This window comes from Erpetoichthys calabaricus, chromosome 18 (genome assembly GCF_900747795.2).
Source record: "Erpetoichthys calabaricus chromosome 18, fErpCal1.3, whole genome shotgun sequence".
Classification (NCBI taxonomy): Eukaryota; Metazoa; Chordata; class Cladistia; order Polypteriformes; family Polypteridae; genus Erpetoichthys; species Erpetoichthys calabaricus.
In genome coordinates, this window is record NC_041411.2 from 25,841,220 (window position 1) to 25,913,308 (window position 72,089).

General features: G+C 37.7%; 4 protein-coding genes across 5 annotated transcripts in view; 2 read left to right on the forward strand and 2 right to left on the reverse strand.

Moving 5' to 3' along the window:
* Nucleotides 1–1,751: 1,751 nt before the first annotated feature.
* On the reverse strand, nucleotides 1,752–12,728 carry wdr82 (WD repeat domain 82). The gene is made up of 9 exons (XM_028824866.2): nucleotides 12,420–12,728; nucleotides 10,870–10,967; nucleotides 9,799–9,865; nucleotides 6,007–6,106; nucleotides 4,708–4,824; nucleotides 4,257–4,412; nucleotides 3,951–4,020; nucleotides 3,429–3,571; nucleotides 1,752–2,495 (listed from the first exon to the last, which is right to left on the reverse strand). Exons 1-9 carry the CDS (start codon nucleotides 12,578–12,580, stop codon nucleotides 2,466–2,468), a joined length of 942 nt encoding a protein of 313 aa, XP_028680699.2. The 5' UTR covers nucleotides 12,581–12,728; the 3' UTR covers nucleotides 1,752–2,465.
* On the reverse strand, nucleotides 10,870–50,834 carry tcta (T cell leukemia translocation altered). 2 transcript variants are annotated; one of them, XM_028824650.2, is made up of 4 exons: nucleotides 50,528–50,833; nucleotides 46,235–46,289; nucleotides 39,948–41,560; nucleotides 39,656–39,911 (listed from the first exon to the last, which is right to left on the reverse strand). In XM_028824650.2, exons 1-3 carry the CDS (start codon nucleotides 50,736–50,738, stop codon nucleotides 41,518–41,520), a joined length of 309 nt encoding a protein of 102 aa, XP_028680483.1. In that variant the 5' UTR covers nucleotides 50,739–50,833; the 3' UTR covers nucleotides 39,656–39,911; nucleotides 39,948–41,517. The 2 variants fall into 2 exon arrangements, with proteins under 2 accessions (XP_051777327.1, XP_028680483.1); XM_051921367.1 differs by lacking the exons at nucleotides 39,656–39,911; nucleotides 39,948–41,560 and adding an exon at nucleotides 10,870–10,967 and having other exon boundaries at nucleotides 50,528–50,834.
* On the forward strand, nucleotides 24,345–39,511 carry glyctk (glycerate kinase). The gene is made up of 5 exons (XM_028824856.2): nucleotides 24,345–24,512; nucleotides 26,129–26,500; nucleotides 28,930–29,081; nucleotides 30,971–31,146; nucleotides 36,847–39,511. Exons 2-5 carry the CDS (start codon nucleotides 26,142–26,144, stop codon nucleotides 37,741–37,743), a joined length of 1,584 nt encoding a protein of 527 aa, XP_028680689.2. The 5' UTR covers nucleotides 24,345–24,512; nucleotides 26,129–26,141; the 3' UTR covers nucleotides 37,744–39,511.
* Nucleotides 50,835–63,446: 12,612 nt separating the features above from the next.
* rhoab (ras homolog gene family, member Ab) overlaps nucleotides 63,447–72,089 on the forward strand; it is a 37,677-nt gene continuing 29,034 nt past the window's right edge. Inside the window, exon 1 of the mRNA XM_028825431.2 lies at nucleotides 63,447–63,612. The gene's annotated coding sequence lies outside the window, so the exon portion shown is untranslated. The remainder of the gene's footprint in view (nucleotides 63,613–72,089) is intronic.

Sequence of the window (72,089 nt, forward strand, 5' to 3'; positions counted from 1 at the left end):
TACTGAATGAATGACACTGCAGCTATGTGGCCAAAATTAAATTGCTTTGAAGGTTATGGAGCATAGTGTCTATAATTGGATGGGGAGTTAGACAAACAGGGAAGACTGTGAAGAAAAGCTGCTACTCCAGGCTGCATGGTGCCAGCTGAGGTGGTTTACCATCTCAAGAGGAGAGTTCTGACCCCTTCCTAATGGAGCAGTTTCAAACACAACTCTCTGTTGAGGGACCCAGGTCACACAGGAGTCATTTTATAAATTTATGATCGAGTCTGGTAAATGTTTAGAGACAAATGGACTCTATTTCTTGTCACATGGAGGTTTGGGCTATTCTCACCATTGCTCTTAAAAATAAATACCTTAATCCACCAGTCTACTTCAGTTTTCTTTAAACATATGCACATACTGTAAATAAAACAATATTTCCAAGCATTGCTATCATTTTCTGTGGTATTTAAAATCTCTTATGGAAATGTAAAACAGAACCTTCTTAAGTCAAGTCAGGACTACATGGATTTGACGTCAGTGCTATGTAATGTTTTTGCAAATATGATAACATGACTAACAGCATTGTAAGACAGAACATGGAAACACTAATCCTATCCATGTTGGAAACCAGGTACTGTTCTCTTTAGATTCGGTTGCAACATAATACAACATAATAATACATAAGTGGCATTTATACACTCTAAGCAACATTGCTGCCCCCCAAAAAAAACAAGGTTATGTGATAACTTTTGAAAGAGAAACAACTCGACTTAAGAAATGCGCAGCTCACTTAAAGTCATGTCATCAGCTTCTCTAATGCCTTTCTTATTTTAATCAACTCCAGAAATCAGTTCCATTTGGCTATATCATGACAAGAAAGACCTCGTAAAGATACAAGCAAAATGGCATTAAAATTATTTTATTAGTTAGTCTCTTTAAATTGAGGAATGTGTGGTAGTTTAAAATACTACTTAACAGTTTAAAAAAAAAAAAAAATCACCAATGAACTTTTCAGCCAACTTGGTAACAAAGGAACTTGGCAAGTTTTACCTGCATACTGTAAAAGAAAACATATAAAACCCTTACCCAATGTCAAGTTCTAATTAATTTATCTCTCACAACAAGTTCACAATAATAAAAGAGTAAAGCCTTCCTTTCCAGGCCTCAATTCCGAATGCTTTTAGAAACAAGAACAAGCATATACTCCAGTTTTGTAAAACATATTTCACAATTTTTATATTGCCAATGATACATGATAACATTGGGGGAAAAAGTTAAATTTAGGTAAAGTATTAAAATGTTCCCCTAGCCACAGACGTAATAATGACCGATTCAATGACCCGAATTCCCCCCACAGCAAACTAATTTTGTCAGTATGAAATGGCAACAAACATATTAAAAATGGCACTTTTGCATTCAAGACAAAAGATGAGGCTCACATGTGTTACACAGGATTAACAATAAGGTAACTAGGGGGCAAATTAGAAATTAAAGTATTTGTTTCAACTATAGACATTGCCATATTTATTTCCCTTTTGTACTGGCTTGCAGATGGGTCTGATATGTATAAAATTTTAATTCAACAGTGCCTTTTTATATAAATCAACAAATGTACAAAACAGTAATAAACAGAGGTAAGGAAAACAAACCGGAACTACCACAGTACAATTCCTTATGATATGATGCAATTCTCTGGAAAGAACTGGTTATGTTTGGAATAACAACTATCATGCCTTGCAGATGAAACCTTAAAGTACAAAAGAGACTTTTTATTTTTATTTTTTGAATTAGACTTACCTATTCAGTGCTAGGAGAGCACAATATGCCACACGATACAGAAGTGAAATAACATGTGTTAGCCAAAAATGTATTCAGCAGTGCTTTTAAACAAATAAAGCAACCTCAAAAAACTGCAGTGTCTTAGTTATCAAGCAGCCCGGACCTCTACATGTAGAGTAAGTAAAATTACATACAGAAAATGGCATCACGATGCAAGTGTAGAGATAAATACTGTACTCGAGAACATATGTTCACCCCATTCAGTACATACAATGTAAAAAGGTTACAGCTGCTCTGTTTCTTCCAGCTGCAACAAATAAGTCCGCTTTATCAGTGTAAAGCATCCTCAGGTCTAATAGTCCCGATACATGCCTGATGCATATATAAAAATTCAAAACAGAGTTTTAACATTAGCAGAAAAAAATCAACTCTTCTGCAGTCCATGGACTTCATTCTTTACAGTGACCTTTTATTTCCTCTCCTGCCAAAGAAGAAACTGAATAAGAAGAGGAAGTGATGTCCATTTGCATTACTGGTGTTCTCTTATACACCCTCATAGGAACGACAGCAATATGTTAGCACAACTGAAAAGCAAGGTCTTTGTGCTTTGCTAACATGCCAATCATTTCCAATATTGTCATAGATATTTTATTTACAGAGAGAAAAGTCTGCTTTGCTTTCACAGCACTGAAGCCTCGATGTCAGTCATCTATGGTCGGCAGCCAGAAAGCCTAGAAAGAAGCACACAAAAAACTATTACAATGTTACTTATGGTATGATTTAATTACCAAAACAACTGCTTATGGAATATCAGAGCAAGACAGATCTGGTTGATGTAAGAGTAAACTGGCAGTTTAAATGAAATTCCCATTTTGACTGGTCAGATACTTTGGGGCTTCCTTATAATCTACATACTAAGAGGCTATCAGTTACTGTTAACATCACATATAAAAAACTCAAGCTACTACACTAAGATCACAAAATATTGTGTTTATATTATGCATAAATGCACCTATTAGATGACCAGTCTTTCATTCCCCACTCTGCAGAATCTAACACAAGGTGTTAAAACTATGAGACACTTTCACCAGGGTACAGAGTACAAAGTAAGGCACTCCTTTCCTAAGCAGACTTATAACTTCATGTTTGTCCATGTTGATTTTCATTCTAACAGGTTTACATTTTGATGAAGGTGAAAAGGCAGTAGCACCCAAAAGCTGGAAAAATTCAATTATCAGCTCCACAGATTAAACAAGCCTACATCCATCTAACCTTCCAGGCTACATCCACCTTAAATGTGGTGGAGTTTTATTTCAGGAATTTGTACATAATGCTTGATCCACAATTGGGGAAAAAAATGTCTATTCAGTGCAACTCTATAATTGTCTACCATGTTTAATTGCTACAACAGTACAATTCAAAGATTGTTAAAAGCTGAAAGAGTGCAGCTGGAGACACAAACAAATGAATAAGAAAATCCTAACACACAATGGAGTTCGATTTTTCCTTTAAAATACCTAAAATATCATAACCTGGCATGCACTGTGTTCTTCATAGTAACAATACTTTAGTCAAGAGTATTTTTAATAAAATACTTCAACTTTGTAACATTTCTTCCCTTTATACATCAAAGGCATGTACTTACTCTTTCTATGGTATCTTACCATGTTAGAACAAGCGCTGGCAAAGGTCATGAATTTAGGATTGAACTGCAGACAAGTGACTGGTCCTGTATGCTTTCCATCCAATACTGCCACCTTCATTCCACTTTCTACATTCCATACATGGATCTTGCCATCTTCTGAGCCTGAAAGCAAACATGAAAGGGTGTTGAGGAAACATAAAAGTCAGTGCCTTTTGACATAAATCAGGCTTGCTCTCAAAAGGAACTTTGGATGTAAAAAAACGGATTTTTACAGTACCATATTTTCAAAACTAATCAGAAATACTATCTTTCCAATCCTATCAAAAAGGATCCACTAACAAATTGCTAATGCATTTGAAATCTGTGAATATTTAAGTAAAACACCCCACTTTTGTGACAAACCTATATAGATTATGTAAAACCTAATTGCAACCAATTTTAATTTATTATACAAATGAAACAATTTAACACACAGGAAAAAATCTACCTTTTTAGAAACAACTGTAAATCAAATAATGCAATCAAGATTTATTGATCTTACCAATCATGATAAACTGAGAGTCTGGAGTGAACGATGCTTCCAAGGTCACACCTTTACTGTTATTGTAACCCTGAATATGTAGAGGGAAAAAAAAATCCTTTTTTGCTCCATTGACATTAAACAAAGAAAAGGCATAGAGAGATATACATATGTACAAACATAAACCACAAAAATCGTTACCTCTTTTCAGTACTATCTTGGGTTCAAGGAAGAAAAAAATGTTGGCAGACTCGCATGGCTTTTAGAAAAATCAAAAGGATAAAAGCCACATAGACAAGGCCCTACAAATTGGTATGTCATACTCACCCCAAATGAGTGCAGAACTGCTCCTTTGAAAGCATCAAGAAGCCGCAAAGCACCTCCGTTTGTAGAAACTAAGATCAGTTTCCCGTCATTGCTGAACTTTAATCCTGTCCACTCACATGCCCGATCATACTGAAGTTTAAATGTTGCAAAAGGGCCCTGTGTGGGATACAGAGTTCTCCATAAGTGAGGTTCTGCAACACCAAAAAAGAAAACTCATGCACAGTTCAAATAGTCGTCATAGGTTATTAAAACTTGAAAACACTCCTGTGAGTTTTACTACCCAATAAGAAAACCAAATATTAATTTATTTATTACAATGGCAGAAAACATTAACTTTATCATAATCAAGTCATATAAAGATAATGTATGTATTAACATCATTACTATTATTTTGGTTTACATTACTCAAAACAAAGTACATTTCTTTTTAAAGCTACAAAACAAACACTACCTTGTCAAAAGATCTGAGGTCATATAGCTTCACCATTTCAGAGTTCACACCAGCTGCAAAAATGAGTCCTTCAGGGTCAAAGGAGCAAACAGGTTTTCCTTGCAAATGCATGAGACCCTGAATTAATACGAAACTTTTTGTTAACAATTGTAGCACTATAAATTACTACTTAACTAATTTTTCCTTTTTGCCAATTAATAGAATTTTGATAACAAATAAAGCTCCTCTGAAAGAAAAATCTATCAACATTGATATTTTTACATTAGCATCTATACCATATAACAAGCTTTCATGTTACTTGTACAGATGAAATATCTAAAAGCTAATCCAGACACAAGTAAAATATACCCATCCATCCATCCATCCATCCATTTTCTGTTGCTTATTCAGGTCCAGGTCATGGGGGCAGCAGCCTAAGAAATGATGCCCAGACATCCCTTTTCCCCACCACCTCTTCCAATTCCTCAAGGAATATAACCAAGGTCTTCCCAGCCCAACTGAGCAATATATAATCTCTCCCTTGTCTGCCCTGAGGTCTCCTCCCGGTTGGACGTGCCTGAAACACCTTCCCAGGAAGATGTCAAGGAGGCATCTTAATCAGACACCCAAACCACCTCACCTGGCTCCTTTCAATGTGGTGGAGTAGTGGCTCTGCTTTTACCTCCTTCTAAATGTATGTGCTTCTCACTTAGGCTGAGCCCAGTCACCCAGCAAAGCAAACTCATTTGTGCCACTAAAATATACATCAATCAAAATAGATTCAGTACTCAGAGTTCACTCAAAGTGCAGCAGTTCACTCAAATTTCACTTGTTCCAGAATAGCTGCAATTTCCAATAAATATATAGTATCAGTGACAAGTACAAAAACATCCACCAGTGGCCCAGGCTTAAACACCTTTGCTGTATTCGACTGACCTCCTTTAGTGCAGTATGGACCAGTTTGATATTTGCCAGAATTAAACCACGTAAATTATTTTGCTTCAGATACAAGGCATTTTTTCATAACATAAATTTGACAACTGAGTTAATTGTGAGAATTTCAGCAGTAGCTCAGTAACTAAAAAAACTAAAAACCATATGAATCTCATTAGAAAGTATGTCTCATTATTAGGAGCTTGAATTTTTCAGACAAGTATGACAAAGATATACAAGTTTACAGTGATGCTCATACAAGGTGTATCTACTTTTAAGCATATCACTACTAATAATTCAAAACAGATCCACTGAAGATACAGGAGATAGGCCATAACCGAGAAATCATTCTCTCTTTGCAATCTTACTTTAAAACACCAGACTTGCCTGGCAATTTGGAGAGCGCAAGTCCCAAAGACGGATGGTTTTATCCAGAGATCCAGATATGAAGGTGTCATCTACAGGAGACATGGACAAAGCCACTACTCTAAAATAAAGAAATAGTATAAGTTAATACGGTACAGCTCAAGTTCACAATTTGTCATCCATAAAACCTCCTACTGTAAAAACTACAATTCTAAAACAAATACTTTGATATACTATGAAATTTCACCTCAGTCATTAATATAAAGAGGCTATAAAAGTTTTCACATTCTGCCTCTCATTCCTGCTCCAATACTAAAATGAAATTTAAAATTACTTTAAACAGGTGTATTCGTTTCCCTAGTCTACTCAGTATACTTACTACCTTTAACCTCTATGGAAAACTGCAGAAAACAACATTCAGACTTTAAATATTTTATAATTTATGACTGTAGAAACATTTACATTCTTTATCAAAACCAGCACAATTTAGCTCACAACTCTCAAACTGTCTAAGCAAAACACAAGATACTTTACAAGGTGAGTTCAACGTATTTGTTCATAAATAAAGACTTCTCTACACAACATTGTCAAACTGAATTTAAGGGGTGCAAGAGGTCCAGATTCCACCCTGGCTGCACTGGGTCTAAGGCAGCAAACAGCCAAAAACAGGCCATAGTTGGGCCCACTTACCCATATTCCTACACTCAGGACTCACCACAATCAATTTGGAAAAGCCAGTTAACTTAACCAGAATGTCTGAGGAAGTGGAGTAAAATCAAGGCTGACACTCTACACAGACAATGACTAGGTGGTGGATTTCACCACAGGACAATAGATCTGTGAGGCAACAGCATCAAGTGTGCCACACTACAAGATGTTTCTGATGTACAAAATTAATCTTGAAGAAAAAGTGACTAAGAGGCTGTTACCATGTAAAGTTGGACAAAAATAAACCCTTGTAAGACTGTAACCTTAGCATGATGTAGGGCTTGTGTGCCTCAATGACATCTCAAGGTAAGTTGTCTGAAGATGTGTTTTTGACAAAATTGCTCTAATTGGAGAGGGCAGACAGAGAACAATCCAGTGATGATTTTAATTAAATGCAAAAAACAATGAGCACCCAATTGGCAACATGAACCACATAGACTATTTGGGCTCAGCTCTGCACAGATAGTGTGGGGAGGCCTTGAAGTTTATCACATGCAAGTTGAAGGATGACAGTAAGGTACAATATCAGTTGTGCAACTGGAAAGAGCAGGATGGATACAACCAAAATAGACTTTGGCAATAGAAAGTGTCCCTTGGGACACTGAATATAACAAACTCGTGTGAGACATCAAAGTACACCATCTAGATATATTCAGTTTCCCCTTTAAATACAAAATTGGCTCTGGTTATCGACTCCTAATCCAAAGGTGGTTTGTCTACACTGCTCTGGTAATACCTTATGGAAGAGCTTTTGGGTGGATTAAAGGATATTTGCAATCCCTAGTGAGAGTTTGTTCGGATATTAGTAACTCGACATACAGTACATTGAGACATATCAGAGATTTACTTGACTGTTCATGTATGTGCCAAACCAAACATTCATAATAAATCGGCCTGAATTCAGTGCACGAAAGTGTACCACCTACTCATTATCCTATTGGGAGGCATCATTATTCACATGTCGAAAGAGGGAGAGGACTAGACAGGCATTTCTGTGACAACAGTCTGCCAGATACTGAGCCTAATGATAAATTGCTACTGAATTTCAATGCTGATTGTGGATATTTGGTAAGGAATACCACATTCAAACACAAGGATATTCATAGGTATAGCTTTTCAAATTAGTTTGCCAATCCTGTTCATATCTGCTTTGTTACCTTGGAAAATTATTACGAGTCTATACCTTAGGGTTTTGGGGCCAATACTATGTTCTATTTAGTTCCTTTATTTGCAGAGTCCAAGTCATGTTCAGATACTTGTCATTTAAACAAATCTGTTCAATGCGGATATTGCATTATGCCAAAGCTGCTTCTTGTCCCCTCTTCTGTTTTAAGATTTTCAAGGACAGGATATCAAGACACAAATGGAGCATGGAAAGTATCCATTTTGGGAAGGGTTGCAACTCCACTGTTTCCAGATGTAGTCCTCTTGGTCTCATCAGATTTCCAGGGAACACCAATTGTGATGGGTTGGAAGATGACTTAGCAGAACCTCCAAATCTTAGGTCATATCTCTTTCTCAGAAAAGAGGGGCTCGTTCCCTCCAGATAAGAGGTCAGCAGTGTTACAACACTATATACTAAGAAAAGGATGGATGGTGCCGATAAAAGGTAGATACTGGGGAAAACAAAATGTTCCATGCTGACAAAGGTTTATGACTGGGGAGAAGATTTAGTGTTCAACATGACGGCAAAAGCAACAATGGAACAACTCACCAAAAAGAAACAATTTCCTAAAGTGCCCAGTCAGAGCTTGATCTGAACATAAATGAGGGAAAGAAAAAAAAAACTCAGTGGTAAAGCTTGAAGACTACATTCTTTAAAAGAGTATTACTCCACAAACGTGTACCTCTCAACAGGAAATGTATTATTATAAAAGGTATTATTAAGGCAGTTTTAAAGAATTTGTTTGTTGTAAATGGGAATATTTTCAGCCAATTAATAACTTATGTAATACTAACAAGATAAAATTTCTGTTTATATATGTGTGTATATGAAAATAAATGTTTTTGATTATATATTTTTCAAATACCAAACAAAACATTTCAGTGAATAAATATGGTATATGCACATGATAAAATAAATCAGGCAGTCCATGGTGACCTTGATTCCTTATAAACCCTACCCCAAGTCCAAGCTCAACCCACCTTGTAGTTATTACAGGTATGAAATTTCTCCAAGAAAAAGAAAAATTCAGGGTTTAAAAATTTAAGCAATCTCAAATTTAATACTGTGAAAGTCAATATAATATTGTATAAATCAGAGGAAAAAAAGTGTGTTGAGGTTTTTTTTTGTTTTTAAAAAAAGGATTGTTTTGATAAATCCAAATTAACACAAACTGGTTTAAATCTCATTAAATCTTAAAGTATGAGATCAGAAAAAAGGCAATCGCTGTAACTGCTAAACTTGAGAATTTTTTTTAATATACATATAAAACCTTAATTTCTAAACAATGTATACATATTACTAATAACCTTACTTTCAAAGCACCTTGGTATTTTTTTAGTACATTATATTAGATAGAAATAAGCATACATATTTTAATATCCATTTGATAAGATGTCAGTTTCTCATTAAGTACAGGAGGTCCCCCTAAAACTAAAAATAATTTTTTTCTAACACTCACACTTATTTGCAAAATATACTATTCACTTTATTGCACTTGTTAAGTATAAAAACACTGTATATTTCTTACAGTGCATAATTAATTTTAAAAATGTTTGAATTAGAATTCATGCAATTAACTTTAACAACTATGACAAAACACTTTGACTTTTAATAGCAATATTATAACGTCAAAAGTGCTAACACTGTCCACACAGATACTTATTACAAATTTTTACCTTGTGCTCCTCAGTGCATTTGTCCACATTTACTTTTCAAACAGTAAAATATGTATGTGTGTGACAGATTTTAAGTGACATGGAGATAATCGTGACAGGAAACTGTCGACGGCTTTAATAAAAAAAATTGCACCTTCATCATTTAAAAACTACAAAATGCACATTGGTAAGCCTACAATTACATTTTCAAGGTAGCTTTTTTTGTTGAAAATACAGTTTAAAAAAAAAAAAAAAGCAACACCAACTAATCGATGGTTATCTTACCTTTTAGTATGTCCAGGGAAATACCGAATGTACTTGTTGTCATGAAGTGATAAATATCGAATGGTATCTTTAAAGAAAAGATTACAAAAATAATTAAATCATATCGAAGGTAGAATTCTAAAATAGTTATTTTTTCATGGACAGCTCCTAAGCAAATATCCGCTGTTCTCTAGGAATTCAACCACAAGGCAATAAAATAAACATTTGGTAATCTTCTTAACCGTGTCCCGCACACAGACAAACATAAATCTTACTGGGCTCAAGGCTTACCTCTGCTCCTCTTGATTTGATGTATGTGCTCTATTCCAGGCAAGGCAGTAGCTTGTACAGTTATCTCCATTACCGGGTGGTATCACAAACCCTCAAACTGTACAAACAACTACCTCAGCCTGAAACAGGCAGAAATATCTCCTTATCCTGAGGGATTCTAATACTGGCATTCACCAAAACTGAAAAGGGGCAAAAGAGTTCAATATCTTGACCTCATAACCCAAATGTACTAAAGTTTAATATATCATGTTATTCTTGAATCTAAACTACCCAGAGCTTAAGTTCAGAAAAGTAACTTTGTAAGAATATCTTGAAGATACGGAAGTTATCCCATGTACTTTCACCTCCGCTATAAATGTCTTTCTTGTTCACTACAGCTGGAAAAGTGATTAAACAAGTACTCTTATCCCAAGATAGACATTTCATGTGTAGAATTAACAATATTGCAAGAATAATAATTGAGAAAAAAAAATGTATATTGAATTCTTATTCTGATTAGGCATTTCATAATCATATCTGTAAGGAAGAGGAGAAAGCTTCAGGCAATTAATTATGCCTACTTTACTATCCATTAACGGAAAACCATGACTTGGTGTATGTCTTAGAAAATGGAGCTTATACAGAATTACTTTAGATTATTAGACATGAAAATAATTAACAATAAATCATTTCTGAAAATGTATCCTCACTAGGAGGTGTGCTAATATTTAAACCGTGTTTTGATATATCGGATACAGTCATAAACATTTTTACAAAACAACTGGCAAGTCTGTTTTTACGTGAAAACCACAGATGACTTACCATCAATTTTATTTGAGCTGTAGACAACAGTGTTGGCTGCATGAGTATATCTGATCAAGTCCACTCCGTATTTCTTGCTGTACAGAGTACGCTTAGGTCTGGAATTGGACAAAAACATAAAACACCCAAAGTTCAGCCAAGGAACAAAAAAAAAAATTCAATTGACTATATTTTGTCATACTTGTTATGCGTTTTCAATCAGTCATTCATTCTTAAACCTGCATAATCCAAGGCAGTCTTGTGGGGGCTACAGCCTGACCCAGCAGTACTGGGTGCTAGCAAGAAAAGATCTGAGCAGAAGTGTCAGTTTGTCGCAGTGCACGTTTAAAAATTCAAATATTAAACATCTGTTCATACTATTTTATTGCACTTGAACTTACCAGTGAACAGACTGTCCTACAGTAAAATATGTCTGTATAACTAGTTTACTAGAGGCTAAAAGTACCAGATATAGCCCACCTTTACAAGGCAGCAGTGCTGACACCCGATTCTCTGTGCTTGTATCTTTTCTGTTTGGGTATGAATTGTGGTGGCTTGGCTATTTTACTTTTTATGTGTAATTTGCAATTTCCTATGGCATACTCTTGGGTCTAGATTATTTCACATCGCAAAGGTACGAATTAAATGGAAAATGTGGGCCTGTGGTATTAGGCAATGTGATTAAGTATGCGGCACTAGCAGGCTGTCCAGTTCATGACTGGATCTGGCTCCCTATAACCCGGATCTAGGTTAGCAGTTTTAAGTTAAGAGTTTCAGGCGCCCCCTGAAAAAGAAAAGTAGTAAAAGACAAAACACAAATAAGGACTGCTTTAAATGTTTTTCCCGCTCAATAAATTGTTCGGGCTATTGTTGATCAGTATTTAAATAAACAATCTAAAAAACGTTCTCGAAAAGACTTAATGCAAGAGGTTAAAGAATTATTCAAGCCTGGACATGACGACAGGCAGAATATGGCACTTCCTCCACGAACCGAACTGGTGTCATGGAGCTGTGAGGTAACGAAGTATTCTGCTCCGCCACACGGAACAACCACACATGCATGCATCTTTTTTTTAGCGCTGGGGTTAACAAGGAATATACAGATATCAAATAGATTATTCACATCTGCAATAGCTAGCCGAGTACCGCCAAACCGATAATAAACACGACCTTCATTTTAGATCATAGTAGATTTTTTTTTTTGCGACCCATCTTCCGCACAAAGGGTCAAATCAGTCAGTGAAAACGTAACGCTTAATAATACTCAGCTTACTATAAATAACATAGAATAGCCTCATGATACATACTGGTACCCGCAGAAGAAACGAACATGTTTATGGAAAACCGTAGAATTGGGCACGAGAAAGATCAACAAGGTACACCGGTACAATATATTTACTCGAGTCCGAGGATCGGTTGAATGATCTAGGCCTCAACTTGATCTGAAAAAATAAAACATGTGCACGACGCTCTGGATGTTTCTTTTTTCTGTTTTTGGCACCTTCCATAAGCTTCGGTCTCATTTATAGACAATGGGAAAAAAACAAAATGTAATAGCTTGAGTCACTCACTTCCCTTCTTGACAGTCATACAACACGATGGAGTCGTCGTCGCTGCTAGAGATGACCGTCTCTCCATTGGAGCTAAAATCAAAGCAGTTGATTTTGTCAGAATTCTCACGAAAAACCTTCGCCACTCGGAAGCTCCGCAGCACATTATCCGTTAACTTCATGGTTACTGCGGTCTTGATTTGATGTATTTACAAATTTCTTTTCGACAAGTGTATTGCTTAAAAATAAAACGAGAGAGATGCCAGCACTGTTTAAACCTCACCCGCCGCGAACCGTCTCGAGACAAGCCCCGCCTCTTCGCATTGGCTACGAGAACGCCCCCACTCAGTCGCGTTCCCGCTCCTGCGCGCTCCTGACACAACAAGGACAAACTCTCTAGAAAGAGAGAAGCACCGCGAGCGCCTGACTTTCATTTGACTTTGCTCAAATTGGGTGCGCCACCTATGGGCTTGAAGGCATCACTGAAGTCTCAAACCAAAAGCGAAGCAAACATCAAAAATACATCTTATGTTCTGTAGCTGAGGTCCTTCCCTCTTGCATTCTGACAAACTTTAGCCCGATTTAAAATATTTCTTTCCGTCCAAAATCCTTAGGCTCCTATAACTGGGCAGTTAACCGAGAAACATGCATATAAATCTTTCCAGTGGGGAGTGTTAGCTCTGAAAGAAGACAGTTTTAATATGCAATGTAAACGAAAAACTACTGATTGTTGATGCAAGGTCTCCTTTTGAGCTGCTTCTCTTTGACTTCAATATTGTATGTCCTGGGCCAGAAGTTGTCTTTGGTAGAAAATCAATCCTTCTGGACTCTCACTAGAGGATTTCCCTCAAGGACAATTCAACATAAATAAATGTAATCACTGTGATACCTGATATGACCATGCCTTGTATGTGAATGATAGAATGAAAAGAAGATTACTCCTGTATGCATATCAGTTCTGGCCTCAATGGCATTAGTTCATGGATGTATGCTACAGGTGAACATCAAACCTGAACTGTTTGCAGTGTATGGGGAAATATTTGCAACTACAGTATTTTAAATAAACAAATATATTGTGCAAATTGAGAATAATCAATAATAAAATTACATGTGAGCATAAATAATTTTATATATCACAAAAATATGCATTTTTGTTACTCATTTCTTTGTTAATCATTTACAGTATATATTTCAATGACTCCACATGCAACATGAAATAAGCATCGAAATTTAAGATATCACTTTCACCCACCTGGGAGGCTGAAGAGTGTGATCACTCTAGTTGAAACACACCCTGTGGTCACCCTTCTTAAATACGGGGACAACCGCATGAGTCTGCCATTTCAAGGGTATTTTACCAACCTTCCATGCAATTCTGAATTATCACCATGGAGTCTCAGACCAACATAGTGGCTTTCGCAACAGTGATGGGTCATCCCCTCTCACCCACTGGACGTGTCCAATGCTGCCTTACATGTTCACCAGGTTGAGTAGTTCCTCAAAGTATACCATCCACCACTCGATTATTTCTCCAGTAGAGGTCAGCACCTCTCTATGCCTAATTTACAGAGTATGGACAAGGTTATGCCTTCCCTTCTTGGGCATCAAACAGTTTGTCAGAACAGCCTCAACAGCATCCAATAGTCTTCCTCCATGACCTCTCCAAACTCCTCCCAAGCACAAGCTTGGTTCCAAGTATGTTTGTAGAAGTCTTCTTAATCTGTCAGTACCTTTCACCTGACTCAAGAGAGCCCACAGACAGCATTTCCCTGAATGCCAATTTCTTCGGTCTGACAGCTTCCCTCACAATTTGATGTTCTAGAATTGCCACCATGAGATGCTCTGACTGCTTGAAAAATAGCTTTTAGCAGCTGCTTCCACAACCGAGGTTTTGAAAAAGATTAATTTGGGCTCAATGTCCCCACCCTCACCCTGCACATTGGAGAAATTCTTCAACCTGCCTGGCCTGCTGCCCCTGCGATCCCCACCAGGAAAAGTGAGAAGAGATGAGACTTTCATCAACCAGAGCTGAGAGGGTGGGCTATATCGACTACTGTACTGAAGAGATTTACCTTCCTCTGTACTGTGGGATATCTATGTAACCAAGTATTAAATAAATTGGAGGCTTTTAGAAATTCAGTAGGGGCATTATCCTCAATTCTCTGTTAAGTCTGTTGCTCCCTCGACCTGACCCAATTAAGCAGTGGTAAATGAATGAGTGAAAGAATGTATTGGTATAGAAACAAAATCTGCATAAAAAAACAACATATTATGTATTAGAGCTTGAAGGTCACTGATTTTCTTTGTTCACACATGAAAAATTGATCTTGATAAGGGCAGACTGCTAGTTATTCAAGACAAACTTAATTTTTCAAATAATGACTTGCTACAATGTGCATCATATAGACCAGTTTCACTCCTGAATAACAATGTTAAGATACAGCGGATGTCTTAGAAGGACTGAGAAAGTGTTTCCCTCAGTAATATCACAAGACTGACCCAGATTTATTAATGGCAGACACTCAGCTTCAAACCTTGTATTAAAGTAAGGTGAGTAAAATGGTCTCCTTGTAAACTGTCCCTGGTATACACATTAGAGTAAGTAATGTTAGGGGATCACAAATGCCTTATATTCTGGTTTACCGTAGATTGGCAGTGCTGTACCACTGGCGAGTCTTTATGTCAGATGTATCTTGTAACACTAGGGTAAATTGTATGCTGTGTTTGAGCAGATTACTCGACTGCAGTTTAAATTAGAGAAGTAGGTGATGGCATGCAGTTAGGGGAGGCCCAGTTTATTAATTGTAACAACGCAATATTAACAAACCATGTATGTTATATTTACCTTTTCTTAGTAGTTTAAACACTAATAACACTGTTAATCTGAAGTATTCAAAATAAAATGGATCAACTGCAGCTGTTCATAGCTGCACATATGTATGATTAGCTTGGATAAAGATAGAAGAGGCAATGAATTACTAAGAAAACTCACATGAAAACAAAAATGGTGGAGAGGTGGTCATCTACTGTACATAAGACAACATTTACATACAGTACGAGCATCTTGCCTATGGAAGATATGACAGCTTCTATACAAGTTAGAAGACAAAGCTAGAATGATATAGCAGTGCCAATAAATAAATATATATTATCTGCCTTTAAACTCAGCCTAATATTTGTCTGTTTTCTGCTACTTTGCTTTAAACTGGCTATAATTGTATCAACCTTCATTTATTACTCATGTTCTACCCCTCCAAATAGTGGTCAGACATTTCTCTTTCAGAATATTTAGAGCTTCACAATTAGTTATATTGTATGGTTATTACAGAAGAATAAGTTGTAAAATTCAATAATGTTGTTTACAAAAAATGCACTTTGAATGCTATTCTTATTTTCATAGGTGTTGGAATATGCTTCACAACACTATAAAAGTGTCAGTAAATGTGTCAGAAACAACCAGAAAAAAATGTTATATGAAATATATACAAATAATATGTCCACTTTTACTATTTTCAAGCAGTATTCATATTCTTTATTGAAGAACCCTGGCCTACGTATCATTTTGAAGGGCAGACCTTACTAATGTCTTTACAAAAATAATAATAATACTGAAATACAGAAAGTGGAATGTGGCGACATTTGAGAGCTGAAACACCCCTCTCATTTAGTAGATCTATTTGTCAATTTGAATGCAATTGATCAGGACAATTAAGAAAGCCAGGGAGGCAGGTATTACTGTGATGCAGTAATTTGGCCATCTTTGAGGGAAGAAAGAAAACATTGCAATGTGGTATCAGGGTATGCAATAGAACATTTAAAATGGCAAAAACCCTACACTTTAATTATAGCAGTGACCAAATAAATACTTTTTTTCAGTTTTTTACAATTTTGCATTTTTGTTCGAGCCCACCAAAAGGTCCAAATTGGTGTGGTTTAGTTCAAAGAGTTAAAAAATGCATACACACGTTTAGATATTAGCAGAAGCATAGCTCTGCTGCTTGTTAACTTTATTGACCTGAGCTCAGTTTCTTGCCAGGTTACTATGCAGGATTAGTATGTTCTCCATGTATCTTTGTGAGTTTCATTCAGTGCTGGTTGATTGACTATTCCAAATTGTCCTTAAATGAGTGGAGATGTTTGTGTGTGATTGACCCTTTTGATGCACTGACATCTCAACCAAGGCGTTTTTGTCCATTGTACAAGATACAACTTTGATTCCCACTATAGGCTTAAGAAAATGGATGCTTGACTGTGTTATGAGAATAAATTAAAAAATTCCAGTTACTGTATTTTTCATTTTGTTCATTTTGGTTTTCTATTACTATTTATAATTAGAATATATTAATCATTATAGCCATTGTTATAAACATGATTGTTTTGACTGCTATTAATTTAGTTCACAGATACAGCATTGTGATCAAATTTTGTCTACTATAATAGTTTTATTTCTTCAGAGACACAAAGAAAATGCAGAAAAAGCAAAATATTATTGTACTTTAATTACTATTGTGCTTTTGTACAACAGACAGCAAAGGCCACACAGATCAAAGAGACACATACTGTGTCATATTGTTTTGAAAGAGCACTTTGCTATAACCGCTATTTTCTTGTACATTTTGTACAAGCCAGTAGCCGTAAAGGTGCTGTAAAACTTCATTTTTTAAGTTAACTGAAAATTTCGGAATGCATAAGGAAAAAGATGAAGAAATCAATAAAAAATAGTTTCTTTGTATTACAGCTGTACATATTAATCGACATAAACTATGAAATTTACGGAGAAAAAACCAGCTCAGCCGTGCATTCTTTGTTGGCCGCAGTCGCTCAAACGGCGCAACCTGAAGGGGGCGTTTAGTACTACATTTCCCAGAAGTCATAGCTACGACGAGGAGGACATACAGTTTGAACCCTGGTGAAGAGCTATTGAATTCTGGGTTATGCGCCGCACAGGTACTGCATGAGAGCAAATACACTTACCAAATACAAAAATACAAATTAAATTTATCTCCTATTACAAGTATTTTACTAGCTTCATTTTAAAGAAAAAAGTAAGGAAATATAAAGAAAAAAACTGTCGTCACAACCTCGGTGACCTTTGACCTAATAGTCGAGTACTTTATAATTCTCCCACCAGCTAATTATAGAATAAAAATGTTGGTTATATTTTATTTACGTTGAACTTATTTTCAACATGTATTTTCCGGAATTCCCATTTAAATGTTAGAAAAACGACACTATATGGGATTCCAATGCGGAAGTGGAGGCATTCCGTTTCTTTACCTGTGATATTAATATACAATACCTACTTTTGAAGTGTTCACCAACAAACATTGCCTTATTGTACTGTAAACTATTGTATGTTCATAATTTTACACGGCACAATACTCCAATTTGGAATAACGGATGTATAGTAATTCGAAACGAAGAAAAATATGTGAAACAAGTAATTTGATGTATAGTGCACAAATTTTATAGTAAAAGAAATCGCATGCTTTTTGAATAATTTTATTCAAAATGTACATTTTCATTTTAGTTTAAAACAGCATAATTTGGTCAACTGCAGTTCTAACATTGGTGCAGAGCATTTTTTTCAAACTGAAGGCTCTGACTTTAACAATAATGCTCTTTCAAATAAACTATTCAACAATATGTATAGTTAAAAACTAAATAGTTAAAGTCTCCCTTTTCTCCTAGAGCTAAAAACAAATGATTGTTTTTTTATTGCTGTACATTCTCTATGGAACTTTTAAGATTGCCACATCGTTTTGATTGCAGTAGCTGTGCATTTTGTAATGATCCTGGAACAAGTGATCATTTGTTTTTCTTGATTACATCAGTTTCTGGTATGACTTACATAAAAATTTTTTTAATTCACCTCGACCACAATACAATGCAACTTTTAGATCAACTAGAAAACTATAAGATAGAATGTAATGCTTTCTGAGGAGATTCAGCAGTGACGTGCGGTGAGGTTCATGGCTGGTGACTCCTTCAGAGTCAGATTTACAAATACGTGAACCCCAAAGAGTAGCTTATTCACCAGCAGCATGCACATGGACAGCTGGTTATGTTTCATATCTCATCGGCATTCTTTACACACACACAACGAAGGTACATATTTGGCTAAGAAACAACGTTACTTTTATAGCGGCGAGAGAAAGAGCGCATCTATCTGCTCCTCACCCTCCATGTGTTCTAAATTTGCCTTTGCAATTTCACAATTCATACTCATTCAATACAAATGAAAGAATAGAGTGGTGTACAAAAAAACGGATTTCGGTTTTGACCTTAATTGAAATGTTTAGTTGTTTTTAAAAGCTTTTAATTCTGATGCTTTAATCGATTTTATCACAGAGTGTTCAACACAATGATAAGAAAAACAAAAGAATATTTTATTTAAGGTCAAAATTTAATTTTTAAATATTGTATTGTTTTTTTCTTAGACTAATCCCATTTTTTATAAAATTGAAAACTGTTTATGGTCTTACCTTAATTTGTAAATTAAGTCCATGCGCCTATCCTTCTCCATGAAAATCTCTGTCCCTTTCTTGTAAAAGTCCTCTTTATTTTCCTTTAGTCTTAAAAGTCTTAATCTTCCATATTGGCAGTCAGTCAGAACAAAAAATAAAAATGAACGGACCGCTGCAGTGCACTTGACTTTCTGATATAGCTAACTTATTGGCCTCTGCGTAGAAGAACAGCAGCAACAGGCACTGGTTTGGCTTACATCCGCCCCCTTCAGGGCGGCACGGTACTGTCTGCCTCGCTTTGTGCCTTTTCACTGCTGTTTTATGTCCAACCAGCAAGACTAAATGTGCCACACACATTCACTAAAGATATTAGCCAGGCTGTGGAAAGTCAGGGTGTATAATAAACGTGTCTGTAAACATTATATTGGCGACATACAGAGAGACGGCAAGAGGCACACGCCAATTGCATGTATCAACCCAGTGTGTGAGGCAGAGATCAGGACCAGTCTGAGGTATGGTGAGGCTCGTCGCTACCGCACCTCGTGTTTCTCCCCTGTATTTGAACAGGAAATGCGCCAACTCAGTGATTTGAACTATAAAAATGATCAAAATTATTGGAATCTTACAAAAAACAAATTTATAGCACAGACCAGTGGACAAAATTATTATTTTTTTTTTTTACTTTTCACGATGACTGCCTCCCCTGACCGCACATCCTTGAGATTTAGACAAGTAAATCCCTCAATACAATGTAGAGGAGAAGTAGATATTTAATCTTGTAGTTTCCCCTTTAAAAAAAATTAAAAAGAGGTAGATGTAAAGGAAACATAATTTTCACAGTGAACACACAGGAGAGGACGCAGAATAAGACAAATATGAAGCTGCATTTTTTGTTTTGTGAGTTTTGTTTTTCTTGTGCATTGCATGAAGTAGGCACAGTGGTCTTGACACCACCATGAAACGTTAAGAGTGTATTTATATGTATCATAACTTTTTAATGATACTGCCATAGGAAATTACTGTTAAAACTTGGAAGACTCTGGTATTTATCAGAATCTCAGTCCAATTCATATTCATATATACACTGTATGTATATATGAATATGAATTGGACTGATTCTTGATAAAAAAAAAAAATCTTTGGGAGGGAGACAAGGGAGACAAGACATGATCTTCTCGGAAGACAATTTGAAGTCCCGCGAGAGACACTTTAACTTACTTCCAGCTCTTAAAACAACAACAAGCAAAACACGCAGCTCGCCAGCAGCAGAAAGCCAGCAGATGATCCGACCACTTCTCCTTGCGTGCGTTCAGCCACCCTAACCCACCCCCCCCCCCCCCCCTTCACAATGTGAGCGGCAGAGACACGAAGTGGCAAAAGGACTTCTGCTGTACAGGCTTTAAAATGATCGACGGGCAGCGCGACGACAGCAGCAGCAGCAGAAAGACAGCAGATGATCCCACAGCATCTCCTTAGCATGTGTTCAGCCCCCCCCCCCCCCCCCCTTCACAGTGCGAGCAGCGTTATACGTCCTGCAAAAAAGAGATTTAACCACGCCCCGGGCCGGAAATAAAGGACAAGTATTGTTTATACAAAAGTTTTAAAGTAAAAGTGAAAATAATGCATATGTAACAATTCCCATGAAAATAATAATCTCTTTAAATTGTATATCCAGTAAACCAAACCCGGGGGTAGGCAAGCGAAGCGAGCAGGGGGGCGGAGCCTCTAGTGTGTGTGTGTGTGTGTGTGTGTGTATATATATATATATATATATATATTGTGCAAGATGGCTGGGGACCCTACCCAGCCGGAACGCCTGGACGGTCCACAAGAGGGACGATACCTCCCCTGGGCCACGAGAGGGCAGTCGCCCTGGTCTGCTTGGGGGCCAGTAAAACTAAGCTGGGAAGCTCGTCCCTGTGAGAGGACGTGGCCACCGCCTGGGGGTGCCCGGACAGTTATGGAACCCTGGATGGCAGCACTTCCGCCACACCAGGAAGTGCTGCCGGAAGAAATCCCAGGGGCACCCAGAGTGCTTCCAGGTACTCATCTGACACTTCCGCCACACCAGGATGTGTCGTCAGACAGAGCACCTGGAGCCCATCCGGGTTACTATAAAAGGGGCTGCCTCCCTCCAGTAGACAAGCCAGAGTTGGGAGGAAGGAAATGGAGCTTGTGAGGAGGGGAGTGGAGGTCACAGAGAGAAAGAAAAATGAAAGAGAAAGTTGTTGGTAACAAGGCATTGTGGTGCTGGGAGAAAATATATTGAGTTGTATGAGAAGAATATAATTGAAAAAACACAACTTTAAAAATAAAAATAAATTAACAAACAATGAAGACTCACTAATGTGTTTGTCTTGCGGTCTTGTATATATGTTATCATCTAGTTGACTCTTGGAACTGGCCAACTCTATTTAATTTCAAAAGCAACAGGGGCTTGGTGGTGCTCAAACATAAAGAATGCGGGCAGTCACCTACAGTTCACCCTCTGGTGGTCTTTCTGAGTGTCAACTGGATGATAACATGCATACAAAACTGCGAGATCACCCCCCCACCCTACCCAGAAGGGGGTGGGTTGATTTTGCCCTACAGTAATTTTAGTCGACCAATAAGAAACGTGTACCAAGTTTCATGAAAATCGCTCTAGCCGTTCGGAGGTGACGCTGGAACATACATATACTGTATATACACACACACATACAGTACATTGACTTTTATACAGTGATCCCTCGCTATATCGCGCTTCGCCTTTCGCAGCTTCACTCTATCGCGGATTTTATATGTAAGCATATTTAAATATATATCGCAGATTTTTTGCTGGTTCGCGGATTTCTGAGGACAATGGGTCTTTTAATTTCTGGTACATGCTTCCTCAGTTGGTTTGCCCAGTTGATTTCATACAAGGGACGCTATTGGCAGATGGCTGAGAAGCTACCCAACTTACTTTTCTTTCTCTCTCTCTTGCGCTGACTATCTGTGATCCTGACGTAGGGGGTGTGAGCAGGGGGGCTGTTCGCACACCTAGACGATACGGACGCTCGTCTAAAAATGCTGAAAGATTATCTTCACATTGCTACCTTCTGTGTGCAGCTTTTAAGTATGCTGCACGTGCTTCGCATACTTAAAAGCTCAAAGGGCACGTATTGATTTTTGACTTTGTTTCTCTCTCTCTCTCTCTCTCTCTCTCCCTGCTCCTGACGGAGGGGGTGTGAGCTGCCGCCTTCAATAGCTTTGTACCGGCGGTGCTTCGCATACTTAAAAGCTAAACAGCCCTATTGATTTGTTTGCTTTACTCTCTGTTTCCTTTGAAGAGGAAGATATGTTTGCATTCTTTTAATTGTGAGACAGAACTGTCATCTCTGTCTTGTCATGGAGCACAGTTTAAACTTTTGAAAAAGAGACAAATGTTTGTTTGCAGTGTTTGAATAACGTTCCTGTCTCTCTACAACCTCCTGTGTTTCTGCGCAAATCTGTGACCCAAGCATGACAATATAAAAATAACCATATAAACATATGGTTTCTACTTCGCGGATTTTCTTATTTCGCGGGTGGCTCTGGAACGCAACCCCCGCGATGGAGGAGGGATTACTGTATACAGTATATAGGTATGAGAGAGAGAGAGAGTACCATTTATAAATATGGTTAAAACTGAGTAAAGATAGCAAAAATCATCTTGGAAAAAGCAAAAAAAAAAACCATTGCACCAAGGCACTTATGGTAGGCAGAAGCAAAACCAGTTGTGGATGATAAATGTGTTGTTAATATTTTCATATTTTTCTCTTAAATTGATACTGTTCATTACAATCTAATGTACTGAACGAAATTGCATACTTTGAAATGTACACAAAAGTGTTTTGCATGCATGGCTGTGCATATATGAATTGTAATAAGACATAATTAATACTGTGTGATTGGTACCTTAATGCATTTATTATAAAAATAATTCATTTAAATATGACTAGCAGTGTGGCTTATGACTAAAGCAGAACTATCAAATACATCTTCTAGAGGGAAGAAAATGCTGCACGATGACATTCCTAGCAATTGTTTAAATTAGAAACTATTTATTTTACTTATTGGTTTAATAGGGTTCCCGTTTTATCATGTCAGATACATTCGGATATTTTTGAGTAGCTTAAATACCATTAAAATGTTTGCTGATCAAATCAGATTAGTGCATCCCAGACCTTTACTTTTTTCCTGATTTCTTTCTAAATGTATATAATGGGCACACAAGATGTTGTTCATTCTAAAATGGTTGCTATAAATAATGTGTGTAAGTAAATGTGCAGTATGATAGAATGATGTCCCATCCAGAGTTTTGTCTTGCACTCAGTACTGCAACCACAGCCCCAGTACAACATAACTCTGACATGGACAGTGTTGTTATAGACAATGAAGGCATGGACACACAGGTGCAAACGAGACCGAATTCTAAGTTGGAAATTGGCTAGAATGAAGACATGTGGCCACTGCAGCCTTTAAGGGTCAGAGTTTGACTCCCCTGGGCTCCCTAGATGGAAAGTAGAGATGGATGGAAAGAGATGGAATGGAAAGTAAAGGATTGCAAGTTCAGTTAACACAACTGAAACCAAACTGAAAGAAAATGCTCTTCTGTAGAAGCTATGGTTGTAACTTATCTATAGAGCATTTTAAAATGCTAATTATAAAATACACTATTTAAACAAAAATTGTGAAAAAAATAATAAAACATTGCACATATTGAAGAGACAAACAAGGAGAAAAAACATATTTCTATGCATAAACCAGTACCAGCAAATCCATTTAAATCTTTGATAATAAGCAGAGGCACATAGTGCTTTACAAAAAAAAGATCACCTTATTAGTACAAAAAATACAAAATGTAATGCTTTAGAAGTACACGATTAACTATGTGTATGCAAAAACACAAATTATCCAAGATATAGATTAATTTTCAAATCATGCATGAAACAAGTAAACTTATTTTGACACAGAGTTTAATCCAAGGTAGCAATTAATATCTCTTTGGTATTAAAATCACTAGATACTAGTTGGAGGCAGATCTGAAAATGAACTTCTGCAGAACATAACACAAACATTCTTAAACCTGAATATGAAAAATGTGTGATACATTTAAATAATAAAGAGAAACAGCTGTTGGTAGTGGAAATTTGCTATTTCCTTTATTTATTTATTTTTTATTAACAGCTTATGGTAAAAAATGGAGATGTAATATGCCATAAGGATTCATGGTGGTAGATCACTCAGCTGGGATTAAAATAAATGCTTTAGATTGTGTAACCACTGGTTCATTAAATATTCGTCTTTGGATAAGAATCATTAATCATTTACAGTAGTTATAGTTAGTTACAAAATGATTTAAAAGGAAAATATGATGGCATAAAATATTCACAACTAAAGCGAAGGACTTTGCAAAATCTTAAGTTATGCAATGTAAAATTTACAACTCTTTTTCAGATCTGTTTTGAAGAACTGGAAATGTTATCGTTTGTTTGATTTCCATTATTTAGAGCCAGTGTGCTTCTGGAAATAATTAATCCAGCATATCAATAGACTGATGAGTAGGCGCAAGAGGACAAACACTCTAGTAGGAGTCAAAGCAAAGGTGAACTCAGTGAAAACAACCCTTCTACAGACCACAGAGGTAGGCTTGCATTTATTTCTTGGTAAATGCACTTTTTTTAATTGTCTTTGGGAAACTTTATCCTGTACTTATTAATTTCTGGTAGTGAGTTTATTATGTTGGTTAGCAGTGTGGTCGGCTAGATCAGTGATTGTCAAGTTTAGACCAGTGCACCCAACTGTGTTTGCGGGTTGCTCCTACTTTCTACGTTTTGGTGTCTGTCTAGAAATTACAAAACTGGGTTTGCTAAAATTGTATTGAAAAGCATTTGTGTATATAGTATGTGTAATGTATTCATAATTTGAAAATCTTCACTGTGCAGTAAACAACACTGGAGAGGTTACAGGTTTCATCATAGTGTTCATTTATACAGACACCTTCACTCACTGAGTGAATGTATATGTTCAAAAGTTCACCTTAAAAGCATGTTTTTAGAATGTGTAAAAAAAAAAAAACAAACTAGAGTATCCTGTTTCAAAGTAACAGGCAAACTTCATACAGATGGCAGTCAGGCATGGAATTTGAACCGTGGGTGCCTAATTTGTGAAAGAGCAGTTTTATCACATTGTACTAGGCAAAATTTGAACATGCTTGTGACACTTAAAAATTATGACTTGAACTCTCATAACAGTGCCACTTGAAAACACTAGTTAAGCTTGATTTAAGTTTACGTTCATTAAGTGCATTATCACTCATGTTGCTCAATATCATTAACTGCAATTTTCCACCATTCTTTTGATGATTTGTAAGTCAGTATTAAAACAGTTTATAAAACTGTAATAAAAGTTATTAATTCAGCAAAATGTTGCTTTAGGATTTCTTCAGTTGTCCACTAATGTATTGGAATGGGCTATAAAGTAGCACCTGCTCCTCCGCCTCTGACATCTTCCTGTTATGGAAAGGACAAGATAGGAGTTTAGGACATGGTGCATAAATTAATCTGAAAGATGGCAATGGGAAAAATGAACAAAGCAGCTCTTTTGTGATTGACTTGCAGTTGTGTGGCTTGCAGTTGTCCCTACAATAAAAAAAACTAACTTGTGCTCCCAGTTCCATAACTTGTCTTTAGTATACAGAAGAGACAAATAAATTGTCAGTGTTGTGCCCTGTACGTGTAAAGATGGAAAGGCAGAAAATACATGGCTATTTTTTACTTTGCAATATCTTGTTTAACCTTTTTGGTTAAAATAATTTTTATATGCAAAATCATGAGTAACTATGTATAAGTCAGCATCTGAGGTACATGCTGCAATTCCTCAATTTTAGGTATAGCAAAAATGCTAATGCCTAATCCACGAAATAAGGAAAATGTTAGAGTGCACAATGGAAAAAACAAGTCAGGAAAGAAGGAATTGCACATAAAGACTATGATAAGTCTCAGACGTTTCTTATAATTGAAGTCCTAATGCTTTTAACTCATATAGGATTAATAATATAAAGCATTGATAGTGTGTTTTAAATTGGGCCATGAAAGCCACATTGCAGGTCTTGAGAAGAGCTGCTAGTAGTGAGGTGCAGATATTTGTCTTATATAATGTAGCACTTTTGATATTTTTGTATTTTATTGTTATCCAATAAAAAACTACTTGAACTACTGATCCTTTCATTTTTTTAAAAATGTTCATTATTCATTTTAGCTCCAGAAGCCCAATGGCCAGAGCTTTCAGCCACACATTTCGCTTTCTTCGAGGTGGTGCCTTTAGGGTTTTCAGATTACAGGAAAGGACCGCAATGACACTACCTGAGATGGGCCGTGACATCTTCAGGGCTGCCATTAACGCCGTGCTTCCAGATAACATGATGCGCCAAAATCTGGTGTTAGAAGATGGCCGCCTCCAAGTGGGCAACAAGAGCTATCCACTGCAAAACAATCTGTACCTTGTTGGATTTGGAAAGGCTGTATTAGGTATGGCAGCAGCAGCAGAGAGGATTCTCAGACAACATTTGATTCAAGGAGTAATTAGTGTCCCACATGGAATTCAGGAAGAGTTGCAAAAAGCTGGACGAGTGTAAGTATCACAGGAATCAGATGTTAATATTTTTCAGGTTTAATCCAATGCAATATTGATTCATGAGGATGTCAGAAAATACGAAGAGTGTTGAAGTGACCCATTTGCGTTTAGAGTTAAATCCTACCATTGCTGGTTCTGGTTAACATATTATCCTTATATCTGCATGATCACAGTAATTGAATGACACATCCATCTCTGTGTTTGGTATTTTATTAGCATTTTATCCATGGTGTTATTGAAAATGCAGCAGTATGACTGCTAAAAATTGGATTAATGTTAAACATTTAAGCTATATCTTATTTCAGTAAAACTAATGTTCAGACCCTCTGATGTAATAAGTGAAGGGATCATTCTACTATCAGCAGTATTTCCAACAGGTGATGGGATTTTTTTGTTAATCTAATTTCCATATTTAAAACAAATAGTTATGAATATGTTTTCACTTATTAAAGCAATTAGTGAATGGCAAAACAGGAGGAGTATCATTAGGTCTGATTGATAGATAGATATACACATATGTTTATACTATAAGACATATACCAGGATAGCTGTGTTTTCCAGTAGTAATTAGTCACAGTACTACAGGCTGTCATGGAACAAAATACATGTCTTTGTTATTTTACTATAATGTACAGTATTATATGGTCCAATTGGAAAAATACATGTAAACAATGGTGTATCTTTGTAATTGTAAAGTGTTCTGGTATGGGGTTTCAACATAGAAATCGCCCATATAAAGTCAAAGTTTATTTGGTAAAGACTTCTGAATACATTTTTGTTTTAAAAGATATAATAGAATATTTATCAGAAGTTGAATCAGGCAAGTACAATGTTATTCAAGTGTAGTAGGAATATAAAACCTAATAGAAAAGCAAGTACTGTTTATGTATTCATGGGCTAATGGATATGGCACAGATTTTCAAGTTAAGGGAACTGAAAATCTTGAATGGACAAGACAGTGGCTCCAAAATGTCACAATTATCAAAGGAATTGAAAAAGTTCACCCTGCAGAATTTTTTCATCCAAGTAATATCTTACTGGGGTGAATAAGAACATTGAAAAGTATTAATGACTCACTGCCATGTTGGAAATCATGGATTCAAGCTAAAATGATTTAGTCAATTTAAGTCAACCTTGAGTTAGCAATCTAAAAAAAAGTTGTGAAAGCATTTTTTCAACATATAGAACTTGTGGAGAAAAATTATAAAGAACAAGAGAATTATGGCATTACTCAACCACTGAGCAAGAGCAATTTTTTAAGTATTAAAGAAATCAAAAAATTTTAAGGTTCATTTTCTGAGATTTTTGAGGTAAGGAAGACAGATATTTTGAGGTATTTATTTAAGGTAAATAATAAACATTAATTGTGATGTTGTATTGCATGTTGATTAGCATATGCAAGTAAGAATTTCGCTGTACTTTGCACACTTTACGGTAATGACTCTATAAACCTGTACTCTAATGTAGGTGATACTAATAAGTTTCTGTTTCAATGGCTATAGTCACCTAGCCTTGACTTGCTTATGGTTATAGAGAAAGCGGGCTTTCACGTGCATTTATCACGTGAGAATCTCACCCATCCTGGCAATGGATGTCACCAAATAAAAGGCTCATTAAGAACACCAGAAACAGATGCACCACGATATGATATCTGTATCGGATGGATGTTTGCTCCCTATAGAAGGATTTGACTGGATCAGATAAGATTCATACCAAGTGCTCAGTTATTGCAGCTTCTGTAGTTGTTGCCTAGGAATGAGGGGTCATTCACTCGATTAGACTTCAGTGACTCTGAAAGTGTACCAGTTTTCCAATGAATTGTTCCAGGTGCACGGCATGTCTGGCTGTGTCTGCCTCTCATACTCTACAAGTCACAGAACTTTGGTGGCTGCTGAAAAAATGGTGTGTAATGTCTTCTGAGTTCTTATGAACAATATAACTATTTTTATTATGAGAAACAATAGGTTGCATTTAGGCTCCCTAGTTTGATGAGCTCTTGATAACTAAGCGATTACATTTAAGCTCTGCGAAATAACATACATTTTATGTTTTATTGCACTGAATCATTCCTGTTTTACAAGCAATGTGCTGTATGATGTGGAAGGTATTATATCCATTACTTGCCTTTCTAAGAGCAAGTGCAATAAAACAATTCCATTGTTTTAGTAACATGTGGTAATACACTAACTGATGTACTGGCTTCAAGGTAGTTTCAATAAAATAAGTTATATTTACAGTTAACATTGCATATAAATGGGAATCCCTAGAGTAGTCCTACCCAGTCTGTCTATGCACGCTATAATTTCTACACCACTATCTGCAGTTCTACTTACGTAAAAATTTGATGCAATCATCGTTTTCTTCCTTGCTTGGTATTATTCTGTCATTCTCATATCATCTTACTCATTATGTCTTCATTATTTTAGAGATATGCTACTGAATGGTGACAGTCCAATCAGAGTGATGGAAGGAGCTCACCATAATCTGCCAGACAAGAATGCCTTGGAGGCTGCCAGCACCATCAGAGACCTAGCAACTGGACTGACCAACCATGATTTGCTATTAACGCTCATCTCTGGTGCGAAATAAGATTACTTTGAGCTGCTGGGCCTTTGCATCCTCACTTTAACCAGATAATTAATAAGTTTTTCCACATAATTATTTAGCAATATAGTATTTCCACCAGTTTCTACAGCAGCCTAGTTATCTTCTGACTTTTAAGTGTGGCACCAGTTCTTGAAATGAAAATTAAAGTGATCTGATAGCATATCAGTGGCCAGCTTATTGTAGCCAGGCACAGAAGAGAGATCAGTTCATAATCATGTGAGTATACTGACACAAGAGGATTCCCAGAGAACCTTTAAATTTGGACTAAAACTATTTTCTGTTTTAGGTTCCATGATGTGACGGTTTCTTCCCACATCCCCAAAAACCTGTGTGTTAGCTTAAACGTTGACATCAAATTGACCAAATATGAACAATGGTTTGTGCATGAGTGGGTCCTGCAATGTACTAGTGTCCTGTCCCTGCCAAGTTCCCACGTTGCACTCAATGCACAGGTAGACTTAGGGACCCTGTGACCCTATATTTGATCAAGCATGTTTTGTTTGGGGGGGGGGGGGGTTATCAATCAATACATGTTCTGTCCCTGGTTTTTCCATTAAAGTTAAAGGGAGCCCTAGCCAATCTTGGCAACATCAGGCACAAAACAGAAACCAACCTTGGACTTGTTAATGTATTCTATACTTTATTGTATAATAATATGCACAGATTGTTGGAGGAAACAAGGGTATTAGAGGGGAAAAATTTACAGCCTTAGAGATAACACATAAACTCCACATAGACAGAAAAACCTGGCTGGGAAATGCCATAAAGCTACCATGTGTTCACAATAAATCAATATTTCCTGAGTCCTCAGGTATATTTTAAAATATTCTGCCTTGCTTGCTGCCATGAAGTCCTATTTGAAAAGACAATGCTCTTTCAACACAAAGTAGATTTTGAAATATCAAGAAATGCATTTGACATACTAGTGAACTTATTGCTAATATCTTAACATATTACTTTAATAATTCTTACAATTTACCTATGATAATTTTTTGAACTATATTTTAAACATATCTCAAATACTTGGTAAGATATTGCTAAATGTTCATTTAGATTGATGTAGTGTTTATTTTACTTCATGTCAGCTTATAGTTGCAGTATGTTGTCTGTAACTTAAGGGGCTTATGTAACTTGAGCATAATCCAAAAGACAGGCAGTACTTTCACTGAGATTGTCCTTTGAAAAAGTGAGGTCATAAACTATGTTTGAATGGTTCATGGTTATTTACTCAGTAAAAGTTCATAGATAAAAATGTCAGTGTTTGTATCCTATAAGGAGAGCTTATATTGGGATGTTGTAATTTTATAGTTATCACTACAATATCTCTATTTGTAAAACATATTAGTTGAAAAAGGTTTATAGGGTCTGCAACAATATGTAACCACCAGGACACCACCCCAAGCAACACTGCATAATTTATATCTACAGTTCTAGCAGCACCAGTACACAGAATGGTCCCTATCAACATGTTTCCAACATATACCACCTGAATATGAACACATTCCACCCAATAATTTAATTTAACCCTCACTTTAGTTTTTTTTGTATTTAGACGTGTTTAAATTTAAAATTCCCCTACCAGCTTTCCAATTCAGCATCTTTAAAGCATTTGTTGTCTGCTCAATCACCTTCTCAATGTCATATTTAGAAACCTTATCTTGTAGGTTTTACAATCAAAATGTCAGTTACTTTAGACACCTTGTACAATATGAAGAGGAACTATGATCTTATTCTAATCATAGAACACAGTTATCCTTTTTCAGTATTTGGGGTATTCTTCAAGCAGTGTTTTTTTATGTATTCTCTATATCAAGCTTTTAATAGTTTTGTTAGATTTTAAACATATGTGTTTTTTCTTAGGAGGAGGTTCTTCCCTGCTACCTGCACCCTTGCCTCCTGTTTCTTTAGAAGAGAAACAGGAACTGATCAAACAACTGGCCGCCAAAGGTGCCACCATTCAGGAGCTAAACACCATTCGCAAGGCCCTTTCACAACTGAAGGGTGGAGGTCTGGCCCGCTATGCATATCCTGCCCAGGTGAGAGCTGCTTATTCCAATAACATGGAAAATGATAGTTTCTATTTGTGATTAATGAGGTTTACAGTTCTAAAGTATAGTACTTGAGTCCATTAACATCTTATCTAAACTGCTTCAATCCACAGAAATGAACTTTTTATCTGTAATACATTTGCAATTAAATAGTCATGAAGATTTACAAAGCAGTAATTTAATGCAGAATATTAATTCTATTCTCTTTAAGCACACTTACACCTAAGAGCCCAGAATACTATACAAAAACTACAAATACAGTAAGGCTAAAATACTTTAAACACAAACTGCAGTATTGAAATATAAACCTTATGCAATATCTCTCTATTATAATAAAAAAATCTTGGGAGACGAGACTTTTTAACCTGCGACGAGACGTGATCTTTTGAAGAGACTTTTTGGAATGAAGTCCTGCGAGACGGAGACTTTTAACATGAGATTCTTTTAAGTCACGTCATACTTACAACCTTTGGAAGCAAGTCCCACGAGACGTTGACTTTTGCCATTAGATTAATTCAAGTCATGCCCTACTTACCACCATTTTCAAAAAAGACCACAGTCCTCTCACCTCTCAGTCTTGTGAATGCTTTTGACAGACACACTTCTTGTGCTCTCAGCTCTTATAAATTTTAACGTTTTCCTGACTTTAAGTTCCCAATTAAAGAAGACGTATTATGTCCAAATCTTATTGAAGAATTTCATCACGAAGGGTTATCATCAGAAGAAATGAGTACACGGGCAATCCTAGCACCTAGAAACGATGAAGTCAAACGAATTAACGCTAAAAATGTCGACCGGTAACATGGCAAAATGGTTAAACACGTATCAATAGCCTATGCTGAAACAGTTGGTGGTGATCATACGGAAGATGAAAACAACAACTTAGAATATCACAAAGAATATCTACAACCATTAACACCGTCCGGTCTTCCACTGTATGAATTACTGAAGAAAGAATGATGTATCCAAGAAAGGTAATGTAGTACGTCTCCCACGGATAACATTAGACACCAAAGGAGATCTTGATATGCCATTCGTATTAAAACGTTAACAGTTTCCTGTTAGAATAGCTTTTGCAAAGACAATTAACAAATCTCTGAGCCAAACATTCGAAAAAGTAGTTTTCTTTAATAGAGAGAAAGAAACGAAATGCAATCACGGGCAGTTATACATCGCGTGGATGCAAATGTAACACTTCACATGAAAATTAAAATCTGTTTAAACTGTACATTCACATCCCCATACACGAAAGGCAGAACCGCAAAGAGGCTAGCACGTAGTGCTGGCCAGAGGGTTTGCGAGCGAAGTGAGCAGGGGGCAAAGCCCCCTAGTATACAAATAATTATATACTTATGCAGGGTGCTAAATTTCAGATTCCAGTGTTTTTTTGGTAAGATGCATTATACAAAATATCTGAAAGCAGTATCATTTGTGACAGCTCATCTACAAATAAGACTAAGAGCCATTGATATTTCTGAGAAGAACCACAAAATGGGAAAGGTTTTAGTAAGTTAATAATCAAAATATCACTGTTATCTATAAGTAAGCAATATAACAGTATCATCAGTTCTATTAGGATTAAGTTATGCTAAAACAATAAGTTTTCAACCTTGATTTAAATGCTGGGATCATTGAGGCTTCTCTGATAATAGATTAGGAAAAACATTCCAGCGTGTGGGTGTAGGTAAAGACGTTTCCTCCTACACTAGTTTTATTTATCTTTATAATGTTAAGAGAGTTTACATCTTGAGACTGCAATGTTCATCTTTGAAAGTAGGCATTAGTAAAATCTGTAATGTTACTCACCTTGGCATGAAATGAACTAAAACAACAATAAAAATTACAATAAAAATTACAATTGACTGGAATTAATTTGAGGAAAGTATAAATGGCAGTTTGTACACTTGCAAGAAATTGGTGAATTCATTCATTTGTCCCTTTTTTTCTTGACCTTGATATCATTTGGGCAATGAGGGCTGGAGCATATCCACAAGTCAGTAAACAAATGTAGACAGGGCACTAATCGGTCACAGGGTAAAGAAGCAGCCACACACAGATCTCAGTGCACTCTCTCACACCTGCACTTGTATTGAACCAGTTTATAACCACCAGTGAACACAGCATGCACATCTTTGGGATGTATTAGGAAAACAGACCACCTGGAAAAAACTAAGACAAGCACACTAACAATGTACAGATTCTGCTAATAGAGTGCTCAAGTAGGGATTTGAATATAGGTCTCTACAATTGTGCTAGCCACTCTACTTCTGTGAGCTGACATACAAAAAAAGAACATTTTAATCAACTCTGTGGCTTCCAAAGACACATCCAAATGCTTATTAAAAGATTTACCAATGCTAATATTTTTCAGAATAGCCTGAAAATAAAAAATATAAAATAAAATGTTTTATAGTTGAAGCATAACACCTAGTGTCAAGGATACCTCGACTTCCTTCAGTTGCTGTGTTCACTGCAGAAAGAGACTTTTCAAAAGCAAAGCTACAATAGTAGGAAATTGGCATAAAAATTGCCCTTTTAAGCTTTGAACATAAATTAGATTACCTGTTCCATTTGAGAGACATTAGGATGGACTTAAAAAAATAAAAAAAACAAGGAAAATTTTAGTGTAAATGATTACTCAGAAAAAAGAGGTAGAAGTTTGACTGCATGAAGGATTAGAGTACATATGTGGTCAAAGAAGCAGAACTAAGTATACAGTACAGTATACAGATAATTCTAATTGAACAATATTAAAAAGAGGTATTAAATATGTCTAAATAAAGGAATGAAAATAGACATTAGTTGCTCAGTGCAACTTCAGGAGCCTGTGGAGCCTTACCAATTCCTCCTCTTCTGTACCCAGTCTAATAGACATCTTTTCAAAACATTCTGTCTTTCTGATTTATTGTACATTTTGCTGCATGAATGTGTTTAGATATTTTATAAGGCTGTAGTAGTATATAGAGAGAGTTAGACAAAAAATGACACCAAAAAGTTTGATGTGAGGCGTAAGTGTCAAAATGCATCTTCCGCTATGAAATGTCATTTCTCTCTTAATGAGTGCAACTCAAATGAATAATTACAAAATGCTTAGGTTAGTAGTCAGGCTAATAAAAATATGATTAACTATAGCCATTGTATTCTAGAGCAATATTTTCAATACAGAGATTCCAAGTCACATCTAAAGAAAGTCATATAAACTTCTGCAAAAAATCAGTCCATTAGGAAAGGGTTACAAAGCTACTTCTAAGGCTATGAAGCTCCATCAAACCACAGTTCTAATGTTAAGTTAAAAAAATGGGACAGTAGAGACTCCGGGAAATTAATGATAAACATTTTACATGAAGTTTCAAATAAATTTAGAATAACACCTAAGGATCTACAGCCCCTTCTCAGGTTTACTAATCTCTCTGTTCATGATTCCACCATCAGAAATTCACTGGGTGAAAATGGGATTAAAGAAGAAGAAGAAAAAAGGCTCACTACAATAAGCAGGAACACTTGGATCAAGTATGTCAAAAACCAATTGGGTAATCTCAAGTTCTTCAAGAGCAGCACTGCACTAGACAGATGTTCTCTGAAATGTTGTGGGTGTTAAAACGATAAGGCATTTTGTTTATATGGACACGCACAGCACATTAACATATATGTCTGCCTCAGATTTCCATAGCAATGATGCATATTGGCATATTTATAAATTAATTTGGCGGCATTTTATAAGGTCCTTTGCTGGAAAAGAAGCTTTAATTACTGAATTGCTAGCATGTCTTATAATCAATATAAACACTAAGCTGATTTTCATTGTTTTTTTCATTTTTATTGATTTTTAAATCTTCTGTCAGAAGCATACCTCTGACAAAGTTATTTTATGTATACATTTATCCTGCTTTTTAATGCCGTTTTATTAAACCCAAGTGATAAATCTGGTTCTCTTCCTACAATTAGAATATTTAGGAAAATATTCTTTTATTTTCATTGTATAGCAAATAACAGTATGGCAGTTATGCCTAGCTAATACCTGAAATATGTGAAATGGATTTATAAGACATCCTCAACATTTTTGGCCAAATTGTAGTATTGGTAGAAAAAGATGTTAGGTAGCATCAGGTTTTCTTGTCGCTTTACAAAATTTGGATATTGTTATCATTTTTAGCTGAAGTTACTTTTGCTTATAGTTCTTCACATTTTCACTGTGCTGGTATGAGTTCCTTCCACGAGTCCAAAGAGTTGCTGTTTGGTTGGAAAGAGATTTTGGGCTTGGATACATGACTGATTTGGGAATGGACTAATGGGACATCTCAATTTGACTCCTGTCTTGCACCTGTCACTGCCAGTATACACCCATACTATATGCAACTAGAGACAGAAAAAAGCATGTACCAAAAACAGTGGGATGGAGGATTCAGACAAAGTCATTTACATTTACATTTACAACATTTAGCAGACGCTCTTATCCAGAGCGACTTACAACAGTGCTTAGTAGTCTACGACTGTTCTTCAGTCTTTAAGGCTAGGATTAAATCTACTGTCATTAAACAAGTTACCGCTGACCAAGTTGTACACAAAACCATGCTAAAAGAAAATAGAAAAAGGGTAGAAAAAAAAGTATAGGGACTTTAGTCCCCTAAGTGCTGTTTAAAGAAGTGTGTCTTCAGACGACGTTTGAAGACAGTGAGGGTCTCCGCTGTTCGTACAGCAAGAGGAAGTTCTTCCACCACTGAGGAGCCAACACTGCAAAGAGTCTTGATGCATGTCGTCCTCTTCTTTTAAGTAAGGGTGGTTCGAGACGAGCAGTGCTTGATGTTCTGAGAGAGCGAGAAGTGACACGCTGCTTAACCAGTGCTGATATGTAAGGTGGTGCAGTTCCAGTTTTGGCCTTAAAGGCAAGTGTTAGGGTTTTGAACCTGATGCGGGCAGCCACAGGGAGCCAGTGCAGGTTCCGCAGCAGAGGTGTAGTGTGTGAGAATTTGGGAATATTGAAAATGAGTCTTGCAGCTGCATTCTGGATCAATTGAAGTGGCCGTGTTGCCTTTAGTGAAAGTCCAGACATCAGAGAGTTGCAGTAGTCCAGCTTAGAGATGACCAAGGTCTGGACGAGAAGCTGAGTAGCCTCTGTAGTGAGAAAGGGGAGGATTCTCCTGATGTTGTAAAGAAGATATCTGCAGGACCTGGAGAGGTTGCTGATGTGTCATTTTCAGCATCATCATCCACCCATATATGTTCTAAGCACTATTATAGTTCAGAACCACATCAAGCTGGATGGTGGAACTATGATGTATTTACACCACTCCTCAACATCATTTTGTAGATAAAAATATCGGTCTAGGGAGGATTTATATACCCAATACCAGATCAGAGGTGTAGGAATGTATAGGAATTAAAGAAACAACCCACATTTTACCTTTCAGTAGTATATTATATGATCACACCCCATGTTTCATGCTACACTGCTAGAAGCAGGCATTTGAATGTATCTAATTTTTTGGAAGCAGCCACTAGCTATTCTGCATCTTCGGAGTAAAAAAGAGAACACAAACTGTGCCTTTATGTTTATATAAATGAATTCACAAATTGTAGCCAGAGGGGAGGCTATCCCAAACCATATACTGTATCCAGTTAAGAATCATGACTCGAAGTACAAAGATGGAATTCTGCAAACTCGAAATTTAATTTTCTCTTATCTTGCAGGTGATTGGCCTTATCCTGTCTGACGTTATTGGAGATCCTATGGACCTCATAGCCAGTGGACCCACTGTTCTTAGTCATTCTAATCCACAGGAATGCTGGGAGATTTTTGAAAAGTATGACCTGTGCTCCTCCCTTCCATCTTCTGTCAGAGAGGTTTTGATTGAAATTGAGACAGACAAGGAACCAGCTGCAATATCTAGAACAGACACCAGCCATAGCTATAATGTCATCATTGGTTCCAACACACTAGCCCTTGAAGCTGCTTCTGCTTGTGCTGAGCAGCTTGGCTTCCTGCCTATTGTGCTCTCTCCAGCAGTATGTGGAGAGGTGCAGGCAGTTTCCCACCTTTATGGCTTGCTGATTCGCTTTGCCTGTCAGGCCCTGCTCCCTGGAGGGCCCTCAGCTCATCTGAGAGCTGCTATTCTGCAGCTGGGCCCAGAAGTTGGAGTCCCTGACTGGGATCTCTTCCGAACACTCAAGTCCATAGAAGAGTGCACTGGTTCACTATGCCTACTTTCTGGTGGGGAACCCACAGTGCAATTACAAGGTAAAGGAAAAGGAGGCCGAAATCAGGAGCTTGCATTGAGAGTGGCTGTAGATTTAAGTCAAGGTATGCCTTTGCCTGCTGGTTCTCATCAAGTGCTATTTCTCAGCTTGGGTACTGATGGACAGGACGGCCCAACAGATTCAGCTGGAGCGCTATCGGAACCAAGTCTTGTGCACCAGGCAATAGCTCAGGGACTCAACCCCTCAGATTTTCTGAAGAACAATGATTCTTATTCCTTTTTCAGTCAGTTCTCAGGAGGTAAATGCCTAATTCGCACCGGACTGACAGGCACCAACGTGATGGATGTGCATTTGGTTCTGATCCAAAGGACAGGTGACAGCCAAATTTAAGAACACATTTTCACACAACACCCCATAATAACAACATGAAAAAAGTTTACTTGAGATTTTTGCAAATTTATTAAAAATAAAAAAATTGAGAAATCACATGTACATAAGTATTCACAGCCTTTGCCATGAAGCTCAAAATTGAGCTCAGGTGCATCCTGTTTCCCCTGATCATCCTTGAGATGTTTCTGCAGCTTAATTGGAGTCCACCTGTGGTAAATTCAGTTGATTGGACATGATTTGGAAAGGCACACACCTGTCTATATAAGGTCTCACAGTTGACCGTTCATGTCAGAGCACAAACCAAGCATGAAGTCAAAGGAATTGTCTGTAGACCTCCGAGACAGGATTGCCTCGAGGCACAAATCTGGGGAAGGTTACAGAAAGATTTCTGCTGCTTTGAAGGTCCCAATGAGCACAGTGGACTCCATCATCCGTAAGTGGAAGAAGTTTGAAACCACCAAGACTCTTCCTAGAGCTGGCCGGCCATCTAAACTGAGCGATTGGGTAAGAAGGACCTTAGTCAGGGAGGTGACCAAGAACCCAATGGTCACTCTGTCAGAGCTCCAGAGGTCCTCTGTGGAAAGAGGAGAACCTTCCAGAAGGACCACCATCTCTGCAGCAATCCACCAATCAGGCCTGTATGGTAGAGTGGCCAGACGGAAGCCACTCCTTAGTAAAAGGCACATGGCAGCCCGCCTGGAGTTTGCCAAAAGGCACCCGAAGGACTCTCAGACCATGAGAAGGAAAATTCTCTGGTCTGATGAAACAAAGATTGAACTCTTTGGTGTGAATGCCAGGCGGCACGTTTGGAGGAAACCTGGCACCATCCCTACAGTGAAGCATGGTGGTGGCAGCATCATGCTGTGGGGATGTTTTTCAGCGGCAGGAACTGGAAGACTAGTCAGGATAAAGGGAAAGATGACTGCAGCAATGTACAGAGACATCCTGGATGAAAACCTGCTCCAGAGCGCTCTTGACCTCAGACTGGGCAGACGGTTCATCTTTCAGCAGGACAACCCTAAGCACACAGCCAAGATATCAAAGGAGTGGCTTCAGGACAACTCTGTGAATGTCCTTGAGTGGCCCAGCCAGAGCCCAGACTTGAATCCAATTGAACATCTCTGGAGAGATCTTAAAATGGCTGTGCACCGACGCTTCCCATCCAACCAGATGGAGCTTGAGAGGTGCTGCAAAGAGGAATGGGCGAAACTGGCCAAGGATAGGTGTGCCAAGCTTGTGGCATCATATTCAAAAAGACTTGAGGCTGTAATTGCTGCCAAAGGTGCATCGACAAATTATTGAGCAAAGGCTGTGAATACTTATATACATGGGATTTCTCAGTTTTTTTATTTTTAATAAATTTGCAAAAACCTCAAGTAAACTTTTTTCACGTTGTCATTATGGGGTGTTGTGTGTAGAATTCTGAGGAAAAAAATGAATTTAATCCATTTTGGAATAAGGCTGTAACATAACAAAATGTGGAAAAAGTGATGCGCTATGAATACTTTCTAGATGCACCCACTGCAACCAACCAACCTGAATGATCTGCAGAAAATCTGCCAGGGACAAAACCACTCTTGAGCAGTATACAATGCTGGTGCATACTTACTTCAAAAGACAAGATTGTTACTGCAGCAAAAGGAGGGCCTACTAAATATCAAAGTGTGTAGTTTGAAGGTTTATGCAAGTAGTGCTTTTCTACTTTTTATTTGTATTTATTTTTGACAAATTTACTTTGGCTTTAAAAATAAACTTGTGGAACACTTAGGTTGTCAATAAAAGGAATATGTGCGAGTATCTTCAGAAATCCAGAATGGTGATGACTTTTATGGGGACTGAACACTTTTATAAGGCACTGTATGTATTTTATATGTAGATAAAATGGGGATTGGCAATGAACAGACTTCTGTGATACTTTATTAAAGTCAGTATTTTATTTAAAAAATATTCTTCACAATAAATAATGTACATATTTTATATCCAATGTCAACAAACCTAATTATAACATATCAGTGTAGTGGTAATGTATTTGTATGTATTTGTTAGTCAGCTCATAGTTAATTTATACCTTTATGACAGCAAGACATTAAGTTGTGAAATAAGACAAGATCAAAAGCTCTTCCAGATTTTGCATAAATAAAACAATTTAGTTAACCAATTTGCAAATCCTCCTACAATACAGATGAGGGTGGATTTCTTCAAACTCTTTACATGGATTCTAGAATTTATGAAAACAAATAGCCCAAAACAGAATTACTCAAAATTTAAAAATGTACAGTTCCAAATATTAAGAGTTACTTATATTGGCTTGTTACATGGGTGGAAAACAGATAAGCTTTTATTGCAGTAACAGTTATTCCAGATTGATTTAAATAAGGAGGAGTGCCACTCCAGCTATCTCACAGAGTTTTCTTGTGCAACTGGCCTTGCACATATAATTAACAGTGTCAGTGAATGTCATATATATGCTATCTAGTCTTCTAAACGAGTTTAAATGCAATATCTCAATGTATTAGAATCAGCCTCATAAAGAATGCTGATGTTTGTTCCATGCGGTTATGGGATTCAATCTAAAAATTATGTTTTGATTCCGGAAGCATGCATTTCCTTATTTGAAATTAATTAGCATATACGGTAAAACAAATTTCTTAGGGTCTTGAAATAATTTAGCTGCAACATCAAAGCTCCTTTCTCAGCTCTTTATAACATTTGATTTCACGACCACTGAAGTTTTTCACACTGAAAATTGACAAACTGGTCCATGGTGGACATCAGCAAGTGAATCATCCAACCTGCAACTCCCCACACTACATAAACTCTGTCCACAGTTGCAAAGATGTCCAAGTACATTCTATTAGTTGACAATATGCACTTGACAAAAAAAATATTTACCATTTTGTACATGACCTGACCCTAGTGGTCTCAAATGTTAAACTAATGTACAATTCTTTTTAAAAGTAACTATTACCCTGTTAGATATTATAACTTTTAAATTTTGACAAGAACATGATCAAAACACAACTGCGGCACTGACTTTTTGTCACGGTAGTGCAAATTGCAGTAGTACATTATACAGAGCCGAGCCAACAGACACTCTCCAGCCTTGACCATAAGCTGTGCCATCTTGCAAATGTGTTTTCCATTCATTCCCTCCCAGTGAGGTTGTACTTGATTACTATTAAAGGAATAATTACCACAATATAATAATTCTCCCTCCAGGCCACAATGTTAAAAAAAATCCATAACAAACTTAGAGCAGTGGGTGTTGACTGTTTCTCATCCTGTGGGTGGCAGGGATCAGAGTAGGCAATACTATGTGGTTGTTAAGTGCAAAAAATGTAATAAATAATATTTCAAACATGCCACAACACACCAGGGCAACAATGCCTACCTAATTCTAGACTCTCTTCAAGAGTGGTGAGGAAAGTTTCCATTTAAGTAGAATAGAATGGAGGATTTTGGAGGGAGTAAATGTTTGCAACATCATTTACCTAATAAAGTTCATAAATACCACCTAATAAACCACCACCATCACAGGTTACCTAGATTGGCTCATACATGACTTCTCAGCCAGAATTTGTTTAAAAAAAGCAACAGGAGCATTTCTCAATATTCTGAGTGAACACAACTTTGACTGTTTTAATAATGTCTTTGTTTATGATCATTTCTCACGATTTTGAGTGACACATGACTTGGATTCTTTTACTAAAGTCTTTTTCTGAAATTGCAGAACAAAAAGCAATTTCTGTACATTTGTCTGGACGATGTGAATCTTCATTCCCTGTGCGTTTTGAAACTTTCCTCTCCTACACTGTCCCTAAAATAACAAAAAAACAAAAAGAAAAAACATCTGTAAGCATTTTGTTAAACAATGGTGAGCAGCTGAATCAGGAAGGTATCTTTGTATTTTATAACAAAGCTGAAAAATCACATAGTAACACAAAGGATAACTCTCTACCCCCAAAGTATTTCCTGATTTTTGCCAATTGTTAATTCTAATTTCCATAAATGTACTATACTCAACTTTATATTATGAGATAGGAGGTTTTTACAACTTCCAGGGTAATTTTAAGTTCAATTCTTTATCCTACTGCACACTTTCTCCTACATTCTCACTGGAAAAAGCTATTCTATAATGCCTTCTAAATCACATTTAATTGTGCACTTTTAAAGATTAGGAGCATTTCCGTAGAAAGCTACTTATGAAGTATGCCATTTTTTTTCATGTGAATGCTAGTCGTTAAAGGACTTAGGTTATAATTTGTATATTTTTTAATTGAAGTGGTCTCAAAATAACTGACTTGTACTGTTAAAAAAGTAACCTGCTAGATTGAATTAATTTTTTTTAAGTGCTAGTGATTTTGAGAAAAAAAAAAAACAAAACAAAGAAGTCTAGATAAGCTCAAAAGGTCTATGAGAATCTTTATAGTAACACATTAATAAGCAATAATAAATTAGTTATATAAAACACAATAATTGTAATTTTGCTAATTAGTTAAAAAGAAATATTTTGTTTGCTCATTGTTCTTAAATAATTAAAGACAATGTTTGGTATTTTTGAAGTTTATATTTTCATAATCACAACATGCTGTCATTTGCCTCAGATAATAGCTTTGTTGAACTAAGATATACTTAAGTAATCAAAAAAAAACTCTCTCTCTGAACAGCAGCAATTTCATGACAACAGCAGTATGCTGCAAAAAATTGTGTTGCAGACTCAGACTCTCTTCTTTGGTAGAAAATGCAACTCCTATTATCTGTTCACAATGTCTAGCCTTGGTATTTCTGTAGACAACTGTAACGTAATAAGATACAATAGAATTGGCCCAAAGTATTAAGGCACCCTGGGCAGAAAAGACTTTTGTGCAGCCAAACAGACTAAAATGAAAAATCCTGTTTATAATAATTAATATCACTGAGCTGTTATTAGAATGTGTGTTGACGTGACAAACATATTACACCTCAAAAATGAGGAATATGATGTGTATACTGTATTTTAATTCCTTTTTATGAGGGCCAATGCTACATACTTGCACTGAAGAACCTGTTTTAGCTTTTGTGTCTGTTTATATCAGCTGCTTGTTGTCACTTATATTCCTGACTTGTTGTCCAGTTCCTTTATCTCAGCCAAGCTCCATTCCATCGTGCCTGCTGTGCTAGAAGCCATTAACTGGCCTGTGAGGCACTAGTTTTCATATGGTGTAGGTGTACACAAACACATAACATGTTTTTGCCAACATAAAAAGGCAATTTGCAGCAGTGTATGCTTCCCCGAACATAACTGGAGCAATTGACTACATTCATATTGCAATAAGGACATCTAGTGAAAGCTGCTTTTGTTAACCATAAGTAGTTATATTTCATTAAAGCACAAGTCATCTGTGTTGTCATTCTGTGACTAGTAAACATGTCTCAGTGGCCTTGGTCAGCCCATGATTTATCTGTTTTGAGGCAAAGTAGTTTTCACAGACATGACAGTACTGTACATGGTGAAGGGTTTATTGGTAAGGTAACTGGCTGAACCCTCAGTTTGTCACATGGCCTGGACTATTCAGTGCAACAACAATCACAAAATTACATGTGGCAGGTGATAGCAGCTACTCCTTAGTGCTCTATGCCTTTCCTGGGCCTCCAGAGTACAGAGGAGAGGTGCTATAGTGCTGCACATCATCTTGTGCTTCCAGTTGAAGAGCACAGCTAGACACTCTTGAATGCAGGATGTGGGGTCTCAATGCATCAAGAGGGAGGCTACTCTAGCGGCCAATGAAGTTCTGCAGCATCTCAACATAAGACTAAACTTACAAAATTAAAAAAAACAAACATATTTTCATCAAAGTCCTGAAGAAAAAAATAGTTAAACTCAATCAGTATAGGTGAAATTGGAAATTTTAACAAATTATATTGCAGTCTGCATTTAGTCATAGTCATTTTTACCAACTCTGACTCTAGTAACCCAATAATTGATTCCAACTCCACACCCTGAGATGTATGAGGCTGATTAGTATGCTCCATATATGGATGTTTCAGGGTACTATCCAAGACACATTCATTTATGCATACTTATAAGGTGCTTGGGATTTATAAAGGGTAATCTGCATAAATGTGCCTAAGTCAAGTTTTATAAATCAATTTTTTGGAGTGCACATATTTTCAAGCTTGAATCGTCATGCATGTATTTGAGCACGAGAACATGTGCAGGCCAAGAAAACAGTAAAATGTGTGCAAAAAAAAAAAAAAAAAAAGACAGATTTCCTGGCATATGCATATTTTTACGCCTTATGGATGTGGTGAGAGAGGACACACAAGTGGTGGGTGTGACAGAACAAGATGCAGAGGACAGGAAGATATGGAAAAAAAATGATCTGCTGTGTCAACCCATAATGAGAGTAACTGAAAGAAGAAGAAAAAATGAGATGGCAGCAGGATGAATATAGATCAAGAAGCAGAAGAAGATGATAAGTCAGCAGAGGTAGTTTGATGCTCCAGGCAATGTTCTGCTGGGAAACCTTGGGTCCTACCATTCATGTGGATGTTACTTTGACATGTACCACTGATCTAAAGATTGTAAAAGACCATGTAAACCCCTTCATTGTAATGGTTTTCCATGATGTCAGCGGCCTTCTTTAAGTGGCATATTGGAACATGACAGAGTTCAAGGTGTTGACTTGGTCTCCAAAACTGCCAGATTACAATCCAATTAACCATCTGTAGGATGTGCTGGAAAAAACAAGTCTGATCCATGGAGACCCCACCTCACAACTAACAGGACTTAAAGGATCTGTTGCTAACGATTTGGTGCTAGATACAACAGGACACCTTCACAGCTCTTGTGGAGTCTATGCCTCGACAGGTCACAGCTGTTTTGGCGGCACAAGGGGGACTTGCACAATATTAGGGAGGTGGTTTTAATACTGTGGCTGATCGGTGTATATCAGCAATTTGTATTTAGCACTCAGTAGGAATAAAATTAAAATCATGCATAAATGCATATACTGAGATATGAAACAAAAAAAATCATACACCTTGACTTTTGTAATCCTTATACTTTGAAATTATGGCTAATCATACTTAAATTGGATGTCAGAATTCTAATAAAATATATTTCAGTACAACAGTACATATCAAAATATATATGGAAAAACTCATACCTGCCAGGTCACATTGTAATAGGTAACCAGGCAAGTAATGACATTGTAGTTAATATCAATTATCAATGTTACACTCATGTAAGCTGACTTTTACTTCTTCCAAAAATGAGAAATACTCTCCGGAACTGCATTTTTAGTGGTGGCTATACATTTTTCAGCAAAACAAACTATGGAAGAAAATAACATCATAGCCACACAAATCCCTGATTTCCAGCAGCATTAGAAGCACTTCCCACTCATACAGTATAGGTGGGTTTTACTGTACTTTTCCCAATGGCGAACTACCAATTTGCTCTGTGCCACACACTAGCTAACAACTCTAAATTGCCCTCAGCATCTCTAGTAAACACCCATCTTGTCTTGTGTATATGTGTATCTATATATATTTTATAGATTCACTCATTCTCAGTCAGCTACCGTAACACCTCAACATTGTAATCTGGCTCTGGTAAGGTGCAGCAACATGTCTGAACTTTGACATTATAACATTCTTATAATATATATCATTGTTATGAACAGCAGTTTGAATATAGGCTAAAAAAGTGTACAATAGATAAGACAAAAAATAAAGCCGAAGCACAAGAACCAACTTATTAAAGTAAGTTTTTAACATTAGCTTTTAGGATGCTAGCTACATGTAACCACCACCTTAAAGGTTAACTTGAATTGTACAAGCAGTGCAAAAAAGAAGTTATGACTATGTATATTGTGACATCTTTCAGTAATATGGTGTCTCCTAATCATAACTTTGTGAAAACACAAATCACAAGATGTTACTCATAGACATTCTACACTTTGAAGAGGGTGCATCTAGAATTAGTTTTATAAGTTTTATCACTCAGAGAAACAAGTTTTTTTTTTAATTAATTACTATTGCAATTTCACTACAAGCATCTGGGAAAGATGACAACATGACACATCTGTGGAGAAAAAAAATCTTCAAAAATACCAAACTTATTTTGTAACCGTTCCTAATGATGCTTCAGAAAAACATGCAAACAAGTAAAGAACTGTATTTTCAGTAGTAAAGTGTATAAGATCACAATAGGGCAGCAATCCATAGTACATTTCACATTTGACTGCTGGCACAGACTTTATGCAGGAGTCACAGCACAAACAGAAAATATTATCTAGTCTTGTGTTATACCCCCCACAACATTAATATGACTAGTTGTGGACAGAGGGCAGTGGCTACTTCTATCTTTATTACAATGTTTTTACTGTTCTACTATATACCTTCTGGGACAGACCAGTCCATTATTTACCCATCAAATATCTTTAATTCATATGCCAATATGAAAAAAATAGATCAATTATTTTTTTCCTACAATATTACTACTTACCAGCTACTAAGATGTGGTGCTGCATCTGGAGTACCCCCATTCTGTCCACCTGTACCTACATAAAAGGAAATAGACAAGTAAGACAGAGACCCAGTGGATAGATTGATGGATTACAGTGAAGAATGTGAGGCTGCACGTTGAGGCATTGTGTACCAAATTTTTGCGAGGCAAAGACAAAAATGACTTGACACCTGAACTACAAAGCATTGAAGTGTAAAAAAGTAAGGGAACCGTGAAAGGGATTCCACTCAGTCATTAATTACATACAGTACCACAAAACCAAAGAAGTTAAAATACAACACAGTCTAAAGCAGATCAAGATGAAATTAAAAAGGTACAGGGCCCAGTTGTTCAAAAGTAATCCAATGGGATTTGGGATAACAGATTGGATTGAATCTTGAAAATGGGTTGTTCAAATGGAAAAGAGGGATTCTGGAATCAGATCAGATCACCTAAACCAATCTCAGTTTTAATCAGGATCAAACATTCTTTTGTGTTGTTCAAAAGTTTGTGTATGAATTGGGACACACTTGATCCCAAAAATCAGGATAATCCTGATCCCAATACAGAGGTGGATTCAGTGTGGATTTCTGGCACACAATAAAATAAAACTTGAAAATTGATCAAAAAAGCTGTTTGCAGGTGATGTATACATCTATTTATATTTTGTACAATTGTTGAACTAGGACAGTGACAATGTAAATAAAGTAGGGAATAAGACATGAAGCTTTTGGTATAGACAAAGGAAAAAAATCCCTGTGAAATAACAGTACTCAAACAAAAATTCAAAGCTCAAAAAGCTCTACTGTCCATTGTATTTTAATGAAAATGACAATTACTATTACTCAAGTCATCAGTCAGAAGTAATGTCTTACAATTGCATCCCTGATCACTCATCCAGTCTGGCCCTCATTTGGAGCAAACATTGGAGGTTGCTCTGGTTGCACTTCATCAGGCTCAGGTCCATCATATATGTCATCAAGAGGAACATTATACCTGGTGGCAATGTTATGGAAGACAATACAGGCTAGTATTATACTGCATGCCACCTTGGGTTCCACCCGCAAGTAGTTAAGGCATGCAAAGCGCCTCTTCAGGACTCCATTTAAGCACTCAATTGTGCATCTTGTTTTGCAATGTGCAGAGTTGAAGCCTGCCTGCTCAGGTGTGTGTGCAACTGGAAAAGAGGTCATCAGCCATGGTAGGAGTGGATAAGCACTGTCTCCCAATGTTATGCCATTTGGTCAGTTGGACTGGAGCTTTCTGTATAGTGCACTCTCCCTCAGGATACGTGCATCATGGACAGACCCTGGCCAGTTGACAACACAGTTTGTGATGATGAGGTCAGCGTTGGCCACAAGTTGGACATTGATGCTGTGCCTCCATTTTCGGTTCACATACTGCCACTCCCTTTCATGAGGCGCTTGAATGTGCACAGGAGTACAATCAATAACACCAATAGTATTAGGCATGTTCCCCAAAAGAAAGAAACTTCGCTTAGTTTGTGCCATCTGGTCATCCTTGGGAAATGAAACAAATTCATTGACCAGACTGGCCAATTCAACTGAGACAGCTTTTACCACATTACTAACAGTTGATTTGTCCCCTCCCATATTGTCACCAACAACCTGGTAGAAAGTCCCAGAGGCATAAAAGAGCAGTGCAATTAGGCACTGTTCCTCCACAGACAGAGCATGACTCCTTTTGGTTTTGTGCTGTAACTTTGGCCTGACAAGGTCTGCAATGTACTTGATATCATGCCTCCCAAAGCGAAAATGGGCATACAGTTCCTCTGTAGTGTATTGCGCAAGTGGTTTGGCACGCTTAGCATACATTCTTTCACGGTATTTTCTCCTTCCCAACCTGTGGTAGCGATGAACAACACCTGCCATGCCAATGCCTCTGTAAACCTATGACCGAGGTGTGTAAGAAATTGGTGATTTTATTTGGTCACACACCAATTAAGCAACAACGAGCTGACTGGTTTGTCATGTGTTGAATTACCCCAATCAAGCACAGGGCCTATAAAATCAGTGTTAGCTACACAAAAGAGATGGAACCATGGCCTCAAAAGGGCCTAATTTCACAGTGGCAGAAAGCCATGCACTGTTGGAGGGTGTTAGGTGCCATTATTCCTCCATAGTAGGACACTTCAGTTCATTAAAGGGGAGAGAAGTGACCAAGAAATGCAAACAGAACATTTGGGAGGACATCACCAAGAATGTGAATGCTATAGGAGCTGGTCAGAAAAGGACCACAAAACAAGTCATATTAAGATGGAAGAACCTTAAAGCCAAGGCAACAAAGGACCTTGCCGAGGCCAAAAATCCCACAACGGGTAACAAGCCTTTCAAGTGAGGTGAGTACACTGACATTGTCCTTGACATTATTGGTGGTGACAAATCAGAAGCTCTGCAAGGAATTGATGGTGTTGAAGTCGATAGTGAGCCCACAGTTACAGAGGAGGGTGGGCCTGGTCCTCCTCCTAATGAAGAGGAAATATTTGTCCTCAATCTCAGTCAAGTGGTTGAGGAAGAAGATGGATCCTCACAGGTAGAGCCAGCTGTTGTCACAGAACCTTTAAAAAGAAAGCGTAAGCATTCTCCAAACTTTGATGGTGATGCATATGAGAAACTGAAAGAGCAGAAGTGCAGATTCTTCTGGCAAATGAACAACTCCTACTTACCCAACTACAACAAACTAATGTCAGAATGGAAATCCAACTCCTAAAAGCAGAAATTGAAAGAGCTGGTCTCTGTACCAGTGAGGAACTTTAAATGTTCCTTATTTTGTTGACTATTGGACTTTTTTGTTTTACAATTATATAAAAATAACCACAGTGCATATGTGGGGAAATATTCTTTCAGTCATTCTTTAATTTATTCTTGTGAGATTGAAATGGAATCTGGCTGTTTATAAATGAAATGAAAAAATATTCGTTTATTGTGGCGTTTTTTGTTTCTTCCAAGTAACACACATGATGGCTATTTGGCTACTGGTATTTTTGGTCCGCCTGTTGTTCTTTACATAGCCAGTAGGCTACACTGTGGGTTCCATTTAAAGCACTAGTAAACCGGATTTGGTAATCCTGAATATTCTGTATCTGGATAACAGTGATCCAAGCTAGTGTTGCTTTGAAAAACCAGCATGAAAGTAAAATGAATTACCAGATCCTGGATAGCAAAACAAGGGATTTCAAAATCCAGATCATTTTTATCCCGAGTAAATTGTTTGAACAACTGGGCCCAGAAGTATGAAAGCCTTTATAAAGCAAAGGGTGGTTCGACACCACTGATGCCACCATTGTATTGTGGGCCTCAGAGATTGCATCTATATGATGCTTTCTATGTAAGGTCCACAAAGTATGATGTGAGCAAAATAAATGCAACACCTTATGCGCTAAACTTAAATTTCCAACGTCATAATTACTGGAAACAAATAGGCAGCAAAGGAACTCTAGTTTTAATTATAACCCTACGTATTGTTTTCTTAAAAACACGTGAAGCAAGTTTTTTAGGATGACGCATTATTTTAGCATATTTATGTTTATTTGTCAAATAGATCTCCTAATTCGTGCGCTACTTGCCACCAAAACTGGCAACTCATTTAAAAAGAAAAGCTTATGTTTGCTGTATTAAAGATTATACTTTGTATACTGTTATGTATTTGCCTTGCACCCTATGATTCTTGGGATAAGCACCAGCTGCCCCTCGACCCTGCCCTAGATAAGCGGGTTAGCTAATGAATTTAGTGTTGATTAATGTCTTCCTTTAAATAATTTATTTGCGGGTATGCTAGGCACTTCACCGGTGGAATACTGTATTAATATTCATGCTATTATTTCTAGCACCACTAATGGTTGGGCTGTCTACGCTTTATCTTATAGGATTTTTAATACTTTGGTGCTCTTTGGAGTTTTCATAAGCTTCACCTGACGTGCTTTTAGTACTTATGGATTGGATCGGTTCCTTATGAGGCCTAATCTTATTTATACATTTTGGCTAATTCTGCTCTCTACATGTATGGTGTCGAATACCACTACCGATACTGTTCCTGTCGTTCCTACAACAAACATAATAAATGCACCATTTTATTACATTTTTTTGTAAACAGAAGCTCTTTTTACGCCATAGTGGTGTTGTTAGTATCCTATACTTCTTGGGATCTAATAAGCCATACCTTTCAACGACTCTTAGCATTTACTGAAAACGGGTAATAACTACAGGTGATTTCACACGTTTATTTTAAACAGGAAGGGTGCGAATCTCTCCCATCTTACTAAGCTTCACTCACCTTGTCTGTAATACATGTCGTTGACAGTCGTTCCGTACACTTTCCACGCGATATGAATTGCAACGAGGCTGAGTAATAACCAAGACAGGAGAATTTTGAAGACAGCCAACCGCATGTCGTTGGCTTTCCAGTCTTGCATGAAGTCCACGCAAAATGACCGCAGGCCGTCGAACAGACGAGAAATGAAGTCGAAGCCCCAGGGCTCTTCCATTCTCCAGCATTATTTACAGATACGAACACTGCAGTTAGTTGCAGAAGCGATGGCGCCGACGGCGTCCTCACTCTGACGCAAGGGTCCACCTCTAACCACGCCCCATTCCCCTCTGACGTCCTCATCCTTTCGCTCAGGGTCATCCTCTAGCCACACCCACATCCGCCTATGCCAGCGCTAGAAAATACATACCGTAGCAGTAAATGGAGAAGGAAAAAAAGTGAATCGCCAACGTAAAGAACGATAGACTAACTGCAATCCAGCAATGTCTGAATGTTCCCGACAGTTTTAGGCTATTTTGTATGCTGGTGCCGGTGGGTGGATGGCTAGTCTTCCTGAGCCGTAGGGTGAGAAATGTTTTGATACAGCCAATCTCATGCTGATATGTATGTTTTTGTAAATATATTAACTTTCTGTTATTACTCGATATTTGTGTATAGTCAGGGTAATTAGGAAAGAATAAACCATTACTTCTGTTTTTACTATTACAGAGTTGTCATGTTTGACATAAAGTACATCTTCTTGAATGCAAAAAAAAAAAAAATCCATATTGATATATAAAACAGGTTCAGTATTTTTTTATTTTCTTGTCTGGTAGCGCGGTTCACTTTCCAACTGGGATATCTCCTGGAATATATCATCTACTCCTTATTAGCATGCAGTGTGCTGGATCACCATCACCAAATTGAACAGGAGTCGGTTCATTAAAACGTCAGCCCATGATGGCCAGGCATCCAATCCAAGATTAATTCTTGGTACACTTTTCTTGCAGCCAGGATAGGTTCTGGCTCCTCATTTTCCAGTAGTGAAATAGATCAGTTTAAAATGTTTTGAAATTCAGCATAGGTTCTGTGAAATGTATGTGGACATTTGTATTTGCAATGTGTTTAGAAGCTTTGGAATATGTAGTCTTTTTTCCTGTGGCATCGTACAAGTAAATTTACTGCATCTAAAAAAAGTAATGTTTTTTACACCTGAGTATTTTCAAAATAGCATACATTTTTATAAACCTCCTACCATGCAACCACATTTTGTATTAAACAGTTTAGAAAATGGATGGAGGAAAACCCAGCCACAGGGGATGCACAAACCAGTGTGTTTCTTCGTTCCGGTCCCAAGCCCGGATAAATGGGGAGGGTTACGTCAGGAAGGGCATCCGGTGTAAAATTTTGCCAAATCAATATGCGGACAACAATATAAATTTCCATGCCGGATAGGTCGAGCTCTGGGTTAACAACAACCACCACCAGTACTGTTAGCCAACAGGGTGCTGGCGGAAATTGGGCTACTGTTGGCTGAAGAAGGAAAGAAGGAGAAGAAGTGAGGGGAGATGTGTCCAGAGGCAGGAGGAGAGGAGGAAAGTAAAGAGAGTGGAACTGAGGGTAGGAACTTTGAATGTTGGCAGTATGAATGGTAAGGGGAGAGAGTTAGCAGATATGATGGAGAGAAGGAAGGTTGATATATTGTGCGTGCAAGAGACTAAGTGGAAGGGGAGTAAGGCCAGGCGGATTGGAGGTGGATTCAAATTGTTCTATCATGGTGTGGATGGGAGGAGAAATGGGGTAGGAGTTATTCTGAAGGAACAGTATGTCAAGGGTGTTTTGGAGGTGAAAAGAGTGGAAATTGGAGGTGTGATAATGAATGTTGTTAGTGCATATGCCCCGCAAGTTGGGTGTGCAATGGGTGAGAAAGAAGGTTTTTGGAGTGAGTTGGATGAAGTGATGAACAGTGTACCCAAGGGACAGAAAGTGGTGATTGGAGTGGATTTCAATGGGCATGTTGGTGAAGGGAACAGTGGAGATGAGGAGCTGGTGGGTAGGTATGGTGTCAAAGAGAGGAATGAAGAAGGTCAGAGGATAGTGGATTTTGCCAAAAGGATGGACATGGCTGTGGTGAATACGTATTTTAAGAAGAGGGAGGAACATAGGGTTACGTACAAGAGTGGAGGAAGATGCACACAGGTAGATTACATCCTTACATCCTATGCAGAAGAGTTGATCTGAAAGAGATTAAAGACTGGTGGCAGGGGAAAGTGTAATTAAGCAGCATAGGATGGTGGTCTGTAGGATGACATTGGAGATCAAGAAGAGGAAGAGAGTGAGGGCAGAGCCAAGGATCAAATGGTGGAAGTTGAAAAAGGAAGTTTGCAAGGTTGAGTTTAGGGAGGAGGTGAGACAGGCACTTGGTGGCAGTGAAGAGTTACCAGACAGCTGGGAAACTACAGCAGATGTAGTAAGGGTGACAGCAAGAAGGGTGCTTGGCATGACATCTGGAAAGAGGAAGGAGGAAAAGGAAACCTGGTAGTGGAATGAGGAAATACAGGAGAATATACAGAGGAAGAGAATGGCAAAGAAGAAGTGGGATAGTCAGAGAAATGCAGAAAGTAGACAAGAGTACAAGGAGATAAGGCGCAAGGTGAAGAGAGAGGTGGCAAAGGCTAAAGAAAAGGCGTATGATGAGTTTTATGAGAGGTTGGACACTAAGGAGGGAGAAAAGGACCTGTACCGATTGGCTAGACAGAGGGACTGAGCTGGGAAAGATGTGCAGCAGGTTAGGGTGATAGGCTGATGAATGAAGAGAACGAGAGGGATAAGAGGTTGGATGATGTGGAGATAGTGAATGAGGAAGTGCAACGGATTAGCAAGGAGGAAGTAAGGACAACTATGAAGAGGATGGAAAATGGAAAGGCCGTTGGTCCAGATGACATACCTATGGAAGCATGGAGGTGTTTAGGAGAGATGGCAGTGGAGTTTTTAACCAGATTGTTTAACAGAATCTTGGAAAGTGAGAGGATGCCTGAGGAGTGGAGAACATGTGTACTGGTGGCGATATTTAAGAATAAGGGGGATGTGCAGGACTGCAGTAACTAAAGGGGAATAAAATTGATGAGCCACAGCATGAAGTTATGGGAAAGAGTATTGGAAGCTAGGTTAAGAAGTGAGGTGATGATTAGTGAGCAGCAGTATGGTTTCATGCCAAGAAAGAGCACCACAGATGCAATGTTTGCTCTGAGGATGTTGATGGAGAAGTTTAGAAAAGACCAGAAGGAGTTGCTTTGCGTGTTTGTGGACCTGGAGAAAGCATATGACAGGGTGCCTATAGAGGAGCTGCTGTACTGTATAAGGAAGTCAGGAGTGGCAGAGAAGTACGTAAGAGTTGTACAGGATATGTACGAGGGAAGTGTGACAGTGGTGAGGTCTGCGGTAGGAGTGACGGATGCATTCAAGTTGGAGGTGGAATTACATCAGGTATCGGCTCTGAGCCCTTTCTTCTTTGCAATGATGATGGACAGGTTGACAGAAGAGATTACACAGGAGTCCCCGTGGACTATGATGTTTGCTGATGACATTGTGATCTGTAGCGATAGTAGGGAGCAGGTTGAGGAGACCCTGGAGAGGTGGAGATATGCTCTAGAGAGGAGAGGAATGAAGGTGAGTAAGAACAAGACAGAATACATGTGTGTAAATGAGAGGGAGGTCAGTGGAATAGTGAGGATGCAGGGAGTAGAGTTGGCAAAGGTGGATGAGTTTAAATGCTTGGGATCAACAGTACAGAGTAATGGGGATTGTGGAAGAGAGGTGAAAAAGAAAGTGCAGGCAGGGTGGAATGGGTGGCGAAGAGTGTCAGGAGTAATTTGTGACAGACGGGTATCAGCAAGAGTGAAAGGGAAGGTCTACAGGACGGGAGTGAGACCAGCTATGTTATATGGGTTGGAGACGGTGGCACTGACCAGAAAGCAGGAGACAGAGCTGGAGGTAGCAGAGTTAAAGATGCTAAGATTTGCACTGGGTGTGATGAGGATGGATAGGATTAGAAATGAGTACATTAGAGGGTCAGCTCAAGTTGGACGGTTGGGAGACAAAGTCAGAGAGGCGAGATTGCGTTGGTTTGGACATGTGCAGAGAAGAGATGCTGGGTATATTGGGAGAAGGATGCTAAAGATAGAGCTGCCAAGCAAGAGGAAAAGAGGAAGGCCTAAGCGAAAGTTTATGGATGTGGTGAGAGAGGACATGCATGCGATGGGTGTAACAGAGCAAGATGCAGAGGACAGAAAGATATGGAAGAAGATGATCCGCTGTGGCAACCCTTAACGGGAGCAGCTGAAAGAAGAAGAATAAAATGGATGGAGGGACAAATGCATTGTTAGTCCAGTTGTCTTCTGGTTTTCTTCCTTTAATTTGTATAAAACAAAAACAGTTGTTGGCCTAGCGATTTAATATCCATAGTCTAAGGTTGAAGAAAATTGCACACATGTGTGATTTTCCTAATTTGAAGCTACTTAATAAGACACTATGGAAGCAATTATAAAACTGAATATGGCATGACAATAAACTGCATTAGTGATCATTCTGAATTAATAAAAGAAATATTAGTATTTATCTTGCCTTGACTACCTAAGGCAATCTGAAAAGAGATTTATAAAACATGCTGAACTGTATCCAATGACTTTGCTTTACAGAAAAATGTTAAAAGAAAGACATCAGGTGGCATTGCAACAAAGGGAGTAACAGCTTTATTATTAAACTAGTCATTTAGCCCGTTACAATAACGGGCGCTAGAACAGTAGTGCATAAACATTAGTAGGAACAGTCTATATTAAATGGCAAGGGACTTTGACCTCATTCTTTTTGTTGGTCGAATTTTTCTTTCTTTCAGCCTTTCTTTTGTTGATGTTTACTTGCTGAGTTTACCGTTCTTCGTGGGCTGCCGCCGTGTATTGTGTGTCTTTAATTTTCTGTGACAGTAATACTGTCTTGTACGGCTCTATTCAATAAGGGCGCGCACAAAAAGGCGAGCTTCAAAAGGGCAACCTCAATTGAGCGCGGCGAATAAAGGCGTTCGTAGATAATTTAGTTCAAATGGCTCTGAAATATGTGAAGAGCAACAAAGGTGCAGATCTTTATTTACGCGCGCCTTTATTCGCTGCGCCCAATTGAGGTCGTCCTTTTGAGGCTCGCCTTTTTGTGCGCGCCCTTATTGAAGGATACCGTCTTGTATGTCCGCTGGCTTGTACATCCATAATATACCTTTAATTTTCTCTGGCGGTAATACAGGCGTGCGCGTCGGTAATATGCCTTTAATCTCCTCTGACAGTAATACTGGCTTGTATGTGGCTGTAATATGCATCACTGTATTGTGTACCTTTAATTTCCTCTTGCAGTAATACTGGTTTGTATTTCCGTAAAACGCCTCTAACTTTCTCTGACAGTAATATCGCGCATCGCACCGTGCCCCGTGCATGCGCACTTCATCAGAAGACACCCACACACGGACACCTGGACGCACATAGGGATTTTATATATATAGATATGAAAGTTAACCAGGGTACAATGTACATTTTATGAAGCTCCAAGGAATTGACGGTATAGGTCTTTTACTCCCACGTGATATTTTGTGCCAGAAAATTGAGATTAAGGTAAAAGAGTCAGTTATTAACCACATTTGCCAAAGGCCACTTTTACTACAAGTTAATGCACATTGATTAGTTGTTCATTTACAGTGCAAACGAGCACATATCACAGCTAAAGTCTGAAATCCCAGATGTCTGCAAAATAATTTTAAAATAATACATTCACCTAGTAGAGAGAGCGTATTACTACATTTTGAGGCTAATGAGAATGTTCTAATAAAAACATTTTTTGGATCAATTTACATTGAAAATGTTCAGATTAAATTAATTTAAATTAAGATGTCTTTTTGAATAAAAATCTATAGTTATTCTATTTTTTCTATAGTGTTTTTCATTTTCATTGTGATGTCATTTTTTTCTACAGTACAAGGGCCACAGGTAGGTGAAATAGTGTTTTTTGGTTGCCATAACTTATACGGCTGCAAAATAAAAATTAAAAAGCCAGCACTGACTCACTTTTTTTTTTTTTGTTCTTTATTTCGCCTTATACAATTTCTTGTATTAGGAATTTGGTAGTTTTCGCATACCCCTTGGGGTCAGAGCGCAGGGTCAGCCATTGTACAGCGCCCCTGGAGCAATTACAGGTTAAGGGCCTTGCTCAAGGGCCCAGCAGAGCAGTGGCCTTTTTGGCAGTGACGGGGATTTGAACCGGCAACCTTTGGGATACCAGCGCAGCTCCTTAGCCTCAGAGCCACCACTCCGCCCCACTGTGTATTTCTTTGTTTTTTAACTTGTTCACCAATATGTGTCTTTGAAAGATTGCTTCAATCCCTCCATCCATTTTCTGATCCAAAGGTATTTCAGCAAAAACCATCTTAAAACCCGAGCCTATTTTGAAAACAATAGGTGTATACCAGGTGTCAGCCCTGGATGAGCCACCAATCCATTGCACGGCAAACTCTGTTATGATGAGCAAATTTATCAACTAAAATCAGCTTAACCATGTGTCTATGGACCAAAGGAAGAAACTCACACAAATTAAACATGAACTTGTTGAGTCCACTACTAAAAGCAGTTCAGCTAAGAGTAGAGTTCAGTGTTCAAATTTTGTAAGATATAAGATGTAATCTTTTCACCACTGTATTGACAAATATTATATAGTTCTATGTTTATATCTGTAGGGAGCTGTTATTTGCATGTTTTATTAGCTTGATCTCTCTCATTAAGACTGTCCACAGAAATAACACTCACTGGATATTTCTTTACTGCACCGTTCTTTGTAAACTGTAGAGACTATAATGTGTGAAAATCCAAGAGTGCACCTGTTTTTAAGATGCTGGTACCTCTAGGTCTTTCATCAAAAACCAGGCCATGGTCAAAATTACTTAGACCACATATCTTGCCCACTCAAATGTCAAACAGCAACTAAATTTTTGACCAAGTTTGCATGCTAAATATAGTATGCTGAGTTGCTGTTACATGATTTCCAAATGTGTATTGATATCTTGTGAGATAGAACAACACAAGTTGGGTTCCTTGACTTTAGTGAAATTGTCTTGTAGAGCTTGTTGCAGCTAATAAATAACATTCTTGTCAAAAGGCAAAAATCAAGAGATTGCAGAATGTCAAAGACCGTAAAGCACAGAGAGGCAACCTGGGTCAAGTCAAGAGTATTTATTGTCATTTCATCCATGTACAGTAGTACAGCATACAGTGAAACGAAACAACGTTCCTCCAGGACCATGGTGCAACATAAAACACAGGACAACGAATAATCCACGACACATAACATAATGACACATTATATATATATAACAAGGTGCATGTGAGTCAAATATGCAAACATGTGCAACCAATGTGCAACACTGCAGAACAAAACACATATATCAGATATCAGTCTGGTCCATGAGTGTTCAGGAGTCTGACTGCTTGGGGGAAGAAACTGTTACACATTCTGGAGGAGAGGGCCTGAATACTTTGGTACCTTTTTCCCAATGGTAGGAGTGTAAACAGTGAATGTGAGGGGTGTGTTGGATCATTCACAATGCTGGTGGCTTTGCGGATGCAGCGTGTGGTGTAAATGTCCATGATGGAGGGAAGAGAGACACCGATGATCTTCTCAGCTGTCTTGAGTATCTGTTGTAGAACTTTACGATCCCTGACCATGCAATTTCCAAACCAGACAGTGATGCAGTTGCTCAGGATGCTCTCTATGGTTCCTCTGTAGAATGTTTTTAGAGTAGCTGTTGGAAGATGGGCTTTCCTCAGCCTACGCAGGAAGTAGAGCCGCTACTGGGCTTTCTTGGCTAAAGAGCTGGTGTTGTGGGACCAGGTGAGGTTCTCTGCCAAGTGGACACCCAGGAATTTGGTGCTATTGACGACCTCCATAGTTGAGCAGTCAATGTTCAGTGGCAGATGGTCACTCTTAGTCTTCCTAAAGGAGAAAGTCTTAAGAAACAATAAGTCCAAGTCTGTAGTTTTTGATTCACAAAGATTCCAGTATCTCAGAAGCAGAAGAACTGGCGAGAGGTACATTAATGTTTATCTTCAGCCTTCAGTGAAGCACAGAAGTGGCTATGTCATGCTCTGGGGGTGTATTTTAGCCAATTTTATATGGCATGTTGTCAAAATCAATGGAAGGATAACTGTGATTCATCAATCTGTACCTTCAAGAACACAATGTGTTGTAAAAAAATGTAATCTTTCAGCAAGATAACTCCATGCTCACTGCAAAGACAAATAAGGCTTTCATTGAATAGAGATCTGCAGATACAACACTAGCATTACATTGACCATCTCTTAGTGCCAGCCTCATTGTAATTGACACCGTATGGGATCATTTGGACGGGACCAGAAAAAAGCAGCTAAAGTCAAAAGAACTGGTATGGCATATCCTACAAGAAACCTGGAAACATTGGCTACCAAACTACATGAAAAATTATTCAGCAGTATTCCAAAGCAAATTGCTTAATTTTGCATTCTAATGAAGGCCACACAAAATAGACAGTTTTGTTATTTTTTTTATTATTGTTCATTTGTATTTATCCTAGTATTAAACATAGTATTAGTCTACTCACTAGCAAAACACCCTACTGTTCAGCTGTATAACTTAAAAAACAGTTTTCTTGGGTGGCGTAACACTTGAACAGTATTATGTGTGTCTATGTGTATGAATGTGACCACTATGCTGTGATTACAGACACCAGTTTAAAGGGAACAGAGGAAGGATTGAGACTAAGACCTGTAGGATGATGGGTATATCAATTTCCTTCAAAGTCAGCTTGCTGACCTAAAGTAGAAAAGAAAATCTATAGCCTCCGCTTGACTCTGCCGCTCTGAATAATGCTCTGAAACACTTTGAATACGGCTGGTGTAGTTTTCAGATAAACCATTTGAAAGCAAGTCCATGCACACCTTTTCTCAAGTACAAATGTGATAGTTTCTGTTGGCTGTGTGCTTATATGCACCCATCTACCTTTTTGAATTAGTAAATGGGCATTTCTGACATTTGGGACTGCAATCTTCTTTCTGTGTTTTTTTTCCCTATAGATAGAATGAGTATTGATTTTATTTACCCTATATCCATTTGTGCTTTGATCAGTTTTCTGAAGTTGCTTTTTTCAGTTGCAGGGACTTGGGAAGCAAGCATCCATCATCAAAGAATATATCTAAACATGTTTAACTCCGTTATACCAGGTCAGTTTAGAGTTGTCAATTAACCTAATGTACACATACTTGAAATGTGGAAGAAAACCATTTAAGGAGTCATCTTTTAGTTTTATCTTTTCATTTATTTCCTTTTGCTAATACGTATCCATTTCTGGAACTGACATTTTTTTAGTTGCAGGATTTCAGAACCTAGACTTACAGCATTGGACAGAATAGTACTCAGTTGTAGGGCACAATCAAGCACCTACACACTTTGTTTTTTATAGAATCCTTTCTTGGAAAACCACAAATGTTTACTTAACTCCAGGAGTGAAGTGAGTATGGGTCCAAATGCTGTGAGACATCAGTCCCACTGAATGGGCCACCATGCCACATAGGGTTTGTTATGATTTGGCATTACTATAATACTGGTAATATGTTTTATTGGCATAAATGCATAATATCTGCACATCTGCTTATTCAATGCTCTGTTGTTTTATGTAGGATAAATCAAATGTTTTTAGAGACCACTTTGTCCAAATGTCATACACATAATATTTACGTAAAGAATCCAAAGTACAAATATTACAGACCATATTTAAATAATAGTTCAATGTATTTATGTATAGCGAATTTATTCCTATTTACAATGTAATAGCACTGAAGTCATTTGCTAATGTGCTATTGTTAAAAATAATAAAATGGCATTCAGTAGTATACCAGTAGTAATTAAGGCTTAAATCCTTCAAGTCACTTAGTTTTTTTGTGGAATGGCTAACACATTAATTATGATAGGATGTAGAGGAATAGAGAAATTTATAGAATGCTAATAACATAATTATGAAGTGGAGTGGTCATTTTAAAATTTCAGTTAAATAATTTTGGATGAACAAATCAGGCACGTCAGCTAATAAAGAACAATGCAGGGTAGAAGATAAAAAAGATGCACATGAGAGATGCTGTACATAAAAAAATACAGGTGTTATTGTTGTTACAATGTTGTTATTCTTCAGCATTGGAAACTGGGACTAAGATATCCCTTTATGACTATAAACTGTACAACATCACTGCTGAAACATAATTTTCTCTAATTTTTTCTTAACAATAAAATTAACTTCTTGTTGAATTTTGTTTTTTTGTGTCATGTCAGGCATTTTTGATGCCAGCACTGAACTTTAGGTAAGACAGTGTCTTGCAACACAAGGAAAGACAATTTACTGATTGTTTGAAGAGATTAATCGGTTTTATTGGTGCTAATGTGATTACAAAGGTTTCTGTAATATCCAATTGGCATTTAAACATAACAAATTAAAGATAAGCTAAGGGGGTTTACTATTAGGACACTGAATGAGTAGCTCCTGAAAATGGGGCTTTGCAGTCATACAGTATATCAGTAATAAATGAAAAGTTAAGTAATTTCTTCCAGTAATAGCCATTTGAAACATTACTCACTTTTTTAACATATTAAATTGATTTAAAAATATCAATTTCTATCTAAAACATGTAGTGAGAAGTCAAGCTAAATGACACCTTTTATTGGCTAACTAAAAAGATTACAATATGCAAGCTTTTGAGGCAACTCAGGCCCCTTAATCATCTTACATCTTGCCTGAAGAATAACAATGGAAAAATAAATTTGAAATAAAGTGTTTCAAATGTCATTTGAAACTAGAGTTGAGTCTATACCTTTTAAATACATAATGACTGGAATATTATGAAAAAAGAACAGAGGAACCCTTCCAGAAAATGCAGAAGTTGGCATTTCACAGCAAACTGTTTGTTTTTTTCCATATGGAGCAGCTGAAGGATTAATTTTAGCTACATATAAAGCCAGGCTGACTCCCCTGTCTGTAACAATGGTAGAGTAGTAGTATGCACATTTTTCCAAATTAGCATTTCATTTTTCAAAAATAATTGTTCTGATTGGTGGACCTTTGAAACACAGATCTGGCATAAAATGATAGTGTAGTTAGCAAACCTATAAAACTTGAGGTTTTCCTAAATAGACAAGGAGTACCTACTGGCTATGTCAAAGGGGAAAAGGCCTTCTGCGTTCACTTAAACTGGATGCAGCCTCTTTCAGTTTGAAAGTGGAGGCTAACATTATAAAATATAAGTGTATTCTTTTTGTAATACTATATTAACTTAATTTCTCTGCTTTAGGTGCCAAGTGAAGGGAATGCAGTAAGATTACAATTTTCAAAAGCATAGATTCTCTTGTAGACTATGCAATCTGCTGCATAGAATGTCATAACCTTTCTCTTCCTGTTTTCAGTACCCTCAGAATAATATTCGAAAGCACCCATTCAAAAAATGTAGCATATTGTATCATACCAGAGGCTGTTCACACATTAAAGGTCTCTAATTACCACTGGGAGTTCTTGTTTTGGAAATAAGGATCTGGCAATTGTATGTCCCATACCATGAACCAGTCTTATGTCCTTCTGTCTGAGTAACACCTTCCTAGGTAGCCTCTTACAGCAAAGGGACCTAACTCTGGTCCTGGAGGGTCACAGTGGCTGTAGGTTTTCATTCTAATCATCTTTTTAATTAGTGACCAGTTTTTGTTGTTAATTAACTTCTATTGCCTTAGTTTTAATTAACTTGACCCACACCCCTGAGTTGTTTCTTTTTCCTTAATTAGTAGCCAAACAATAATGAGACACAAAACAAGCCACCACATTACCAGCTGACCACAGTCTGAAAATAAAGAAAGGTGACAGTCTCAGTAAGGTTGATCTGCTCAGGTCACCAAAACATTTTGAAAGTGTTCTTAGAAAAAATAGAAACTCAACAGTTTTGGAAATGTCTGCTGTAGCAGAGTGAGAGCAACAACAAGCCACAAAATTAAATAATGGGTTTAATTAACAGTGAAAATTGGTTCTCATTAAGAAACTGCTTCGAGTGAAATTGGAGTTTGAAGCCTCAGATTAGCTGGTCATCCATTGGTTTATTTCACATCTCATTTCTGCTTGGCTGCCATTTAATGAGGAAAAGAATCAATTCAGAGAACTGAATCCTTAAAGCCAGGGCTATGAAGATGAAGGGAAAAGAAGTTAATTAGCCGTAAAACTTTACTACCAATTAGGAAAAGGGTTAGAAGGAAACCTTGCAGCCCTTGTTGCCCTCCAAGACTGGAGTTGGACACCACTATATTACAGTATTATGATTGACAGAAGAAACTATAAGGAACATGAAAACGTTTTTGGGGTGTCAAGCCAACTATTATCATGAAGAAATGTAGTAATTGTTTTTACTTTTAACATATTGGTTTGATACAGTGATAATACATGTTTCAGTAAGTCAAGGTCCATACAAAAAAAAAATTCAGGAATGGCGTTATATTATGAAATTTATATATGTGTATATAAAATGCTAGTATAATTTAGTTTTCATCAATTGTTTCTGAATGTGATAGTATTTGGACTTCTATAAAGGGGATGCCATACTTATCAAATATGTAGTCATTGTACTGATTTACATGATGATAAACCATTTGATTAGATAAACATGTATGTCTTTATTAATAAGTATAACTTATTCGCTGTGGGAAGGCTTTCTTTTGACCACAGGGCCGCTACTCCATCCATTACGTCACGATCTGTCGCTCTCTGCTAGTTCAACGCACTCGCGAATCGTGCACGCGCAGGCGTGGTCCAGACGCTCGTTCTCGATTGACATCACCCATCCCCCTTCGGATTTTTTTTCGATCTTCGCTCGCTCGCAAGATTTTGGCGGGGGCGAGCCCCCTCTTCGTGCGCGCGTCCGCCCGCTCGAGCTAGAGAGCCGGTCTTCATTGTATCGAGGACAGAGAGCAAGGCTGTTGGGAGTTTAATCTCTGAAAACGGGCGTAATAAAACACAGTTGAAGTAGCAGGTAAGACAATTGTGACTGCAGTTAATTAATGTGAGACGCGAAGGAAGTGTTTATTTTTACAATTGTGAACTGGGACAGTTTATTTTGTTAAGTTTTTGTATTTTTATCATAAACGTTTTCCGCATATTTTTCTTTCCTCCCCGAGACCGACACGGCGCTTCCGCCCAGCATTTCTCACTTCTGATGTCTTTTTCAAAACATAAAAAATGTTAAATTAACTCAGTTAACGTCTTAAAATTTTTAAAACACTTAAAAAATTACGGCCAGTTTCCTTTGAAGCAGTGTTTGACGACAGGGTTTCAAACTTTTCTCCTCCTTTCCGTCTTCGGATCTTGGCGGTCGTTGCGTGGTCCTGATTTCGATAAGCTTTACTCCTGTAAACTATCTTATGAATGTCTATTTTAGTCTTTAAAAAATCACAAATAAGAATGGCCGAATTTGAAAAAAACAGGCCGTACCGGCGCCTAGACTCTCCTGCTTTACTCCGGTGAGGCGGGAGCTTGTTAACTGTCGTTTCTAAGATGTTGTGTACAAACAGGCGGCGCGGCGTCCGACTCCTCCCGTGCCGGCTGCTAGACGCACTGCTCGGGCGGAACTCCTTAGTACAAGTCGGCACTGAGGCGTAAAGAGCCAGGGCGGGCCCACATCCGATCGCTTGCTTGCTCTCAGTCCTTGCTGCAAAATATTTGGAATTCATCTGAAGATTTCAGGATATAAAAGAGCACTCTAACGATAACAACTTTTAGTTTTTGATGATTTTTATCAGCCGTGTAGGGTTATGGTGGCATAGCTACGTAGAGGAAATATTTAATCGGCCATCACACCTGCCACGTTTTCTCTGAGTAAAGTTTGGGTGGTTCTTAAAAGTTTTATGATTTGATAGCCCATCTTGAATCCATTCGTTTCTGCTTATTATTCTGCATCATGATTTACGCCGTTTTAGTAGAGTGGCATTTGCAAAATGCAATCAAATGTAGATGACATTAATAAATTTAGCTCTATTTGGAAAAAACGTAAGACACATAAAAGTTTTATATAGTGCCTTTTGTAGTTACTTTAACTGCAAATGGTTTACAGATATTAATTGTATTGGAGTTTTGTGTATGTTGTAGAAAATAGTTAAGTGGTAAAAAGTTTAAAGAAGTGTACACAGGGTTTGCATGGCAATGCTTGTGTATGTACTTTCTGTAAACATTTTCATGCATATGTACAGTATAGGGATGTGGCAGGGGGGGGGGGGGGCACTGTAAAAAGCACCATTACACGGCTTACCAACTCATACCAAGCTATTTTAGATCTGACACCTTCCATCCATCCATTTTCCAACCCGCTGAATCCGAACACAGGGTCACGGGGGTCTACTGGAGCCAATCCCAGCCAACACAGGGCACAAGGCAGGAACCAATCCCGGGCAGGGTGCCAACCCACCGCAGGAGATCTGACACCTTATCAAACAAAATGTATTTGGTTGATTAGAGAATAGCCACAAACACATGGAAGAACATAAGTCATTCAAGTTCCAAATGTTGAGTGGTGAAAATTGTATCTACTTTACCACCCAGAACATAACCTTCAATGTGATAAGTATTTCAATGTATAATGCTTTAATCTAAAGAAGAGTTGCAGAGTTGTGGTGTTTACAGACTGGGACTAATCCTGGAAAGTGCACTAGTCTGACTCGGGATACATTCATGCACTCCCCAGACTCTAGTCATCCTGGGCCAGTCTAGGCTTTTCCTAGTGATGTGACTGACACATGTGGGAGTGTCTAGGGAAAAGTGAATGCAAAGTTTACACACAAAGTACGTGGGCTGGGCAGTGACCCCCAGGTTTTTGGATCTGTGAGGCAGCAGTACTAAGTACTGTTCCTCCCAGTACCACACATGCATAATAATAATAATAAGTCGTCCCTATGTGGAGGAAGAGAGCAACTAAACTGAAATTAGACTTCCAAGCTAAACTGATTTGTGAAAATAACTGTAGAAATTAGTCTAGCCTGTTTAAAATCCAAATCTCAAGAATGTATACCATAGATTAGATTATAGTCAACAGGTTGTTTAAAGCAAACTATCGTATTGGATTAGGTATCACTAAATGTGTGTGTGTGTGTATGTATGTGTGTGTGTGTATATATGAATGTAATTACCCCGATCTACATACTGTCAAATAAACGAACCACACGCCGTGGCGCAACGTTAGGGGCATCGCCTCTGACGCTGACGTCCGAGGTTTGATTCCCGAGAGGGAGTGCAGTGGAGTGTGTACACCTGATGAGCCCAGAATGAGGGCGAAACACGTGTCGTGTACTCTTTGCATTTTATTTGACAGTAAACTATTGCAACCATTCTATGATCTGCTCTTCACAAACTGAGGGCACCGTGGCGGATGTTAGCAGATTGCTGGCCAACCACAAAGCGTTACCTGGTAGGTAACCACCCACACTAACAGATTGTGACACAGACTTCGAATGCCGTGAAAATATATATATATATATATATATATATATATATATATATATATAAAGTAAGCAAGCAAGCATTGTTAATGTATTTAAGATTCTATCAAAAAAGATGTACACATCAGGACCTTTTTGCCAGATGCTATGAATAATGAGGATATCTGCAAAAAGTATAAATCATTTTTATTTGTTGAGCATAATCAAAAAATACCTTAAATGTACTCAAGATGCATCTTTAGATCTAGCATACTCCGTATCCCTCAACATTTATGCTTTATTTATATTTTGTATTGCTAATGCTGCTCTGAATGGTTGGCAACTTGTGCCAGGGAAAATGTGTGCCCCCGGGCATCTTAATCATAAGGATTTGGATATTGAATGAAAAATTTAGAACACAATATCATTCATGTACAGTATTCTGTTGAAATATAGGTGTGCTTGTTTTTTATTTAAGTAACACATCATGTAACGGTGTACTTTAAATAGGTATGTTGAAGAATAATTTGTAGCTCGAATAGTTTTTCAGTGACACCCCCCCCCCCCCCCTTAAATGTTAAAGAAAAACGAGAAAATAGCGGAATAACTGAAAGCATTTGTTTTTATGGTTCAATATTGGATTACGTATTGTTACTCTATTTTTGGACAAGTGAGACTGAAGTACAACACTCGCAGAAAGACTTCTTTGAGTTGGTCCACACTGTTGTAATAGCAGTTCTGTTCTTCGTGGTGCGATGCGATTTCTTAACAGTGCCCTCTTTCAGGCTACTTGCCCCCACACCCTGTACGTAACAGCTTCCCCGAGCCGCTGAGAGCGGCGTTTTGTACGGTTTCCTTCAATACAATCTCATGTATACTATTTTTCTCTCGCGCCTGTTGTTTTTTTTGTTCTTATATTAAAGTGCCCGGCTTCAGTAGAGTCAGCCCGTTATCTGACTTGGCTGGGTTTCTGTTTCTGGGGTTAATTACGGGAAGAGGACAGCAACTCTAGTTTCCGTACTAAAAGTCGTAAGCCATGCCGTTCACCATCTCCGTCTGATCGCTGCCGCCCTATTAATTTCTTGGCCTGGACACAGTCTTGTGGGTGAGTAAAAGTACCCATCTTAGTCGGTACTCCCTGAAGCCTGGCGCCATCTTGTGGGGAGGGGGAGGGGCTGGCTTGTTTGGTTGGTTGGAGACCCCACCTCAGTGAGAAGTGCACTCTTTCCGTTGATTCTTGTTGGCCGTTTTCAGTTTCCTAACATCCTTCCGGGCCCACGCCCACTTGAAAAAGCCGGAAGTCGATGGTTTTCCAGTTCGTAAGTCAAAAAAAAAAAACCCCGTCTGCGCGAGTCCGAGTTTAAAAAGACAGTTGCTTTTGGCTTGTGTCGTGAAAGTCACGCTACTACAGAGTGATGTTTAAACTGATCCTTGGAGACCTTACTCGGTGAAACGAGCAGTCTGACTCGTTACTAATAGGTTATACTGCTTTCGTACAACCTTTATATGCTTGTGTGTGTGTTGATGGTCGCTTACCGTGCTGCGAGCGTTATGTAGGGGTGACCGAAGCCTCTCTCTTTTCTCCCTACAGTTTTAAGAGCTGAAACATTTAACCGCACAATGGCACTTGAAACAGCGTCTTACTTGACGTAGCTTTCAATCTGGAACAAGAAGCCAAGCCCGTCTATGTTTGGGCACTTGGTTTGACATTTATTAAGGTGCATTTCGGTTTGTGAAGTAATTAACTTTGATTTCTTTTGTGCAAACTTTGAATTGTGAAGAGTGCACTTTATTGTAGACTGGTAAGAAATCTAAATATTTTTAGATGCAGTGAAAGATCGTGTCTTCTAAAATTACGTAAAAGTAACTTGATGTAATGTTCAGTTCTTCTGCATTGTTTTGTAACAGCGCAATAAAATGTAAAAAGAATCCTACTATGTCTTGCAGTTCACTCGAATTAGAGATTGTTATTGAAGAGTTTTATGTTAAGTAATTGTTTAACACATTTTCTTTTACATTTCTTATAAGTCATTCTAAAGGTCTGTGGAACTTAACAAATCCAGTTATAACTTTTATGTTGGCCATATAACAGGACTGGAATTCTCAGATGTGCATGTGCAGTTTCCTCTTTTTGAATCCGTGTAAGAAAAATTTTATATCTGTTGTTTTGAACGGTGCTGTTATTTGTGGTTGTTCCAGCCATTTACCATATCATATAACTCATAATGGCAAACAAAGTTGTGAAACTGAATGCTTCTGGTTGGTGAAGCTCAGTCTTGACTCCAGTTCAGCAGAATTGCAAGGTTATGTATGTAAATGGAAGGTATAAGGTATATACTGCATGAACAACCCTCTGTTCTTTCTGCAGCCTGCCCCAGTTGTACAGGTAAAGTTGCCAATAATTTTCTTAACATATTCTCTTTTTCCAGTACAATTTTTAAAATGGATTGATTGAGCATGTATTTTGTATGCAGTGCAGACAGAAAGACACACGGGAAATGCACAGTTGTGGTGGGGGCATGTAAAGCATTATGACTACATTTCAACAATAGTCTGTTGTCATTTATAAATATAACTACGCTGTGATAGTCATTTTGAAGTTTCCCTGAGCAAACAGGGTCAAAGTGTATTTTCGAGTGTGATTTCATAGGTAATGAATATATTGTAATGGCTCCGCAAGGGTTGTAAGCATAAGAATAGAACTTTCTCTGAGATGAATATTATAATTGGTGGTACAGCTGTACAGTGATTTGTGCTGCGCTGTACAGGTGCAGAACAGCCTTTTTAATGAAGGTTTGTGGTTTTAACAAAACTTCTAGTGTAGTAAAGTGTCAGATCAGGTATTTGGTTTCTGATCTTTCTGTCTTGAGGCTTGATTATTCATATCAGTTGCCACAGTGAGTCCTCAACGCTGAGTTTGTGAACCACTTTTCTAGAAATTGAGTCTGATTTTTGGCAATGATTTTGATCTTGGAAGTGATTGTGTTTTTGTTTTTTTTCCTAGATGGGTTCAGCTGCAGGTTTTTGTCACTTGGTTTGCTTGAGTCAGATAACCCTCTACCAGCCGTTATCTTAACAATAGTGTAACCAGGTATTATCTCTATTTTATAAAGCAGCAACCTCCTCAATGGAGTGGAGCACTTGTACGCAGCTAGACTCTATTGGTTTTTTCAGAATTCCAATAGGTATAATATCCCAAAACGCCTGAAATAGTTCCATTTATATAAATGTTTTAGGTGATCTCAATTATTTTGCTGTCATTGAGGAAACCTAGCTGACCTTCGTTGGACAAGCTATTATTCTAAAACATATTAGCCAAAGTTATAGAAAAAGGCAGTTTTCACACATTGATGAGCTGTTTACATTCAGAACTTTGTGAAAACATATTTCTAAATTAAAATGTTTTTCTTATGCTGCCAGAGTACCCATGCGCCTTCTGTCATGTTGACAATCTTCTCATCTATCAGGGAAGTAAGTTTATGGAAACCTTACAATGTACTGTTTATATTGTGGTTTATGTTCTTATGTGGGTAATTGAGCATAAAGTTGCACTAGAATCAAAATCAGGATCACTTAAGTATTGGGCAATATAGAAAAGTTTCTGGTTGATCAGTTGTCCCCTTAAACGTTGCCAACTGATGATGTTATCTCTGGGTGTGTACTTTACCGTTTTATCTGATTAAACCAACATTGTTGTTCTCCAATTCCAGTGATTTTTTTCAATTTGGCATCATTTCCTCATTGTTAATAGCATGTGCCGTATGAAAGTTTGAACGTACATCATTTAATATGGAAAAGTAGAGATGGACAATTTGGTGAATAACGAGAAATAAACCTTGACAGTTTAATGATACTTTGAGTTCAAAGCAAACTAACAAGTGAGTTTAATTGGCGTTATTTGTTGACTAAACAGGAGGATAAATGTTGCAAAAGAATCACGAACCACGCACTTGCATAGTCATTTGCATGTGCATCATCCAGCTGATTATGCAAGTTTAGGTAATTCTGTTAGTACAAGCTCTAAAGGTTTGTCTGACCAGCTCTTAAGTATTGGTATTTTTGATTTGGGGAAAAAACACAAAATATAACCAGGATAGTGCAATATGGCAGTGTACCACGGTATTTTCATATTAACAATTGAATAAATGTTGTTCAGTTATGTTTGCCTTACACATTCTTTCCCAAGTGTAATTTTAAAACATAAGTATTTTTCTTGCTAAGCAATATATTTCAACCTTCATCTTCTCCCAAACAGCAAATTTACTTGTACAAAAAAAAAATAGCATTTATAACCTGTTGTAAAATTAAGTATTGTCTTTTACACTGCCACACTGAAAGAGGCACCTGCCTCCTTTCTGAGCCATACATAATTTCATTGAGTCGTGTCCTTTTCTGCTCTGGCTTACTTCTTGTTTACCCATTTAAAAGAGATCATATAAAATGTTATGGGCACTAGTGGCAAAATACCATAATGCCACTACACCATGCCTTTTTCACAGGTGCATGTTTTTGCAATCTCATGTCCTCTCAGCAGAGGCTGCAGTCTTATGCAAAGATAAGAAACTGAGTTGACACACATGGAGACTTGAGAGCCAGTCAAGCAAGACTTTATCCCACCAATCATGCTTCCATTCGCACGTCCAGGCTAACCACAAAACCCTTGTGGAATTGTCAGAACTGTAACATTTGCCGTATTATGGAGGTTCCTCTGCCTCCCTTGTGTTCTGCTAATATGTCACTGAAGACTTCTTCAGCAGGTATTCATTATTGGTAAAAATACTTAAAACATACTCATCTTTGGTGTTTTCATGTAGCGACTTTAGCAGACACATATCTGATTGTAAAATATCTAGTGTAAATATAGTGCATTCACACTAGGGTTGTGCAAGATCTTTAAAGGTCACATTGTAATTTCAAAACATTGATAATGTACGATAGTCATTCTTGGATATGGGTGCAGAGATACTTGTATATTATAATTAGCTGCTCTACCAGTGTATCGCTTAAAGCATGTACACTGGGTGGTGTGTGAGTGTTTTTTAGTTTGGGACCCAGTAGTTCTGTTGTCTCAGATTGCTGTAGTTCAGCACACATAGTTCAGTGATGTTATTAAGATGTTTCACTGGCATTTCATTCCAAGTTCACAAATCAAGATACCATGTTGGCACAAAACTGTAAAATTAGATCTGCCTCATTTTAAAATGGATCTGAATAAGTGTATACCAGCAGTGAACGTGAAGTTGCTAATTACTGTTACACACTTAACACGGCATCTTCAATTATTCTCATTTTATTAATTTATTTTTTTAACTTCTGAACAAAACACTCTGTATGCGTTACACAAAAAAATCGTACTTCATTGTGTTTATTATCCATTAACCATTATCCTGGTTTTGCTATAAGTGTATATTTTGCAGTTTATCGTGTGCAAACTGAAACGCCAATATATGATGTGTATGCAGGACGACCGTGGCACTGGCTTAAAAAATGTAAGGCACTGCTTTGATATATAATCAGTTTATTTCAGATTTTGAATATAATATGCAGTTACATTCCTATTTGCCCACAAGCACCTCCTGCTTGAAGTAGAACCAAATTACTGGCAGTACTGTGTTTAGTCAGCATCTTGTTTTTCTTCCCATTTTATTACTTTTACAGATCGGGAAGGGGGGTTCCCCTGGAGGTTAGAGGAGGTTTATATTAATATATAATATTGAAGGGGGGATAGTCCTCTTGATCAAATTTTAGTTTATCACAGAGCTTGTAGAGTGAACGTTTGGGGTTCCCTTTAAGCAGTGCCTGCAAGACTCAAATAAATACCACAATGATTCCCGCATCTTGCTGCATACATTATATAAAATTTAACACCATAAGGGTACTCCAGCTGCTCTGTGACCCTGCCCAGGATGGTAATTGAAAAATATTGTAGCGTCCCTGACAAGTTTCATTAGCCTGGGGATTAGTCGTCCACAGTATGGTCTGACATTCCATCACGCAAATGAGCGACTTCATGGAATCCTTTAAAAGGGACTGACCTGTCAAA

What these genes read in the sequence shown, in the direction of transcription:
- wdr82 (XM_028824866.2), bottom strand. Translation starts at nt 12,580, where the DNA reads ATGAAGTTAACGGATAATGTGCTGCGGAGCTTCCGAGTGGCGAAGGTT. An exon ending in TATGACTGTCAAGAAGGGAA is followed by an intron (nt 10,968 to 12,419) that starts GTGAGTGACTCA and finishes GTCCAATTCCAG; the next exon opens with ACCTAAGCGTACTCTGTACA. An exon ending in ACCTCAGATCTTTTGACAAG is followed by an intron (nt 4,413 to 4,707) that starts GTAGTGTTTGTT and finishes TATCCCACACAG; the next exon opens with GGCCCTTTTGCAACATTTAA.
- glyctk (XM_028824856.2), top strand. Translation starts at nt 26,142, where the DNA reads ATGGCCAGAGCTTTCAGCCACACATTTCGCTTTCTTCGAGGTGGTGCC. An exon ending in GCTATTAACGCTCATCTCTG is followed by an intron (nt 29,082 to 30,970) that starts GTGCGAAATAAG and finishes GTTTTTTCTTAG; the next exon opens with GAGGAGGTTCTTCCCTGCTA. An exon ending in GCTATGCATATCCTGCCCAG is followed by an intron (nt 31,147 to 36,846) that starts GTGAGAGCTGCT and finishes CTTATCTTGCAG; the next exon opens with GTGATTGGCCTTATCCTGTC.
- tcta (XM_028824650.2), bottom strand. Translation starts at nt 50,738, where the DNA reads ATGGAAGAGCCCTGGGGCTTCGACTTCATTTCTCGTCTGTTCGACGGC. An exon ending in CGACATGTATTACAGACAAG is followed by an intron (nt 46,290 to 50,527) that starts GTGAGTGAAGCT and finishes CCTTTTATGTAG; the next exon opens with GTACAGGTGGACAGAATGGG. An exon ending in GCACCACATCTTAGTAGCTG is followed by an intron (nt 41,561 to 46,234) that starts GTAAGTAGTAAT and finishes TTGTTATTTTAG; the next exon opens with GGACAGTGTAGGAGAGGAAA.